Source organism: Engraulis encrasicolus, chromosome 24, assembly GCF_034702125.1.
Source record: "Engraulis encrasicolus isolate BLACKSEA-1 chromosome 24, IST_EnEncr_1.0, whole genome shotgun sequence".
Classification (NCBI taxonomy): Eukaryota; Metazoa; Chordata; class Actinopteri; order Clupeiformes; family Engraulidae; genus Engraulis; species Engraulis encrasicolus.
In genome coordinates, this window is record NC_085880.1 from 9452009 (window position 1) to 9524097 (window position 72089).

Consider the following 72089-nt stretch of genomic DNA (forward strand, 5'->3'; position numbering starts at 1 on the left):
AGACTACACCACTGGTCTGGTAGGCCTATTACATTGCAGACAACTCAGAAAAGGCTGAATACCTGCTGAATACCAGACTTATCCTGTAAGAGCTCAGGCATGCAAATGGTGTCTCTAATATACTGTATCTTTATCCTTATTCTAAAGGTTGGAAGCATGCTAAAATGACAACAAGGCGAAGCCATCAGACAAAAGGCCAGACCACAGACAGAAACCAGTTAAATATCAATTGCTGCAACTTACGGCAGAAAAGAGGAACAGGAGCATCGCATTACCAGTCAGACTGTCAATGGAGGCTGTTGAGATGTCATCACTTCATGATGTGAAGATGAAGGAAGAGTGGGACAGCATGGGTAACACAGACTGCGAGGCAGCATTATCCATGCCAGGGCCTATCAAATTAGAGCCTGATGTAGGCCTATGCTTTTCTGATCCGCAGTCACACCCAATAGAGACTGGTTGCTGTGGCCTGGATAGCACTGGGAAAGCACTTTTGGACATGAAAAGTGAGATTGAGAGTTGTAGTGTGGGTGGCGCTGAAAATGAATGTAAGACTCCTGATATTAAAACTGAGATAAAGTCAGAGCTAACCATAGACGAGTGCAAACCTTCAGATCTTACTAGATGGGGTGTGGATTCACTAGAGGGCCATGTTACACCTAAAGAGGAGACATATGTAGTCACCATCAGTGATGCTCACTTTCAGGATACAGATGATAGTCTGGGGGAAAGACAGGGAGTTGAGTGCGATGCTGAAGTGTCAATACCCAAGAAGTCACACCAAGATGGGCGTGTTTACCGTGCCCTGAGCTACAGTGAGACTGATGAAGCAGCAGAGACACTCCCTGACAGCTCCAGGGGGCGCCGCAGCTCACATGGGAAAAGAAAAGCCACTGGTAAAAGCTGTGAGAAGGGAAGTTATCCCTGCTCCACCTGTGGAGCAACATTCACATGTTTGAGTAACGTGCACAAACATCAAATCCTGCACAGTGGACAAAAAACACACGTCTGTCAGCTGTGTGGAAAAAGCTTCGCCCGCAAAGATTACCTGAACGATCACATGCTGATTCACACCACAGGAAGGGGAAGAGTGCGTGTCTGCGACAGAGAACTTAACTGTTCGTGTGACTTGTGTGGGAAGATCTTCCGTACCATGCATCTGCTGCGGCAACACAAGAAAAGACACGCAGAGGACCGGCCCTTCAAGTGCGACCAGTGTGACAAAGGCTTCAAACTACGACAAGACCTCAGTGATCACCTGAAGACTCATTCGGGTGAAAGACCACATGTCTGCAATGTATGTGGGCAGGGGTTCACCAGGGCGTACATTCTACGAAAACATCTGGTTGTCCATACTGGACAGACACTGTTCAGCTGCACTCTTTGCCAAAGGAAATTTAAGTCAAAATGGGGTCTGACATGCCACATCAAGAAATGCACAGATACACAACCTCTGCCGTCCTCACCCCATGATGTGAAGATGAAGGAAGATTGGGACAGCATTGGCACAGACTCCGAGGCATCATTATCCATGCATGTGCCTATCAAATCAGAGCCTGACGTGAGCTTAGGCATATGCTTTTCGGGTCAGCAATCGAACCCAATAGGGACTGGTTGCTGTGATCTGGATAGCACTGGGAATGAGGTTAAGGTTTTGGTCATTAAAAGTGAGATTGAGAGTTGTAGTGAGGGTGGTGCTGAAGACGAATGTAAGCCTCTTGACATTAAAACTGAGATAAAGTCAGAGTCGACTGAAGAGTACCAACCTTCATAACTTACTAGATTGGCGGCGGATTCACCAGAGAACCATGTCATGCCAAAAGAGGAGAGCATTGTTGGCGATGAGCCTGGCAGTGATGTTCAGATGGAGGCAGAGGCCAGTATCAATATAGAGATCCTGGAGAAAATGCAGAGAGTTAATAATAATAATAATAATAATAATTGTATTTGTATAGCACTGTGTCATACAAGGCATGTAACTCAAAGTGCTTAACAAATGGGAAAAAACATTGTTAGAGATAGATTTAAAAGGAGAGGAGAGATAGATTTAAATGGAGAGGTATAGAGGAGAGGCAGAAAAAGCAGGAAGGCAGAGGAAGAAGAGATAGACAGAGAATGTAGAGTCATAAGGTCAACGTAGGTTAGGACCAGGATTCTTAGATGTGTAAGGTCCATAGTGGCTGAGCTATCATAAGTCATAGATAGTCACACAGAGATTGGGCGCTCAGGTGCGCCCCTGGTGGCATTCAGGGGTGAGGAAAAAACTCCCTTTCGCTTGATTCATAGTTTGTGAGGGGGAAAAAAAGCTCAGTGAGGTCTGAGAAAAAAAAGACCCCCTGTATCAGGAAGAAACCTCAGTGCAGAGACCAGCGGCCACCTAGGTGAGCCCCCTGCCAGGGCTGGATTGCGAGTAGTAAGGGCGCTGCGGCGGCTGGGACACTATGACGTCTTGGCAGCTAGGAGTTGGCACGGATGAAGAGGTGGGTCTTCAGCTGCTTCTTAAAGGAGTCGACGGAGGTGGCTGATCGGATGTCGATGGGGAGGGTGTTCCATCTCTTGGGCGCATAGCAGCAAAACGCGGCGTCGCCGATCTTCTTCTGCGGGGGGTGGGGGGGTCCTTAGCAGCTTGGCATCAGTGGACCTGAGAGCTCGAGCAGGGGCATAAAAAGAGAGCATGTCTGAGATATAGCTAGGGGCAAGTCCATTTAATGCTTTAAATACTGTGAGCAGAATCTTAAAGTCGATTCTGTATGAGACAGGTAACCAGTGCAGTCTGCCAAGACAGGAGAGATGTGCTCTCATCATTCTGGTTCTTGTTAGGATTCTTGCCGCAGAATTTTGAATGAGTTGCAATTTGTCAATTAATTTTTTTGGGAGACCAGAGAAAAGAGCATTGCAGTAGTCTATCCTACTGGTGACAAAGGCATGAATAAGTTTCTCAGCGGCTTGGCGGGGGGGCCAAGCCGCGCACTTTGTTGACATTTCTAAGGATGGAAAAAAGCAGATTTTGTTATCTTGTTGATGTGAGGCTCAAAGCTCAAATCCGAGTCTATGACCACACCTAGGCTAGTAACCTTATCTTTAATGTGTATGCTTAGGTCACCTAGGCTTGAGTGGAGTTTTGCACGTTTTTTCTTAGGCCCAATGAGCAACACTTCAGTTTTATCTTCATTTAATTTTAGGAAGTTACTGTTCATCCAATCTGTAATGGCAGACATGCATTTAGTCAAGGCATGAATGGCAGTGGTTTGGCTAGGCTCGACAGAGATATATAGTTGAGTGTCATCGGCATAGCTATGAAAATCAACATTGTGCTCTCTGATGATGGAGCCCAGGGGCAACATATAGAGAGAGAAGAGGAGAGGGCCCAAGCAACTACCCTGAGCAACTCCAAAAGGCAGATCATACTTGTTGGAGACGTATTCTCCGATGGTGACAAAACAGTTGTCTTCCTGTAATATATGTTTTTGAACCACTCTAAGACGTGACCGGACAAGCCTACCCAAGATTCAAGGCGGTCAATTAGTATGTTGTGGTCTATCGTGTCAAAGGCGGCACTGAGGTCGAGGAGGATAAGTGCTGAAACTTTGTTTGCGGCAGTGTTGAGCCTAAGATCACTTATTATTTTGGTTAGTGCTGTTTCGGTGCTATGGTTGGCTCTAAAGCCTGATTGGAATTTTTCCAAGATATCATTCCCAGCCAGATGTTGATTAAGCTGTTTAAATACAACTTTTTCTAGTACCTTGCTTATAAAGGGGAGGTTTGATATAGGTCGGTAGTTGTTTAAAGAATTCTGATCTAAATTTGTCTTTTTTAGGAGTGGCTTTACCATGGCTGTTTAGTTGAGTGTGATGCTGAGGTGTTGATGTCCAAAAAGACCTGTGGGAAAAGAAAAAGATCTGATAGAGGCAGGGACAAAGGACATTTTCCCTGCTCCACCTGTGGAATATCATTCACACTTCGGTGTAACTTGAAGAAACATAAAACCGTGCACAGCAAGAACAAATAACACGTGTGTCGTCTGTGTGGAAAAAGCTTCTCACGCTCAGACTTTCTCAAGAACCACATGCTGATTCATACCACTGGAAGGGGGAAAGTACGAAACAGAGGACAGCGGTTCCGAGAGAAAAGTGGCCGAGTGTCATGTGATGTTTGCGGGAAGAGCTTTGTTGACGTTCTTGCATTGCAGCATCACCAGAAAAGGCACACAGAGGACCGGCCCTTCAAGTGCCACCAGTGCAGCAAAGAGTTCAAAGTTCAGCCAGACTTCATGTCACACTTGAACATGCACACGGGTTTGAAGCCATATGTGTGCAAAGAATGTGGACAGGGCTTCACCAGGTTAGACAGCCTTCAGAAACACCTACGTGCACATACTGGAGAGATGCCTTTCTGCTGCCCTCACTGCCAAAAGAAATTTCAGACAAAATGGGGACTGACATGTCACCTGAAAAAATGCACAGATTAACAACTTCTTCATGTAGACACGGGACAGAAACCTGAAAAACACCAAAGTTACCTGAAAAAAGACAGATGTGCACAGATGGACAACAGCAGGTGCGCACCCATAATGCCAAGGCCAACAGTGCCAAAGCGTCACTGCTGTCCACACTGCAAAAAGAAATTTAAGTTGAAACGGACACTAACACGTCACATGGGAAAATGTGAAGTTGCATTAACATTGAGTTGACTACAAAAAAAATGTTTGTTTGTTTGTTTGTTTACTGATAGGCTCCAGCTGAAGGATGTGCCTTAATAGCTCTTGGTTTAATAAAAAAATAATCATGTGTTTACTCTGACTTGTTTCTAATCCACTTTTCTCCGTCATACCTGTGTCAGCACAGGACTAGGGGTGTAATTCCATGAATCTGGCTCAGTAGTAAACCAGGTCAAGTTAACTTTGTTGTAGTGGTAAATCACCAGGAGCAAGGAGTCCTCATTTTAATGAAATGACATCAATGGGCCATCTTTCAGCAGGTTTACCACTCCCTGTAGGTCGATTTAACCATGTTCTTGAATGCCCTCTGATTTCTTTGACTCATTCTTGCGTACACACTTCACCATTTCAATGCAAAATTCTAACCAGAAGGCATCATAATTTTGCATTGCGCATGTCCGCTGTGCAGACTGCTCAGAAATGCACCATCACAAATGCGGCCAATGTCTCAAATATGTTGTGTGACATGGAAAGTATTGTCACCTCTGGCGTGGCTAGCAGAAGTCAGAGCCAGCACAGTGCTGGCAACAGGTGTGCTGTAAATGTGTTTTGTTCTTTTAAATCTATGATTGACTTTTTTAAGGAAAAAGTGGATTTGGAAAGGGTGGATTTGATGAGTTGCTTGGCCAAAGGAGTAGAACGTCACTAAAAATGGTGTTTAAAAAGTATGTGAAGAGATTGAGATCTGTAGCCTATTGATTCTGTATGACTACAGACAGAGCCATTTGAGAATGAGACATGGGGCATTAATAATGTCAGTGTCAGTCACTCTCCGGTTCAGAAGGTGGCGCCATTGCACCATAATTTGTTTGATAACATTAATCACATACAAGAAGAAGTTAAAAAGAAAAACATACACACACGAATGCACGATAGAAAGTACCAAACAAGACACATGATGGTCGTTAAACAATCAATCAATGATGTATGAGACGGAGAGAAAGATAAGTGGTGAGTTCAGTAGAACTATTTTAATAACAGAATTCCTACACGTAGAGTAAGTTATCCTAATCACTGTGTAGCCTGCGTCAAAATCCCAACGAGAGCGTTCAGGTGTTTGTACAATTTTAAGAAGTGGTGAAGGATCACTCACTGTCACCGCTCATCTGTTTAGAAGGTGCACTTTCAGGGTTGAATGGGACTTTGATACAAAAAAGAGAATCTCCTCGCACTTCAAGTCTTTTTGTGTAAAACTTCATCAGGCCTGATGAAGGTCTAAGATGTAAGTATTTTTATTTAGAAAATTTTCAAGAAGACGAAAAACATGCTACAGCAAGTGTTTGCGGCATAAATAGCAAAAGCAAGCAAATGTTATGAAGGGAGCTCACGACATGCGCGTTGGTCACATGTTATACAATGGCATAGGCCTACCCTGTCACTTCATCATAACATATTTGAGTGCCCTCTACTAAACTCATCACGCGGCCCAGTGGTTGAAAGTATTATTAAATTGCCACAGATACAGTACAATTGTAGCATAGGGAAACGGCCTCGGCTTGAATGTTATAATTATCTGTGTAAATCCAAAAGTCAGGTGTTTTTTGTGCAAAGCTGACCTTCCAAGCTTTCTGTATCAGACCTTCATCAGGCCTGATCATGTAATTCTTTAAATGGCATACTATCAAAAAAACCTGTCACTTCATAGAAAGTGTTTGGGTGCCATCATCAAGAGGCCCAGTGACGTCCTGGGTTAGAAAACACTATTAAATTGGCATGTACAATTATAGCATAGGGAAACTGCCTCAGCTTTGTTGTATGTGACAATCTGTGTAAATATATTAGTCTGGTATTGCATTGCATACAACTCAGAAAAGTGGTTAAAGTGCTAAATACCAGACTTTCAGGCATGTAAATATCTCTGATGCCTTTCCCTTTTGACTCTTTAAAGGTTGGAAGAATGCTAAAATGAAAACAAGAGAAGCCATCAGACAGAAGGTCAGACTACGGACATAAACCAGTTAAACAGCAACTGCTGCAACATATGGCAGAAAGGACGAACAGGAGCATCGCATTACCAGTCAGACAGTCAATGGAGGCTGTTGAGATGTCATCACCCCGTGATGTGAAGATGAAGGAAGAGTGGGACAACATGGGTGGCACAGACTGCGAGGCAGCATTATCCATGCCATGGCCTATCAAATCAGAGCCTGACGTAGGCCTATGCTTTTCTGATCCACAGTCACACCCAATAGAGACTGGTTGCTGTGGCCTGGATAGCAGTGGGAATGAAGTTAAGGTTTTGGACATTAAAAGTGAGATTGAGAGTTGTAGTGTGGGTGGCTCTGAAAACGAATGTAAGCCTCTTGACATTAAAACTGAGATAAAGTCAGAGCTGACTGAAGAGTACCAACCTTCAGAACTTACTAGATGTGTGGCGGATTCACCAGAGAACCATGTCATGCCAAAAGAGGAGAGCATTGTTGGCGATGAGCCTGGCAGTGATGCTCAGAAGGATGCAGAGGGCAGTATGAATATAAAGAGTCTGGAAGAAATGCAGGAAGTTGAGTGTGATGCTGAGGTGTTGATGCCCAAAAAGAAAAGAAAAAGATCTGATAGAGGCAGGGACAAAGGACCTTTTCCCTGCCCCACCTGTGGAATATCATTCACACTTCGGTGTAACTTGAGCAAACATAAAGTCGTGCACAGCAAGGAGAAACCACACGCGTGTCATCTGTGCGGAAAAAGCTTCTCACGCTCAGACTATCTGAAGAACCACATGCTGATTCACACCACTGGAAAGGGAAAAAAACGAAATAGAGGACCTAAAGCTTCATGTGATGTGTGCGGGAAGACTTTCGCTGACGTGTTTGTATTGCGGCATCACCAGAGAAGACACTTTGAGGACCGGCCCTTCAAATGCGACCTGTGCAGCAAGGAGTTCAAAGTACGACCAGACTTCCTGCTACACCGGCAGGCGCACACGGGTGTTAATTCATTCAGGTCATATATGTGCAAAACGTGTGGACAGCACTTCACCAGGTTGCAAAGTCTTCAGAAACATCAGATTGTCCATACTGGTGAGACACCTTTCAGCTGTCCTCACTGCCAGAAGGAATTTAAATCTAAATGGGGACTGACATGTCACCTGAAGAAATGCACAGACACACAACCTCTGTGGCGCCCACCCATAAAGCCAAGGCCAATCCGGCCAAGGCGACACGGCTGCCCACACTGTCAAAAGAAATTTCAGATGAAGTGGATACTAGAACGTCATTTGGTAACATGCAAAGTGGCATTAATGTTTGGCAGTGATGTTCAGAAGGATGCAAAGGCCAGTGTGAATAAGGAGAGTCTGGAGGAAAGACCGGAAACTGAGTGTGATGCTGATGTGGTGATGCCCAAGAAATCACACCAAGATGGACGTAGCTCCTCCAGTAAAGCTGATGAAGCAGCAGAGACTCTCCCTGAAAGCTCGAGGAAGCGACGTGGGAGAAAAAAGGGCACTGACAGACGCAAGGAGGAAGGACCGTTCCCTTGCCTCACATGTGGAAAATCATTCAAAATTCAGAGTTCCTTGTCCAGACATAAAAACCGACACGCCAGAGATGAAAGTGACAGAGTGTCATGTGATGTATGTGGGAAGAGCTTCATTGGCGTGCTCGCATTGCGGCATCACCAGAAAAGGCACACAGCGGAGGCCAAGGCCAGTGTGAATAAGGAGAGTCAGGAGGAAAGACAGGAAACTGTGTGTGATACTGACGCGGTGATGCCCAAGAAATCACACCAAGATGGACATGGCTCTGACAGCGAAGCTGATGAAGCAGCAGAGGTGGTCCCTGAAAGCTCGAGGAAACGACGTGGGAGAAGAAAGACCAATGACAGACACGAGGACAAAGGACCGTTCTCCTGTCCCACATGTGGGAAATCATTCAAATTTCAGACTTCCTTGTACAAGCATGAAATCCGGCACGGCAGAGACAAAAGTGGCCGAGCTTCATGTGATGTATGCCGGAAGAGCTTTGTTAACGTTCTTGCATTGCGGCATCACCAGAAAAGGCACACAGAGGACCGGCCCTTCAAGTGCCACCAGTGCAGCAAAGAGTTCAAAGTTCGGCAAGACTTCACATCTCACATGAAGACACACACAGGTTTGAAGCCATACGTGTGCAAAGAATGTGGACAGGGCTTCACCAGGGCGCACAGCCTTCAGAAACACCTACGTGCACATACTGGAGAGATGCCTTTCAGTTGCTCTCACTGCCAAAAGAAATTTCAGACAAAATGGGGACTGTCGAGTCATTTGAAAAAATACAGATGTACACAGATGGACAACAGCTGGTGTGCACCCATAATGCCAAGGCCAACAGTGCCAAAGCAGCACTGCTGTCCACAATGCAAAAAGAAATTTAAGTTGAAACGGATACTAACACGTCACATGGAAAAATGTGAAGTTGCATTAACATTGAGTTGACTCAAAATATGTATATTTTTTGTTATATGTTTTGTTTGTTTGTTTGTTTACACATATGCTCCAGCTGAAGACTCATGGCTCAATAAAAATTGTGTGTGTACACTGACTTATTTATTTGAATCCACTTTTCTTAGTCATACCTGTATCAGCACAGGACCAGGGGTGTATTCCAAGAACCTGGCTCAGTAGTAAACCAGGTTAGTTTAACCTTGTAGTACTGGTAAATCACCTTAAAGAAGAGCCAAGAGTCCTCATTTTCTTAATCAAATGACATAAATGGGCCATCTATTAGCAGGTTTACCACTTCCTGTACATTCATTTAACCATGTTCTTGAATACCCTCTGATCTCATTCTCATTATGGGCGTGTACGTGACGGCGCATCTTTGTGCATGCGCCATTCATCCTTTCAAGGCAAAATTCTAACCAGAATGCATTAGAATTTTGCATTGCACATGCCCACTGTGCAGACTGTGCCGAAATGTGCCATCACAAATGCGTTCGATCAAATGTCTTGTGTATGTTGTTCTGACATGGCAAGTATTCTCAACTCTGCCGTGGCTTGCAGAAGTCACTTCAGAACCAGCACAGTGCCGACAACAGGTGTGCTGTAAATGTGTTTTGTTCTTTTAAATCTATGATTGTTTCTTTTGCAGAAAATATGGACTTGGAAGAGGTGAATTTGATAAGCTGCTTTGCCAAAAGGGTAGAAAGTCAATAAAAGGCTGTTTAAAAAGTATGTAATGAGATTGAGATCTGTATTGATTCTTTAGTGACTGCAGATCTGAGAATGAGAGTGATTTATACAGTAAAATGTTTAATTGAAAGGCATTCTGTGTATGTGAGTGAAGTGTTTTTCTGAATCTAAATCTGCTGGATCATATTGGACTATCGGTTGGCCCAGACTGACTCTCCAATTCAGAGCGTGACGGTAATGCATCATGAGAATTGTGATCTAAAATGATCCATCCTCCATTTCTACTTTTTAAATCTTTGCTTTTTTTTGACTGTCTTTCAAAGTTTTCTGTAACCTACGTTTGCCTCAATTGGCTGTGAGCACCAGGTCCAAAGCAGAATTGAGGATAGAGACTTAACATGGACTAGACTAGAGCATGCACAGGCTTGACAAAGAAAACTCCCCCAATACATTTACAAATCATTTACACAGACAGGCAGGCAGCATGGATGTGGATGCCTTAGTGCAGGGGTCCCCAAACTTTTTTCTCTGGGGGCCACATTGTCGTTCCTGACTGTGATCAGGGGCCGAGATCAATCATGTGGGCTTTACTAGGCCACTGCCTGTTATAGCCATACTTTCTAGCACAAAGTGAGTACTTCACATGTTTTTCAATTTGAAATACCACAGGTATTCCTTTTAATTTCTAATAACCATGTAAAAATAACAAAGAAAGGTTAGAAAAATATGGTGATTGACAGTTTATGAGTGATACAGTAGAAATGGTAGGCCTGTTATACAGTGAGTTGAGAAACTATCAAGACAAGACACTTCTGGTTATTCACACTAGATTAGTGAAAATTAAACTGTAGGAAGGCCTGCTGATAAACAAAATAAAATATTTCAAAAATATATTTTATCATTATTTTTTTCTATAAGGATTGCTTCTTTGGGCCAGTTCAAATGGTGAGGTGCAGAGAGGTGGAGGGCCGGCCAAAGGGGCGTGGCGGGCCGCATCCGGGCCCCCGGGCCTTAGTTTGGGGACCCCTGCCTTAGTGTCTGCAACAGTCAAATCAGATCCTGCTTCAAGTTCTAATTAGTGTAGGCAATGGGTGAAAAAATCGCTCACAAGGTGATACAAGCATGAAAATTGGCACAGGTGTTCATTAGGACATGCTTATCAATATCAGGGGTGGAGGCACTCAAAATTCCATGTTGCATAGCAACGGTTGCTAGGCAAAGCATTTCCCTTAGCAACCAGCATCAATTATGCAGTTTCCAATTGATTTTGTGGTATTAACCCCTTAAGACACGGCATCATAAATTAGCTGTTACCAGAATGGCAATGACCAAGTCGTAATGTATTACTAAAGGCCCTGTGCACTGTCATAGTAGTGTACACAGCAAAAACCGGAGGGTTGAATCAACTCCCACAGAGTCAATTTTAACATTTTTTGCGGGTTTATTTGGCTCCACACTCTAAAGAGTTAAATTAACATTTTCAATATAGTTAATATTTAACACTGTGCCAAGAGTTACTTTTTAACTCCCTAAACTGGGTTAAAGTAACACTATATAGAGTTACATTGACACTTTATCAGAGTTCGTTTTTCACTCCCTAAACTGGGTTAACTTAACACTGCATTGAGTTACATTAACACTATATCAGAGTTCCTTTTCAACTCCCTACATAAGGTTAAATTAACACTATATCGATATACATTAACACTATGTCAGAGTTCCTTTTTAACTCCTTAAACTGGGTTAAATTAACACTATATCGATTTACATTAACACTAAATCAGAGCTCCTTTTAACTTCCTAAACTGGGTTAAATCGACACAACATACTTTAAAAATCGGACAATACAACCATTAAAATGACAATAATTAATTCCAAGAAAAATGCGTCTTCAAAAACACAATTTATTTTAACTTTTTAGAATTGTTGACCAATGCATTAATTAAGATCAATTTAAAAAACAAAATACAAGAATGCATAATATTTCAGATCTCTTTTTTTATTGCTGAACAATGAAGGTAATTAACAATACATTTCATAATATACTATAAAGATGCAAATCACAGCAGTGTAGCATTAACACATGATAGCATTGGAGCAATAAAACCTTAATTGAATTTACATGCGTCTTTGTATCCTCTTTCATTCATATTGCTTGTATGTTGAACAGATAATTGAACTAAGAATAAACTATTTAAACTGTGGCATCCCTGTCTCTGTCTCCGTACTAAGAACCTGTGTTGCCTTTCTTTTGAGTAAGGTAATTATTGGTGGTAGACTTTCATGTCTACCCCTGGCGTAGTCGCTACAAAACTCGTAAAGTCCACTCGGTTACAATTGCAATTTGGACTTTTCTGTATATGGTGCTATGAAAACGCTTACAACTCCTGGGAGCTACTGGTTTTTAATCAGTGATGTTTAAGCCGGGGCGTTTATGATCAATATTGGGTTTCTCTCTCTCCGTGCGTCAGCGGAGACTGCTGTCAGTCACACATGCGCGTGCACACACCCGCACAAAACAGCTTTTCTCTCTACCCCTCTCCTTTTGTTCAGCTCCTTGTCTCAACTGGAAATATGCATAAGGTAGTCAATATACTGTTACTGTTTAGGTGTGCTGTGGAACGGTAATCAGTGTTGGGGGTAACGCGTTACTAAGTCACAGCGTTACGTAATTTAATTACTTAGGAACGAAACTTAGGAACGTAACGCATAACTCTTCAAATTTCAGTAACGTAATTACAGTTACTACACTGCTGTAATGATCGTTACTAGTTAAATTAAAATTTAAAGTTTAAATCATCTTCAGGTTTGCTGATATTAGTTCTAGATGTGCGAAGCCCTCTGTCTCTGGGCTGTTTTTCCCCTAGCCCTTCTCGAGCTCTCGGGTGTGGGTGTGTGAGAGCACGCGCACGGACACTGATGTTCCTTCCTCGTGCATGCAAGGTCTTTCACTTAGTGTAGGCAATGGGTGAAAAAATCGCTCACAAGGTGATACAAGCATGAAAATTGGCACAGGTGTTCATTAGGACATGCTTATCAATATCAGGGGTGGAGGCACTCAAAATTCCATGTTGCATAGCAACGGTTGCTAGGCAAAGCATTTCCCTTAGCAACCAGCATCAATTATGCAGTTTCCAATTGATTTTGTGGTATTAACCCCTTAAGACACGGCATCATAAATTAGCTGTTACCAGAATGGCAATGACCAAGTCGTAATGTATTACTAAAGGCCCTGTGCACTGTCATAGTAGTAGGCATATGTACCCTGAGCCATTTTCTTAATATCACTGTAGCAATGCTGAGAAAGGCTCCATATTACAAATATGCACCCTTTTCCTTACGGTAGCAACCAGCATCAATGAAAACAGGTTCCGAGCAATTATGTGGTATTGTGATGTTTGAATATTGACCGTGTGTCCTAAAATCACTTCATGAATCCTTCAAGAGGTTATATTAGCAACGAATGACAAAGGCCCCTTTGATGTAATTTTGTTTCCATATAAGTCAATTATGTGAAAAATACAATTTACACTTCAATTTACTTTTTGAAGACATAATGTCTCAATATGGTTTATATGTCTCAGTACACATCAGGCCTGTCTTCATCTTTATACATAAATACAGTTAGGACAGTGCTGTGTTGTAAATTGTGACCTGGTAGCCTTTTATTATTCACTATATACGTATAGTGAGTTGGGTGCTACAATATTAAGATACAATAAACTGGTTTACAATAAGTTGGGGCACTTGGTATTTTGTAAATTAAAACAAAATATTCTTCAATTCATACAAACATTCGATCCATACATAAAATGGAGAACTGTGCAAAGAGAGGAAAGCTGAAAGGAAAGCAATCCAAGTTGGTTCCTCTACATCAGGACAGTTTTGACCATGGGGTGGCCAGGTTGGGGCCCATTGAAATTCTACTTCTTGGAAATATAACAAGCCCATATTCTGGTTCTGGGCATCCTGTGTGGTGTCGCATTGAGAGCAATGGTATTAGAATAGAATAGAATAGAATAGAATAGAATAGAATAGAATAGAACAGAACAGAAAGCCTTTATTGTCATTATACAAAGTATACTGAGATTTGAGCTTCCCTACGAGGTGCACAGTCCTTTATATTGTAGACGAATACATTCCAGTAAGTATAAGTTCATTTTAGTGACAGCTTTGGAGAAGAATATTCATTTCAAACTAGGCTTGTCTATGTGGTGCTGAGCGGTCATTGTGGTATACCATTGATATTACTGTTAATTATAGCATAAGCATATAGCATAAGCATATCTCATCGTGCATGCAAACTTACTCACAATACATTCAGACTATTAGCTGTGGAACTCAGACTGTGAACACCACAGCTATGGAACTATGGAAACCAATTTCAGTCTTTTGCCATAGCTGATGTTTGTGAATCTGGCAAAATGGTGAGGGTTTTGGGAAGAATGTGTGTGGTCTTTAAACACCTTCATCTATGACTGGGTTACTCTTGAACAATGCTCAAGGAACATTTCACTCTTCATCAGGATTGTACAGGTAGCTGTTAACACCTGCTGGGCATTGCTGCCTGTCGCACCTCCTCCGGTGCCCATGGGTCAGCGAGAGAAAATAAGACTTGTGACACAAACATCTTTATTGTATCAATTACTAGACAAACATAGGGAATACACATTCATAATGCATAAGCATCATCTTCAGGTCTTGAGGTAGGGTATAGTAGGATTCATATATTTCTCTACAGTTGTTAATGTCACACCTCCCTAAGAGATGGTCAAGATGTGAGTTCTGTGATTCTATCTAAAGAAGGCTTCTCTAAACAGTTGCGATCCAATGTCTCCCACTCACCAAGGCTATCCTGCCACAGCATATCAAGAGGGCAGTTGGCTATTGCTATGCAGGCATGTAGTGTTGTATCAGCAGTTGTCCTCTCTGGCTGAGTGGGGATGGACTGGCTCAGCATGGTGGAAGGTTCTTTGGTCAAATTTGCCTAAAACCAGTGCAAATTGTCCAGAGTTACTGAAGTGTTCTTGATAGAGCAGATATCAAGACTATGTGTTTATGCGCATCTCAAATGCACTGACTACACAAAGCTGACTGTAAGAAAACAATGCCTTTGGCAGTGAAATTCTGCCAATTGAAAATGTTTAAATTCTGTCTAGCTATAGTCAATAGTAATCGATAGTAGAAATATTATAGCCTAGTATTATATAGAAAAGAAAGGTTTGGTACTTTTAACTTTGTAAATACAATATACGTACACTCAGTAGAGGGGTGTAATATTATTAACCTGACCAGTATAGAGAGAAACACATGTCTTTGCATTCCAAATACTATCTGTTGTTTTGAATGTAACTTATCTTTAACTTGACATATAATTAGGCCCTTTAGGTTGAAAGAATTTTACAGTCATCCTAAATATATTAGTCCATTTAGTTTTGGATATAATAATGAATAATACTGGGGTAAGCATGAGGATCACTGTCAGATGACACTTCTCAACACAGCACATATGTATCATGTACTACGTGTATACTGTATGCATTCTTTCTTCCTGATTTTTTTTTTTTGCCTGGTCAGTTGGCAGTATTTGGTACATGTACAGTCCCAAGAAAAAGTTTGTACACCCTTTGAAATTTCTTACCTTTCTGTTAAAATTGGTCATAAAACATGGTCGGATCTTCCCGGAAATCACAAGAAGGAACAACCAGAGTCTGCTTTAACTAATTCAACCCCAACATTTACAAGTTTTCATATTTTCATTGGCCATAAGATGTAAACATTCACAGGACAGCAAGGCATAAGTAAGTACACCCTAGCATTCAATAGGTTTTAACCCTAAGTTAGTCACAATAACCTCAACCAGTTGTTTCCTGTAGTTGCAGATCAGATTAACAAAACAATCTGGATGTATCTGGTCTCCCTCTTCTTTAGAAAACTGCCTCTCGTCAGCAAGGTTTGTGGGATGTCTGGAGTGCATAGCTTTCTTGTCTTTATGCCATATAATCTCAATTGTATTTTGTCAGGGCTTTGACTGGGCTATTCCAGAATGTGTATTTCATAATTATGAAACCATTCTAAAGTCGATTTGCTTCTAAAGTATGGGTTGTTGTCACATTTCAGGACCCATACTCCTGTGTGCTTCAACTGTTTGACAGACTATCTCACTGTTTTCAGTAAAATATTTCGATAAACTTCTGAGTTCATTGTTCCACTGATAATAGCAAACTGAAAAGGGCCTGAGGCAGGAAGGTAGCCGCATATAATGATGCTCCCGCCACCATACTCAAAGGTGGAGATGATGTTTTGGTGAAGGTGTGGTTCTCCAGTTCTCCTCCAAACATGACATTGTGTGTTCCCCTGAACAATTCAACTTTGGTTTCAACGTTGGTCTACAGAATATTTTGCAGTAATTCTATGAAGCATATAAATGCTTTTTCGCAAACCTCAAAGGTGCAGCAATATTTTTTTGGTCAGAAACCCCATTAATTTTAGATTGTCAGAATGAATCCCATTTTTAGCTATTCTTGGTTACATCTCCTCTTCTGAGTATGGTGGCGGGAGCATCATTATATGCGGCTTCCTTGCTGCCTCAGGCCCTTGACAGTTTGCTATTATTAGTGGAACAATGAACTCAAATTTATTGTGATATTTTACAAAAAAAACGCGAGGAAGTCTGTCACACAGTTGAAACACACAAGAGTATGGGTCCTGAAATGTGACGACAACCCATACTTTAGAAGCAAATCGACTTTAGAATGGCTTCATAATAATGAAATACACATTCTGAAATAGCCCAGTCAAAGCCCTGACAAAAACAATTGAGATTATATGGCATGAAGTCACGAAAGCTATGCACTCCAGACATCCCACAAACCTTGCTGACGAGAGGCAGTTCTCTAAAGAAGAGGGAGACAAGATACAAACAGATTGTTTTGTTCATCTGATCTGCAACTACAGGACAAGTCTGGTTGATGATATTGCAACTAACTGAGGGTTAAAACCTACTTAATGCAAGGGTGTACTTACTTATGCCCTGCTCTCCTGTGAATGTTATGGCCTTATGACCAATAAAAATATGATAACATGTAAATGTTTGGGTGGAATTAATTAAAGCAGACTCTGGTTGTTCCTTCTTGAGATTTCCGGGAAGATCAGACCATGTTTTATGATCAATTTTGACAGAAATGTAAGAAATTTCAAAGGGTGTACAAACTTTTTCTTGGGACTGTATATAAAGATAGGCCTAGAGACATTTGTGAAGCCAGTTTCACCTGACATGATTTTAAAAAGACATTATCATTTAACATGGAATTATTCACATAATAACAATGATTTTGGGTGGATAAAATTACATCATAAGGGGTCAATATGGTACATATTTGCCATATAACTTCTTGAAGTATTGCTACAGTGATTGTAGGACAAGGTCTTAGGGCAGAGATGCCTTCATACCACAAAATCAATCAGAAATGGCATAATTGATAGTGGTTGCTAGGGAAAGTGCTTTACCTAGCAACCGTTGCTAGGCAACATGGAATTCTGAGTGCCTCCACCCCTGACATTGATAAGCATGTCCTAATGAACACTTGTGCCAAGTTTCATGCTTGTATCACCTTGTGAGCGATTCTTCCAGTATTTAACACCCATTGCTTACGCTAAATGGGTTTGTTCGTGATGAAGCAGTGATGTCTTTGCTATGCAGCGTGCATGCACACTTTGCTAGTATGATGCATTCTGGGTAGAAAATTCTAACCAGAATGCATCAAACTGGCAAAGTGTGCACGCGCACTGCATAGCAAAAGCATCACTTACTGCTCATTTTTCATGCGTTCTGGTCACATGTGCATTTTGTTAGTGTCCCAACCAATGACGTATATACTAAGTATATAAGTCAGTGGTCCCAAGTTCAACCCTAGAGGAAGGCCTATCACTTGAGGCTGTCATGTTTTAGCGCATGTTGAGCACTTGGTGGTGTTACTGAAGTGAAGTGAAAGACCATTGGGAAACTCCAACACCCATTGTCATTTTGACACAGCACTCCACAGCACACAAGTGAACACTGCACACAACAAAATTGCATTTATGCCTCACCTATGCAAGGGAGCAGCTCTCAATGGCGCAGTGTGGCGGGACCTTACTCATGGAGGAGGATGTGGGAGAGCACTGGTTGATTACTCCCCTCCACCAACTTGGTAGGTCGAGAGTCAAACCGGCAACCTTTGGGTTTACAAGTCTGACACCCTAAGGAAGCGAAGCACTCTTCAGATTTTTCTCTGTCTATTCGTCTACGAACGTTTCGGGCAGAGCCCTTCTTCAGAGTGTAATGGCGATTGCCATGCTGGAAATTATGGCTATAACAGGCAGTGGCCTAGTATACAGCCCACATGATTAATCCCAACCCCTGATCACAGTCAGGAACTATAATGTGGCCCCCAGAGAAAAAAGATTGGGGACCCCTGCCTTACATTTTAAATATAGGCCTAGTAATATTGTAGTGTAAAGGATTATTTTGAAAATACAGTAACATGTAATCAGTAATGCATTACTGTTTCTGAGTAATTTGTCCAACACTACTCTTCATTTAGACATGGGACGGAAACCCCACAGCCCAGTGCCCACACTGCCCAAAGAATAAGGGGAAGTAACACGTCAGGAAAAAAAAGTTGCATTTAGCTGAAGCAAATATTCATATAGGCTATAGGCTACATGATGTTGAAATTATATCCAATGAATAATAAAATGTGAAGAAGATTAAGGACCACTTTGTGTGGAGGCCTATGTGTGTGTGCGTGCGTGCGTGTGGCGAGTATTAGTCATTCACCCTCCGGTACAGAAGGTGGCGATATGCACCGTTTGCCAATATAGCCAAGCCCCAGATGTCAGCTCCAACTTTGACAAAATCGTGCAGCTGCTGGTCTACCCTCTCTGGTAAAAACAAGACGTGAAAAGGGACAATGTAAAACTAAGTAATAATCAAGTTCTTAAAAAGCTGTGTCTGATCATATGGACACGTAGCCTCCTATGGACCAATTGAAGTGAGCACGATTAGTGGAGCAACACGAACGTTTTGGTGAGTTTTAATGTCAGAACAACATTTATTGATAATGCAACAGCTCAAAGATCCATGCATGCTTCTAGGCGCTGGTAAACGCAGGAGTGTCCAATAGGCTACTTTAAAAGAAAGAAGTAGACTTCTTTAAAACATAATTGATTATTTCAATGTGGGGTGTGGCTCCTGCTCAAAAACCAGAGGTGGAACGTAAGTATTTTTTTTTTTTTACCTTGTTACTGTACTTCGTAGTTTTTTCTAGATTTTTTCCTGGAATTTTTATTTTTGTGTTTGTAAAAATAAGGCCTATGCAGACTTTACTTTTACTTAGTTACATTTTCTGACAATTACTTGTGCTTTCTACTCCTTACATTAGGCTACTAGAAAAATACTTTGTTAGGCTACTTTATCCTGTTGTGTTTCGTGGATATTTGAGTAGCCTCAGCTGCGGGCAGGGAGAAGGGACCCCTCTTACAAACTGACACCCAGACAAGAAAAGATAGGGCCTACTTAAAAAAAAAAAAAAAAAAAACATTAACAGGACTCCATTGTCATGTTCAAATAGAACCGAAAACCGTTGCAGAAACTTTTTCCTTTTGGATTAAGTCATTGCGCAAGTAGGTATAGGCCTACTTGTACTTTTGTACACAAAATTTAAAAGTTAGTAGGCCTACATGACTTTTACTTAAGGACATTTTTGGTGTACACCATTTTCAGGTGACCTTACAGGCTATGTTTAGACCGGAATCGGGCCATTCAAAAGTTTTTTTGATATTCAATTTTTTTTTTCAAAGTATCATAATTCATATTCTGAAGGTTGTTGTATTGCATGCTGTAATGTGTAGAGCCAGAAAAGAGCTTTCAAACAATACAGACATATTTTTGTGACTTACACTGACAGATATAATCAATGCTGAATGACATATATAAACCTTGGTAACGCTTTACTTAACGGTACAGTAATTAGGCCTACTGTGTACTTTCTGTGTAACAACAGGTAACAGAAAGACATTACATGGTATCTGATGGGTAAAAGGGGATAATTACAAAATACCATGTTATACACATATCCCAAGAATTACTATGAAACTACTGGGTATTTTCTAACCATCTAATAATCAAACTTCTCTCTTTTACCCTGCTGTTACCCAATGGTATTTACTTTGTAATTACCCCCTTTTTACCCTAGGCTATAGGTACCATGTAACTTCTATCTGTTACCCTGTTTTTACCCGGAAAGTACACAGTAATTACATAGGGTAACTGTACCGTAAAGTAAAGCGTTACCTAAACCTTTGCTAGTCTGTTTCTCTCTTAATATTGGTGTCAGATTCACACAGTTCTGGGGTGCTACCATGCTTCTAAACAGACACACCAAGTATGATTGAAATCTGTGTCGGTCGGGTCCCAAAGTGTCTGATTTCATGTGAAATGACCCAATATCATAAAATGGCCATAATGCAGTGAGTTTCCTGTGGTGTGACTGCGGTGTGACATGCCTACGCAATGTGTTGATGCAGGACACATTTTCCAAAAAATTTAATAAATAAGGCGAAATTCCACGGACCCCCCCCCCCCCCATTTTTTTCCATCATTTTTTTTCAGGAATTGAAAAAACTTGTGTGTGTGTGTGTGTGTGTGTGTGTGTGTGTGTGTGTGTGTGTGTGTGTGTGTGTGTGTGTGTGTGTGTGTGTGTGTGTGTGTGTTTTATGCCCTTAAACGTCAACCCCAGTACTTCTTCCACCTCTGCTCAAAACATAGACATTAGGGCTGTAACGATATTGTATCGAACCAAGAAATCATGATACACAGAGTCACGATACTGTATCGTGATACAAGGAGGCAGTATCGTGATACGCCCTTTCAAAGTTTTATTACCCATTAGTCCAGAAAACAACCTTATGATTTGATGTGATAGTGTTTCCAAACTTCAGTGGAGATACATTTCAGAAATCGTGCTGTGTATCGAACCGTTGGTCAAAAATCGTGATATGAACCGAATCGTGAGTTGAGTGTATCGTTACAGCCCTAATAGACATGTAGGCCTAGTGTATGGATACAAGCGTTTATATTTTGTTAAATATTATGACAAACGAACATTTGACACAGGACAACCCCAGCAATGTTTTTGGCCACAGGCTAATGATGTATGGTGCATGTATTGTTTCATCAGTGTTTGAATGAGCCTTAAAGTCTGTGAGGGGCCAAATAAAGTTGTCTTTGTTCTCTGGCCTCAGGTTTGAAATTGCCCTCCCCCAACTGATGATTTGAATTTGTCCTTGGATCATTCAATATGACCTAACTTCCTGTAAATTCTCAGTATGCAGGCCTTTGATAGGACTCTTTCTTTGTTCTGACCTGTACCAGTTAACACCTCAAGGAGAGGGGGTGAGGGGGCCTGGAGACAATGGCCCTTGTGCCTATGGCAGGGGTGGGGAACCTATGTCTTGAGGGCCGCTTAGGGCCCTTGAGTTCGTTTTATTCGGCCCCCGACATAACTTTAATGTTATGCAGTGACGAGGTTCCTCGTCGTTAATCGAGCCCCTCAGGCCCCCTAAGTGGGGTGTCTCGGAGCCCGATCCCGTCGCCGCGTTTTGGAAGAATTTCAGCCCACACAGTGTTTCAGCAGTCGTTGTTGTTGAGTTTATTGTCTTCAAAGAACAGCCACCAGCGTACCAAGAGTGAAGAGTTGGCCAACCCGAGAACAGCTTGCTTCAAATGCGTGAAGTATCGTTCGCAAAGTGATCTGAAGTCCAGTTGGCAAAGTGCCCACAATATATACCCTAAGGAACCCCCGAAACTATGACGTCTTGGGGTAATTACGAAAGTTCACAATGGGTCATTCCACGCCAAATCAACAAGAGCCCGCGGACTTAGGTCTCAAAAAATTCTGAAAATATTACCAAGTGTACCCATGGTACTTAAGAGAAACACTGTAAATTTATTTTAATGTAAGATGTATACTCTCCGTGTTACAGCCAATTTTACTGGGGGAGGGGGGTGCCCATTTTGTTCACACTCTTTTTTTTTTGTCAAAGTTCACAAGCCCGTAGCTCAAGAACTAAACCATGTAGGAAGCTCAAATTTGGCATGCTGGTACATAGATAGGAATAGTTTGTTGCAGATTTGTCGGTTTTGGTCAATATGATCCTGCATCGTCATGGCATTCCCTCAAAAATGATACAAATTGCACTGGAGTTTTTGGCTGTGCTCTGTTTAGGCCTTCAGAAGACATATTTGTGCCCAACATAGCCTCTTGATTTTTTCCCCTTGTAGAGACAAGTAGGGACACTCTCATAAAAAGCTATAAATAGAAAGGAAACCCCATCAGTGTTTGACCAGAAGACCTCACAAGTCTGACAAATCATTTTGGGTGTCATTTTCAGAGCTCCAGAACCCCTTGTGGGATTGTCCACAGATTTTTATTTTATTTTTTTCTTCATTCTCCATGAATTCTTCTTTTTAAAAATGCAAATGAGACTTGTCTTATGTGATGTTTTCTTTTGTAATTTCCAACCTGAACATGGGCAACATGCACATTGAGGGCAATATGTTTTCTATGCGTTTCTTCCGCTGCCATCTGCTGGTCAAAAAAAGTAACAACATGACTCCTTGTGCCTGACCTACTGTCTCTTTTGGTGTGCAAACCTGCTCCCACATTGAACGCTCCTGGAATCATTGAAATTGAAAGTGATACCTGCACCCCTGCACAGGGACTCTCGGGTGATCATGTCTGGGCAAAATTTGCATTTGATTATTTAGTCTTTACATTAAATGTTATCGAAATCATGTTGCTCTCTTTTTGCATTTTGCCCATGTTCAGGGTGGAAATTACAAAAGAAAACATCACATAAGACAAGTCTCATTGGTATTTTTAAAAAGAAGACTTCATGGAGAATGAGGAAAAATATAAAATAAAAATCTGTGTACAATCCCACAAGGTGTTCTGGTGCTCTGAAAATGGCACCCAAAATGATTTGTCAGACTTGTGAGGTCTTCTGGTCAAACACTGATGGGGTTTCCTGTCTATTTATAGATTTTTATGGGAGTGTTTCTACTTGTATCTACAAGGGGAAAAAATCATGAGGCTATGTTGGGCACAAATATGTCTTCTGAAGGCCTAAACAGAGCACAGCCAAAAACTCCAGTACAATTTGTATCATCTTTGAGGGAATGCTATGACGATGCAGGATCATACAGACCAAAACTGACAGTTTTGCAACAAACTATTCCTATCTATGTACTAGCATGCCAAATTTGAGCTTCCTACATGGTTTAGTTCTTGAGCTACGGGCTTGTGAACTTTGACAAAAAAAAGAGTGTGAACAAAATGGGCACCCCCCTCCCCCAGTGAAATTGGCTGTAACATGGAGAGTATACATCCTACATTCAAATAAAGTAACAATGTTTCTCTTAAGTACCATGGGTACACTCAGTAATATTTTCAGAATTTTTTGAGACATAAGTGTGCAGGCACTTGCTGATTTGGCGTGGAATGACCCCAATGGAAGATCTTTTAGCATTAAAAATATGTAACCATACGTGGCATTGTTCCGCTTCGAGTTAGGCCTCCTTCACCCCTGTACGTGGCATACATTGTCATGGTGTCATGTTAACATGTGACTTGAACATTTATTTACACATAGGGTCATTTCACGTGAAATCAGACATTTTGGGACCCGACCGACCCCGATTTCAATCATACTTGGTGTGCCTTTTTAGTAGCAAGGTAGCACCCCAGAACTGCATTGGTTTGAATCTGACACTAATATTAAGGGAGAAACAGACTAGGAAAGGTTCACATGTGAGGGTAGGACACTATACATTCAGCCTTGGATATATCAGTCAGTGTTAGTCACAAAAAGATGCCTGTGGTGTTGTTTGAAAGCTCTTTTCTGGCTCTACATATTACACAATCAGCTTGGAATACAACAACTCTCAGAATATGAATGATGATAAATTGAAAAATTAAAAATTGAATATCTAAAAAAGCTATATTTTAAAATGGCCAGTTCCTTGTCCAAACGTAGCCGGCAATGTCATGAGCAACACCTCAAATGCTGGTGTTTGGTTTGTTATTCATTTCAGAGAGAATTTGACTCACAAATATGGCATCATACAGACCACTTACTAATAATATGGTAATACCATAGTAGCATCACATGACAAAACAAAAACAAAACAAAAATGGTCAGTGTCCATGGTCCCAGGTTTCAGAAACTAAGGCAGATGTCCATTTATACACACCAAATGATGATATGTGATGATATGTGAACATCCATTGCCAGTTTGCCACAACAGAGATGTACCATCATGAAGCTGAGAACCTGTTGAATCTGCAAGAACTATTACAGTTACTCAAAAACTGCACAGCTTCTGCCCATTGTCAATGGACACAGTGGAAGTTAGGCCATTTTCAGCATTCAGAGAAGGCAGAGTTGAAAGACTGAGCTCAGTAAAGGAATGTGTTACATTTTCAAGCATCAAAGGGTATGTTGTAGCTGTATATGATGGCAACTGGTGGCTATCATGTGTTGAGGAATGTATGCCGAGCACTGGAGACGTGAAACTGAACTTCCTGCATCCTCATGGACCATCTCCATCCTTCACTTTTCCCTTCAGACCAGATAGACTTGTCATGGATCACCAGGATGTGCTTCTGGTAGTGGAACCTGTAACTGCAACGGGACGTACTTATACATTATCTACAAAAGACACAGCTGCTGCTTCAAATGCACTGGTAGAGTACAAAATGAGAGTGTAGCCATTATAAATAAATATCACATATTAAGTAGTGATAATCTGAAAGTAATTAGGTTACTGCTACTACATATTTAAGTCCAGATCCAATGGAGTTGTTGGAATTGTGAAATGCAAGGTTTATTGGCGAGAGAGAGAGAGAGAGAGAGAGAGAGAGAGAGAGAGAGAGAGAGATAGAATCAAATGTGTTGAGTGTTGACTAATCTATGCTTTTCCCCTGTCTCTGAAGGATTGAAGAATGCCACAGTGACCGGCAGAGAAGGCCAGACCCCATAAAGAAACCAGTTAAACATCAATTGTTCATCAATGGAGGCTCTTGATCAGTCTGAGCACTTGGCATCGCCCCATAATGTGAAGAAGGAAGACTGGGACAACATGGGTAGCACAGACTCCGAAGCAGAATTATCCATGCCGGGGCCTATCAAATTAGAGTCTGATATAAGTTTTTTCTTTTCGGATCAGAACTTACACAGAAAAGGTACTGGTTGTAGTATTGGTAGTGCTGAAAATGAATATAATCATTTTGACATTAAAACTGAGATAAAGTCAGAGCTGACCATAGACGAGTATGAGCCTTCAGAACTTGCCAGATGGTTTATGGACCCCCTAGAGGACAATGCTACACCTAAAGAGGAAAGTGATGTGGTCAACATCAGCATCAGTGATGTTCAGAAGGATGCAGAGGCCAGTATGAATAAACAGAGTCTGGAGGAAACACGGGGAGTGAAATGTGACAGTGAAGGGCTGATACTGACTGAACCAGAGAAGTCACACCAAGATGGGCGTGTTTGCCATGTCCTGAGATACAGCTCCACAGCACAAAGTCCTGCAGGAGATGTTGATCAAACAGACCCACTACCTGAACTCTGTTCCTCTCTCCAAGAGGAGAGTGATGAGGTCAGCCTCAGCAGCAGTGATGTTCAGGAGGATGGAGAGGACAGTGATAATATAGAGGGTCTGGAGAAAACACAGGGAGCTGAGTGTGACAGTGAAGGGCTGATACGGATCTCCAAAAGTAAAAGCACTGACAGGGACAAAGGGGATTATACCTGCTCAACCTGCGGAAAAGCGTTCAACTGCAGTTCTAGCTTATGTAGACACAGGAAGTTGCACACAGGAGAGAAGCCACACGTCTGCCATCTGTGTGGAGTAAGCTTCTCCCGCAAATACCACCTTGACAGGCACATGCAGATTCACACTGGCAAGGTGAAAATTCGCAGCAGAAGGGACAGAGAGCGAAGCTATTCGTGTGACTTGTGTGAGAAGAGCTTCTATCACATCGATACGTTGCAGGAGCATCGAAAAAGGCATTCGGAGTTCCGGCCCTTCAAGTGTGACCAGTGCAACAAGGACTTCAAAGTTAACTCAGACTTCCTGAAACACCAACAGACGCACACGGGTTTGAAGCCACACGTGTGCAAAGATTGTGGACAGGGCTTCACCAGGGCGCACAGCCTTCACAAACATCTGCGTGCACATACTGGAGAGATGCCTTTCAGTTGCTCTCACTGCCAAAAGAAATTTCGGACAAGATGGGGACTGACATGTCACCTGAAAAAATGCACAGATTAACAACTTCTTCATGTAGGCCTACCTGTAGACACAGGACGGAAACCCCACAGCTGTCCACACTGCCCAAAAAGATGTAGGTGGGAAAATGAACTAAAAAAGCAGATGGAAAAATGTTTCAAACAACATTTAAATGAGTGATGAGGTTTTGTTGTATTGGGGGTTTTTTTTACCAAAAAGTTTTCAATGATAAGAGCTGTAATGATGCTTACACGTTGAATCCGTTGTCCTGTCGTGAATATAGTGGTATAATTGGTCATAGAAGAACATGGTAAATGATAAACTTGTTTAAGTTATCCTGCAGAAACTTGTAAACTTGCAATAGATAACATACAGTAGGCTGATTATGAATATTAAGGACCGCAAGCTCTTTTTTAAATCTCCTGGTTAATGTCACCTGGAGTGCCTCCAAATTACGCTTTGGTAAACCTTTCACATCCCTCGGGTTCTCTCACCACGGCAGACATTGCACATTTCAACTGTTGTTTTAATTTCAGATTATGGATGTACGACTGCAGATGTATGGGCATAGTGTGAGGACATCAAATGGTGTGTAAGAGAAAATAAGAGACAGAAGGTTGTTAAACACTCAAAATGCAGGGACTGACATGGCATGGCAAAAGAAGAAATGTACAGATGAGCAACCTCTTCATCAGTGTTGGGAGTAACTAGTTACATAAGTAATTAAATACTGTAATGCTTTACTTTTTGCTGTAACTAAGTAATGTAAGGCATTACAGGGAGGAAAAGCTGTAATATTTACTAGTTACAAATGCAAGGTGGGGTTGCAGGTTATGACATCACGTTGGGGTAACTCCCCCAGGATTCTAAGGTTCTACATAGACTCCTATGAGCCTGCGGAACCCCCAACGTGATGTCATAATAGTACATTTTCTTAAAATGGTTAACCTGCAACCCCACCTTTAAGTTACAATTTATTTTACTGTAACTTGGATTTTGATGTTTTTCAGTGTGGTGGGTCTGAAGCCATTCCTGAACCTGCTACTTTTTAGTCTGCATGCTGCCGAAGCACCTCCTGGATAGGAGGTGAAATAGCCATGACTCATGAGCTACATTTACACTGTAAATTGCGAGACCATATTCAGATATTTTGGCGAGAGTAACTAAAGTAATTTTAATGCCTTACATCAGGGGCCCCCAAACTAAGGCCCGGGGGCCGGATGCGGCCCGCCAGACCCCTTCGACCGGCCCTCTACCTCTCTGCATCTCACCATTTGAACTGGCCAAAAGAAGCAATCCTCACAGAAAAAAAGATCAAATACATTTTATAAATATTTTATTTTCTTTATCAACAGGCCTTCCTACAGTTTAATTTTCACTAACTTTGTGTGAATCACCAGAAGTTTCTTGTCTTGATAGTTTCTCATCTCACTGTAATGTAAACAGGCCTGCCATTTCTATTGTATCACTCCTAAATGGTCAATCACCATATTTTTCTAACCTTTCCTTGCTATTGTTATATGGTTATTAGAAATTAAAAGTAATACCTGTTATATTTCAAATTGAAAAATGTGAAGTATTCACTCACTTCTTTTGCAAATCACTTGTAATGATGAACTATTTTGTGCTAGAAATTATGAATGAAGGAAGCGAAGCACTCTTCAGATTTTTCTCTGTCTATTCATCTACGAACGTTTCGGGCAGAGCCCTTCTTCAGAGTGTAATGGCGATTGCCGTGCTGGAAATTATGGCTATAACAGGCAGTGGCCTAGTATACAGCCCACATGATTAATCCCAGCCCCTGATCACAGTCAGGAACACGTCAGGGAAAAAAAAGTTGCATTAAGCAGACGCAAACATTCATATAGGCTATAGGCTACATGATGTTGAAATTATATCAAATTAATAATAAAATGTGAAGAAGATTAAGGACCACTTTGTGTGGACTGTGGAGGCCTATGTGCGTGTGCGTGCGTGTGGCGAGTTATATTAGTCATTCACCCTCCGTTACAGAAGGTGGCGATATGCACCATATGTTTGCCAATATAGCCAAGCCCCAGCTGTTAGCTCCACCTTTGACTAAACCGTGCAGCTGCTAGTCTACCCTCTCTGGTAACAACAAGACGTAAAAAGGGACAATGTAAAACATTAAGACAATGCAAAAGTAATAATCAAGTTATTTAAAAGCTGTGTCTGATGGACACGTGGGCTCCTATGGACCAATTGAAGTGAGCACGATTAGTGGAGCAACACGAAAGTTTTGGTGAGTTTTAACGTCAGAACAACTTAACGGTGTACTTTCTGTGTAACAACAGGGTAAAGAAAGACATTACATGGTATCTGATGGGTAAAAGGGGATTATTACAAAATACCATGTTATACACATATCCCAAGAATTACTATGAAACTACTGGGTATTTTCTAACCATCTAATAATCAAACTTCTCTCTGTTACCCTGCTGTTATCCCATTAATGGTATTTACTTTGTTAGGCTACCCCCTTTTTACCCTGTACCATGTAACTATTCTCTGTTACCCTGTTTTTACCCAGAAAGTACACAGTAATTAACTGTACCGTAAAGTAAAGCGTTACCTAAACCTTTGCTAGTCTGTTTCTCTCTTAATATCGGTGTCAGATTCACACAGTTCTGGGGTGCTACCATGCTTCTAAACAGACACACCAGTATGATTGAAATCTGTTTCGGTCGGGTCCCAACGTGTCTGATTTCATGTGAAATGACCCAATATCATAAAATGGCCATAATGCAGTGAGTTTCCTGTGGTGTGACTTCATTTTCCTGCGGTGTGACATGCCTCAATTTTGATGCAGGCCACATTTTCAAACAAAATGGAATAAATAAGGCCAAATTCCACGGACCACTAAGTGCTTTATTTTTTCCTTTATTCTCAGTATGCAGGCCTTTGATAGGACTCTTTCTTTGTTCTGACCTGTACCAGTTAACACCTCAAGGAGAGGGGGTGAGGGGGCCTGGAGACAAGGGCCCTTGTGCCTATGGCAGGGGTGGGGAACCTATGTCTTGAGGGCCGTTTAGGGCCCTTGAGTCCGTTTTATCCGGCCCCCGACACAACTTAATATTATGCAGTGACGAGGTTCCTCGTCGTTAATCGAGCCCCTCAGGCCCCCTAAGTGGGGTGGCTCGATGCCCGATCCTGTTGCCGCGTTTTGGAAGAATTTCAGCCCACACAGTGTTTCAGCAGTCGTTGTTATTGAGTTTATTGTCTTCAAAGAACTTGCTAACAGCCACCAGCGTACCAAGAGTGAAGAGTTGGCCAACCCGAGAACAGCTTGCTTCAGATGCGTGAATTATCGTTCGCAAAGTGATCTGAAGTCCAGTTGGCAAAGTGCCCACAATATAAACTTACCCTAAGGAATCCCCGAAACTATGACGTCTTGGGGTAATTACCAGAGAGAGTTTATTTCTGTAATTACGAAAGTTCACAATGGAAGATTTCCGTCCTATCTTTTAGCATTAAAAATATGTAACCATGTATGATACGTGGCACTGTTCCGCCTCGAGTTAGGCCTTCACCCCTGGTACGTGGCATACATTGTCATGGTGTCATGTTAACATGTGACTTGAACATTTGCACATACCAACAACATACAATCCACAGTGAACTACATGGACCGGCACCCTACATGGACCGGCACCCGTGCAAGTATGAGCATATGTCCTATACGCGTGTGCATGTGGTCTTGTGATCCTCTCTCCCTGTATCATTGATACTAATAGTGAACTAACTATTATTCTATTAGTCCTTGATGTTTGTGGACCCACAGTGGTCAAGAAACACTAATACTCATGATTCCTTAGGTGCTGGTGCTATCTAAGGCAGATATAGCTATCTGTACCCTCTCCCCGCAGCAGCTCTTAGGCCCTGCGGTCCCCCAGGGGACCCATAGTAGTTCATGGAGGGGAGACAGCCAGTCGACAGGCCAGACAGTTGTTTGATAAACAGGTCCTATTCTAAGCATAACCGTATACTCTGGAATGCTGGTATGAGCACCCAGTCTGGAAAGTATCCTTAAGTTCACAACTACATAGGCGACCCAGGGCCTGCTCAAAACCACAAATGAAAGTTTCCTTTAGGCCCCTCGGAGCCACATACTCATCCAACACATATGCCTGCTTACTACTTTATTATGTTTTTTGTCTTTGAGCATCACCTAAAATCTACCACATTAACCAACAACATTTTGAATAATGTATGAAGGATGGCATGATTGCACAAATATAAACGTTATATTAAGATATGTGAATGTGAAGAAAACTCAAGACAGTAATATTAACTACAAGTTCAATTTCGTAACACAAATTGCGTCCTGTGGGGTGACATGTAGGCCTATGTCAATGTTTGTGAACGGGCAGCTGCAAGGTCAACTACAAGGGTATTAAAGACCAGTCCTTGACCTAACCAGTCAGTGAGTGCGTTCCAATATGCGACCTTGCCTCCTCCACTTGTGCTTGTCTCCTGGCCCGGGGAGAAAATGATAATGTTTCCCAGCTGTCAGCCTAGCCACAACAACTTTTGAGGGACTGTTTTTCATTCACCATCCCAATTGCAAATGAGAAGAAGGCTTTACAATTGAGCTTTTGCAAGATATTGAAATATAATGCTATTGTCAGTGATGTCATCATGACATATTACTTCCTGGTACGAGGCCACAAGCACAAGTGGAGGAGGCAAGGTCGCATATTGGAATGCTCTCAGTACCTCAGTTATTGGAGAGTGCTGTGGAAGTTTAAGGTGACTATTAACCTCTTAATATGTCTTCATATTGCAATATTTCTGTCACACAATGCTTAGGTTCATTTTATGGTGTCCTGTGGTGTGACTGCTCTTATAGAAGGAAAAAAAAGTTTTTTATAAATGAAAACACATATTAAGATTAAACACAATATCTATTTTCTATTTTTTTTCCAATGTTTTCCATCATTTTTTTCAGGAATTGGAATAACTTTTTTTTTTTTAATTGTCTTACGCCCCTAAACGTCAACCACCCATATATGTTGAGCACTTTGCCACTCGAACTTCAGATCACTTTGCGAACGATACATCACGCATCCGAAGCAAGCTGTTCTCGCGTTGGCCAACTCTTCGCTCTTGGTACGCTGGTGCTGTTAGCGAGTTCCTTGCGGTAATAAACTCAACATCAACGACTGCTTCTACACTGTGTGGGCTGAAATTCGCAGCGGCGACGGGACTGGGCCTCAAGCCAGTTCACTCAGGGCGTCTGAGGGGCTTGATTAACGGTGAAAATCCGCTTCATTACATTTTCAATACAATTATGTTATATTCAGGGGACATAGAGAAGGTGGGGTCTGTTTTAAAGGTGGCTGCCTCCAATATAGGCCTAAAGTGCGGGGGGAAATCCTAGTTTGAGTTCATAGTACGGCCCTCGGAGGACTTTTACGTTCCTTGGAGGAATTTGAAGTGGCCCTTCAATTGAAAAAGGTTCCCCACCCCTGGCCTATGACCTCGTCTCTCTCTCTCAAGTCAATAAACCTTGCATTTCTGAATTCCAACTATACTCCACGGGATTTGGTCACATATTAAGTAGTGATAATCTGAAAGTAATTAGGTTACTGCTACTACATATTTAAGTCCAGATCCAATGGAGTAGTTGGAATTGTGAAATGCGAGGTTTATTGGCGAGAGAGAGAGAGAATCAAATGTGTTGAGTGTTGACTAATCCAGTGGTTCTTACACGTAACCTGGGGTGCGGGCACCCCCTGGGGGTGCGCCAGAGATTTCAGGGAGTGCACGGAATTTAGTTTGTATTGAGGTTGTGACCAAAATTCCTCTTCCAAATATTATAATTAGGCCAAATCAAGACAAAATTAAAACATGTTTTGGTCCCCATGTCAAGTCATTAAAGTATTGATTAATGTCTAAAGCAAGAATCATGGTAATTAATCAAGTAAATCATTTTTTAGTGCGTATACACAGAGGTTTGGGCTGGGGGTGCCCAGCTTCTCTTGGGCTCAGGTTAGGGGGTGCTTCAAGAAAAAAAGGTTAAGAACCACTGGACTAATCTATGCTTTTCCCCTGTCTCTGAAGGATTGAAGAATGCCACAGTGACAGGAAGAGAAGGCCAGACCCCAAAAAGAAACCAGTTAAACATCAATTGTGCATCAATGGAGGCTCTTGAGCAGTCTGAGCACTTGGCATCGCCCCATAATGTGAAGAAGGAAGACTGGGACAACATGGGTAGCACAGACTCCGAAGCAGAATTAGCCATGCCGGGGCCTATCAAATTAGAGTCTGATATAAGTTTTTTCTTTTCGGATCAGAACTTACACAGAAAAGGTACTGGTTGTAGTATTGGTAGTGCCGAAAATGAATATAATCATTTTGACATTAAAACTGAGATAAAGTCAGAGCTGACCATAGACGAGTATGAGCCTTCAGAACTTGCCAGATGGTTTATGGACCCCCTAGAGGACAATGCTACACCTAAAGAGGAAAGTGATGTGGTTAATATCAGCATCAGTGATGTTCAGAAGGATGCAGAGGCCAGTATGAATAAACAGAGTCTGGAGGAAACACAGGGAGTGAAGTGTGACAGTGAAGGGCTGATACTGACTGAACCAGAGACGTCACACCAAGATGGACGTGTTTGCCATGTCCTGAGATACAGCTCCACAGCACAAAGTCCTGCAGGAGAAGCTGATGCAACAGACTCACTACCTGAACTCTGTTCCTCTCTCCAAGAGGAGAGTGATGAGGTCAGCCTCAGCAGCAGTGATGTTCAGGAGGATGGAGAGGACAGTGATAATATAGAGGGTCTGGAGGAAACACAGGGAGCTAAGTGTGATGCCGAAGTGTCGATACCCAAGAAGTCACACCAAGATGGACGTGTTTGCCATGTCCTGAGATACAGAAAACCCGATGAACCAACAGGGACACTCGCCAAAGGCTCCAGACATCTCAGCACATCTGAGAAAAGAAAACTCTATGAGAAGGGATCTTTCCCTTGCCCCACCTGTGGAAAAGTGTTCACATGGAACAGCAACTTGGCCAAGCATAAACTCCTGCACACGGGAGAGAGGCCTTATGTGTGCCGTCTGTGTGGAAAGGCGTTCTTTCGCTCGGACCACCTCAGCATACATATGAGAATCCACGACCTCGCAACAGGAGAGAAGAAGAGCGCCGCAAAGGTGCACACGTGCAGCAAGTGTGGGAAGAGCTTTTCTAGATTTGATACGCTACGAAGTCACCTGAGAAGGCACGAGGAGGAGAGGCCCTTCACCTGCGACATCTGCCACAAGAGCTTTAAAGTGCAACACGACCTCATGTGTCATCAGAGGATCCATTCAGGTCTGAAGCCACATGTGTGTAAAGTGTGTCAACAGGGTTTTGGCCGACCGGACACTTTGCGGAAACACCTACTAACGCATACTGGACAGACACCCTTCAGCTGCCCGCACTGCCGAAAGAAATATCAATCAAAATGGGGACTGACCTGTCACATGAAGAAATGCACAGATGAGCAACCTCTTCATGTACCTGTAGACACAAAACTGAAACCCTACAGCTGTCCACACTGCCCAAAAAGATTTAGGTGGAAAAATGAACTAAAACGTCACATGGGGAAAAAAACACATTTAAGCTTAAATGAGTGATGCCATTTTGTTGTTATATGATATATATATATATATATATATATATATATATATATATATATATATATATATATATATATATATATTTTAGGGGCTTTTATGCCTTTATTTGATAGGACAGTCTGAGATGGTGACAGGAAGCGAGTGGGACAGAGAGACGGGGTGGGATCGGGAAATGACCCGGGCCGGACTCGAACTGTGGGCATGCAAGCCCAAATGTGTTTGTTGTTTTTTTACCTTGAAAATGTTCAACGATAACAACAGTAATGATGCTTACACGAATGGTTAATAATAATGTGAAGAGTTCAGATGCAAAACCCCCTAAGTGCCTTTTCAGAAAATAATCTTAATTCATTTTTATTTAATGCAAAGCTATCAAAATTGCATATTTTTTTATTTTATTTATGTAATATAACTATTTATATATATTATCAAGTACATGAATGTAAACCAAACCAAAAACGGGGTTCTCTAAAAATATAGAAGTGCAGGTCTTCAGAAATGGAGTTAGGGGGTTTTGCATCTGAACTCTTCATGTCCTGTCCTGTCATGAATTAAGAGGAAATTTGTATGTATCATGTAGTGTATTTACTGAGCCTCCAGCTTGAGGCAGTCCCTGAATGGTTCCGGGTGTTCCGAAGTCAATTTGTTTAGAAGCGCTCATTTGTCATACGATTTTCTAAGTCATAGTATGTTTATGCCAGCAAAGCACATCTAAGGTATCTCCAGAACATAGTAAATGTTATCCTGCAGAAAGTTGCTAATACTGTAGATAACCTGCAGGAATTACCCAGGTAAAAAAGTAGTACAGTTGAGTGTAATAGAAACACGACTTAAGTGTACTTAGCATGTTAAAAATGCACTCATACTTTTTGTGCTTAGAAAAAGTATGTTAACAATATGCTTATATGAAGTGTACTTGAAATTAGATGTAATTAAGTTGCCCTCATAGAAAGTAGTAGCCATCCCAACCATACTTAAAGTGGATTTTGAAGATGTTTGGCTAAGTGTGCTGCCTCGAAGTAATATCTCTTAAGTTTGCATTAAAATATTACTCATTGTTATATTCTGAGTTTATTGTGGTTTTGTGGTAGATTTTAGGTTATGCTCAAAGACAAAAAACATAATAACATAGTAAATAAGCATATGCGTTGTGAGATTCTGAGGCTTGGAATGGCTCGAGGAAAAACACATTTGTGGTCTCAGGCAGGCCCAAGGCTAATAGTTGGGAGAGGCCAGCTACGCAGCAGTGGTCACTGAGTCTGCCACACAGTGCACTGAGGTCTTTAGTGCATAGTTTCGTGGAAAAAATTGAGCACTATGCACTGTGCCCTTGCTGGAAGTGACGGCTGAGCATAGCATTAGCTCGCCAAAATATCAGTTGGCCACTGTTTACAATGCACAGCGTCTGGGGCTTGTATTTCCATTTCCTTCACCCCAAAGGACAACAATCACACATGAAATACTATGGTTGGCATGAAAAGGTTGGTGTCCCATCAACATTACTTACAGAATTAGGAGACTGTTGACCAAACTCTTCTATTGAACTGACTGCCTCATTTCCTCCGTGTCATTGTCAACATGGCCGCCGTTTAGTGCGTGCAGTGTCCATGAGTGCATCTTAATATGTGACCTTGCCTCCTCCACTTGCCTCCTCCACTCGCTTCTCGTCATGATGACATCACTGACAACAGCATTATATTTCAATATCTTGCAAAAGCTCAATTGTAGAATCTATTTTCTCATTTGCAATTGGGATGGTGAATGAAAATCAGTCCCTCAAAAGTTGTTGTGGCTAGGCTGACAGCTGGGAAACTTTATCGTTTTCTCCACGGAGGAGGGGCCAGGAGGCGGGACGAGGAGACAAGCGCAAGTAGAGGAGGCAAGGTCGCATATTAAGACGCACTCCATCATTCAAGCACTGCATTTTCCGCCATTGTTAGGAGATCATCCTGGCACTTTCAGTGCACTGCCTCAACTGAAATTTTCAGTGAGAGCGCCCTAGGCACTGAAAAACAGTGCCCGAAGTGCACAAGTGCGTGATTTGAGACGCAGTCTGTGTCTCAAATGCTGCACTTGTGCACTTCAGGCACTGTTTTTCAGTGCCTAGGGCGCTCTCACTGAAAATTTCAGTTGAGGCACAGTGCATAGTGCTCAAATTTTTCCACAACACTATGCTCTAAAGACCTCAGTGCACTGTGTACACTGTGCACTGACTGTCAGTGCACTGACTGTCAGTGCACTGACAAAAGTGCGCCATTTGAGACACAGCCACAGCCTGTGAGTGCATCCTAATATGCGACCTTGCCTCCTCCACTTGCCTCTCGTCATGATGACATCACTGACAACAGCATTATATTTCAATATCTTGCAAAAGCTCAATTGTAGAGTCTTTTTCTCATTTGCAATTGGGATGGTGAATGAAAAACAGTCCCTCAAAAGTTGTTGTGGCTAGGCTGACAGCTGGGAAACTTTATCGTTTTCTCCACGGAGGAGGGGCCAGGAGGCGGGGCGAGGAGACAAGCGCAAGTGGAGGAGGCAAGGTCGCATATTAAGACGCACTCTGTGAGTCAGTGAGACAGCATGGATGGCTGTGAGACTGAGAGGCAGTGTGACTGTTGAAACCAATATGGACCCTTCTCGTTGAAACAGACTACCACCTTGTGGCCAAGAATGGAAGCAGGAATGGAGGTCCATTGGACTCGGTGCAGGCCAGATCCGTGACAGGCTAGAGCCTTGCTATGCTATTGCCTTGTTGTTCTGGTGTTTGGCATATCTCCAACTTGTCTGGTGAGCTAATAAACTGTCAACAGCAACTATTTCTCTGAGTGGGCTGAATTACTTCCAAACGCGGCAACACGACTTGGGCTCGGCCGGGTTCCATCCCTCAGGCCACCTGAGGGACTCAAGTAGCGAAGAAAATCTTCCCAAGATCTTGACGATAGGCAGTGAATGCAGTATTTTGTAGTCAAAATACTGCATTCACTCTGCCTGAATTCTGCAGCAAGGGTGATGTGTGAAAAATGCACACATTTTCCAGATAAAGGTGCTTTTTGAAACATTTTGAAACAAAACGCTTCAATTTGAGGAAATAGTTGGGGGTGATAGCTGATAGACATTAGCCTTTTTTGCTTATCCTTCTTTGAAAGGATTCCATTTCACTGATCTTCAAGGACCTTGTTTAACTTTTTTCACATCAGATTAATTTTGTCCTTTAGAAATGTATGTTAGTAGGCCTAAGCATTGTCATCACATATTTTCATCATAGACATCTATGGTGAAAACATAGGCCTACTGCAGAGCTAGACCTACCAAAAACGATTAGGCCTATGTATGCAATTTTTTAACCGTTTAACCTGCAGCCAGGGTTTTGACATGGTCCAGAAGAAATAAACGTATTGCTCTTTCATTGCACCGACTCTAATCTAATGTTTTCTAAGCTCTGAATGGCTCTGTACCAAAATACATTTGTGACATTCTTCAGCCTTACCATCCTTCTGGATCCCTCAGATACCAGGACAGGAATCTTTTAGTTAAACTGGTAATTGAAGCAAAAGGTAGTGAGGCAGCCTTTGTGCAGGGCAAATTGAAATCGGAAGTCCCTGAGAAAAAAAAAAAAAGCGCTCTGAATAACTTGAATGTTTTAGGCTTTTATTGCTCATACCGGTATGTCGTAAAATATGAGAATACAGAGGATTTTTCGTCTAGTGTGTGCATTGCCTAGTTTAAAAGTATAGCCAAATTATAGCAATGCATGTCTATGGGAGCAAACAAAACATCATCAAATGTACTTACAAACTACTTTAAAATGAATGTAAAATTCACCAAAGCGCAAAACAAGCTGCAGGTCTGTTTAGTAGAACTGCATACACTGTCCTGAGGACATAATGTAGGCTATTGTGTTAAATGTTTCGCATGACTGTAAAGCTGAATTTTTGATGGGAATTATCACCAATGTGTTTTTTTTGCCAGTTTAGATTTATTGAGTGAGGTTTTACTAGCCTATCATTCTACCACACAACTCTGCTAGTTGTCATCTGTTACAATACTCATTGTTTAGTCTTTTTTGTTGGAAGTTGTTTTTGTTGTTTATCTTCTAATGTATGCTGGCCATTCTCAAATTTGATGGATGTATGACTGCAGATGTAGGCCTATGGGCATAGTGTGAGGACATCAAAGGGTGTGTAAAAGAAATCATGAGGCAGAGGTCTCTGAAACACTCAAAATGGGGACTGACATGTCAAATGAAAAAAAAAATACACAGATTAACAACCTCTTCATGTAGACACAGGACGGAAACCCCACAACTGTCCAAAGAAATAAAAGGAACTAACAAAAAAAAGTTCCATGACGAAAGCACTCATAGGCCTACATAGTGTAACAGTGCTGTGCCTGTTACTTCCTGATGTGGGCATTCTGGGATTGGGATGTTGTTTTACTGTTTATGTCTTTAAAATGTGTCAGGGGATATTAAATATACAGAGGATGTTATTGTGTACATGTTTGCATCTTTAATGTTGAGATGTACGAGTTATTTCGTGTTTGTGCTTAAGTTGCCACCTTGTTGTGAGAACTGGGTCAGGAATACCTGAGGCCACATTGTCTGAATACTTACCACCAGCATCAAATTCTAAGTATTCATTATGACTGGAAAAATTGCACTTCTTTCTTTTGAGACATTTTTTATTATTTCAATGTGATGTGTGGCTCAATAGGCCTACATAGACATGTGTAGAGTATGGATCAAAGTAAGAAAAAATGCAGTTTGCATTTTGTTATAGCAAGCACACATTTACACGACAACCCCAATGTTTTTGGCTGAAGACTAATGATTTATGGTGCATAGGACTATCATCCACTTCATCATGGGGTGGTTGCTGAATGTAGCATCCTACCATCAAGTGGCTGCTTGAACATCCCTCCCTGTTCAGAATGTCCTGCACCATACTTTTCCCAGAATAAAATCAGATGTGTTAAGAGCACAGCAGACAAATTATATGATTGGGACTTTTATCCCCTTAACATTTTGAGGGAGGAAACCAACGCACACCAGAGGTTTCGAGGTGCAGGTAGCGGGTGCAGGATCAATTTGGTAACATTACCACAAGACACACACACACACACACACACACACACACACACACACACACACACACACACACACACACACACACACACACACACACACACACACACACACACACACACACACAAACACACTGATAATGAGAAGAATGATCAACTGTGTTGACTAATCTATGCTTTTCCCCTGTCTCTGAAGGATTGAAGAATGCCACAGTGACCGGAAGAGAAGGCCAGACCCCAAAAGAAACCAGTTAAACGTCAATTGTTCATCAATGGAGGCTCTTGATCAGTCTGAACACTTGGCATCGCCCCATAATGTGAAGAAGGAGGAAGACTGGGACAACATGGGTAGCACAGACTCTGAGGCAGAATTAGCCATGCATGTGCCCATCAAATTAGAGTCTGATATAAGTTTTTTCTATCCGGAGCAGAAATCACACCGAAGAGGAACTGGTTGCAGTATTGGTAGTGCCGAAAATGAATATAATCATTTTGACATTAAAACTGAGATTAAGTCAGAGCTGACCATAGACGAGTATGAGCCTTCAGAACTTGCCAGATGGTTTATGGACCCCCTAGAGGACAATGCTACACCTAAAGAGGAAAGTGATGTGGTCAACATCAGCATCAGTGATGTTCAGGAGGATGCAGAGGCCAGTGTGAATAAACAGAGTCTGGAGGAAACACAGGGAGTTAAGTGTGACAGTGAAGTGCTGATACTGACTGAACCAGAGACGTCACACCAAGATGGACGTGTTTGCCATGTCCTGAGATACAGCTCCACAGCAACAATTCCTGCAGGAGATGTTCTCCAAGAAGAGAGTGATGTCAGCCTCAACAGCAGTGATGTTCAGGAGGATGCTGAGAACAGTGATAATATAGAGGGTCTGGAGGAAATGCAGCGAGTGGATCATGTCGCTGAAGGGCCACAGAAGTCACACCAAGATGGACGTGTCCTGAGATACAGAAAACCTGATGAACATGCAGGGACACTCGCCAAAGGCTCCAGACATTACAGCTCATCTGAGAAAAGAAAACTCTGTGAGAAGGGATCTTTCCCTTGCCCCACCTGTGGAAAAGTGTTCACATGGAACAGCAACTTGGCCAAGCATAAACTCCTGCACACGGGAGAGAGGCCTTATGTGTGCCGTCTGTGTGGAAAGGCGTGCTCTCGCTCAGACCACCTCAGCATACATATGAGAATCCACAACAGCGCCACGGCAGAGAAGAAGAGCGCCGCAAAGGTGCACACGTGCAGCAAGTGCGGGAAGAGCTTTCCTAGATCTGACGCGCTGCGATTCCACCTGAGAAGGCACGAGGAGGAGAGGCCCTTCACCTGCGACATCTGCCACAAGAGCTTTAAAGTGCAACACGACCTCATTGGTCACCAGAGGATCCATTCAGGCCTGAAGCCACATGTGTGTGCGGTGTGTCAACAGGGTTTTCTCAAAGCGAACACTTTGCGGAAACACCTACTAACGCATACTGGACAGACACCCTTCAGCTGCCCACACTGCCGAAGGAAATATCAATCAAAATGGGGACTGACCTGTCACATGAAGAAATGCACAGATGAGCAACCTCTTTATGTACCTGTAGACATGAAACAGAAACCCCACAGCTGTCCACACTGCCCAAAAAGATTTAGGTGGAAAAATGAACTAAAACGTCACATGGGGAAAAAAACGCATTTAAATGAGTGATGCCATTTTGTTGGGGTTTTTTTTACCTTGAAAATGTTCAACGATAACAGTAATTATGCTTACACGAATGGTTAATAATGCATTGTCCTGTCATGAATTTAGGGGAAATTTATCATATGTGTTACTGAGAGGCTCCAGCTTGAGGCAGTCCCTGAATGGTTCTGGGTGTTCCGAAGTCAATTTGTTTGGAAGCGCTCACCATACAGTTTTCTCAGTCATAGCATGTTTGTGCCAGGGAAGCATGATAAACTTGGTTAAATTATCCTGCAGAAAGTTGGTAATAGATAACCTACAGGAACTAATTAGGTAAAAGGTAGTACTGTTGAGTATAATAGAAACACGACTGAAGTGTACTTAGCAAGTTAAAAGTGCACTCTTACTTTTTATGCTAAGAAAAAGTATGGGTGCAATATGCTTATTTGAGGTGTACTTGAAATTAGATGTATTAATTAATTAAGTAATTAAGTTGCACTCACAGAAAGTACACCTCACCAACCATACTTTAAGTGGACTTTGAAGATGTATAACTAACTGAAGATGTCTAACTAACACTGTCTTACTGTCCCATCTGGTGTGGCGTGCAGAAGTCACTTCAGCAGTAGCAATACAGTGCTGATCAAGATGAGTGAACGGCCTCTATAAATGTAAGATGCATTCTGGATGCCTTTGGCTTTGGTTGGATTTAACGTGATTGTTTGCTGCAACACTGATATCTACTGAAGGCTATTCTTTGCCCCTGAATCGCCTGTTGAAGGATTTTTTTTTGTGTTTTTTTTTTTAATCAAATCGCAATGTGGAAGGTGAAATGATTTTTTTGTGAAATGCAGCCATCATTTTAACAGAAATAAACTTGTACTGCTGGTATAGCCTATAGCCTGACAGGCCAGACCATTCATTTTGAATTGGGCTACTTCATAATTCACGAATGATCGAATTACGCTGATGGGATCATGAACGTCAACTGTCAGCGCGACTGTCAGCAACTGTCTCCTCCCACCCAAGCGCTCCAGGGCATCGAGGATTCAGACCAAAAATGAATTGAAGTGTGGTCTTGAAAAACAGGCTAGGTATGGGCTACTGCCTTATGAAAAGTCAGCCTGATCTCCAAAAATTCCGTGCTCCTGGACACGGAATTGTTTTCCGTGATGGGCACACGGAAGTGCTTTCTATATTCCCACAGCACTGTGTTAACTCTATCATTACAAAATACATACCAAATGCTAATCCTATGCAAAATAATGCTATAGCAATTTAAATTGTGCCCTGACCAAAACATTCCCTAACCTTAACCTGTCATTAAAGACATATTTTTGAGAAATACCTTTTCCAGTTCGTTGATAGGCTGTCATTAAAGACTTATTTTTGAGAAATACCTTTTCCAGTTCGTTGATAGGCTCTAACCCCTAATCCCTAACCCTAACCTGTCAGTAAGAAATGGTTTTTTTAGAGAAAAAATATTTGAAATTAGAAAAATCCTGAGAAAACACAAGACTGTGGAAACATAGAGCTGTGGGAGTATAGAGAGAGCACTTCTGTGTGTCCATCACGGATAACAATCCCGTGTCCAGGAGCACGGAAAACAATTCCGTGTCCTGGAGCACGGAATTTTGGCAAAATCCGTGCTCCTGGACACAGATTTCGTGTCCTTAGCATCCGTGTCCAGGAGCACAGAATTTTTGGAGATCATGTTGCAGCCGTGCAGTTTCATTGTAGTATTACTGTACAACCTTGACAATTTAGGCAGTGAATGCAGTATTTTGTGCTCAGAATACTGCATTTACTGCCCAAGAATCTGCAATAAAACTGCATTTTTTCCATAAGTAGTAGAGTAGAGTAGAGTAACTTTATTAATCCCCAGGGGGAAATTCAGGTATCCAGTAGCTTACATAAATACACAAATAAACGAATGCCCACATGGACATTTCAAGACACAAATAACACAGGAATAGTCAGGGAGGTAAAAATAAAAATAGTAAAGATAAAAATAGTAAGGGTGATGTGTGAAAAATGTACACGTTTTTTTTCTAGATAAAGCTGCTTACATCATTTTGAAAAAAATGGAGAGCATAGTTGGGGGTGATAGTTGATGTAATTAAAAAAAAAGACATTTGCCTTTTTTGCTTAAGCCTATCCTTCTTTTCAAGGATTCGATTTCACGGATCTTCAAGGACCCTGTTAAACTTTTTTCACAACAGATTCAATTTGTCCTTTAGACAAACATGTCAGTAAGCATTGTCATCACATATTTTCATTTGAAAGTCCTTGAGGAAATAATAATTCATAAAATGCTCCCACAATTAGCCTAAGTTTTAAAACCAAACGTTTTTATTTTTGTATATGGGCATTTCTTTTATTATTTGTTTGCAAGGATGTTTTATATATATATATATATATATATATATATATATATATATATATATATATATATATATATATATATATATATATATATATGGCCTACCTTGATTTAAAAATAATAATAATAATAATAAATACATTTATGCTATTTAAATAAATATTTTTTTTACAAACTTAACCTTACTTCACAGGAGGATTTTTTTCGACAATGAAAAAAATATAATAATAGGTCCAAAAATCATAGCAGCGTTGTTTACATAGAATGCAGTCTGACACACTGCTAGCGACATGTCTTCAAAACCAAGAAAAGTGATGAAGCACTAGATTAGACAGGCTTTTATTTTGAAAAGACATTACTAGCGAGTTCAGTCATTTGCTGGTGTAGCTGGCTTCACCGACCTCACCCTGAGCTCGATGTGTCAAAAAAAGAACTGTGTGGCTATCACAACAATTACACATAGCTGAGACTAACCTTACCAAACATGGCAACAGAAAATGAGGAAAACGGCGCAGACATGCACTCCGAGGCAAGATTAATGTTCACCTTTTTTAAATGCAGTTAAGCTTCATAGAACGAATTGACGTTAGCTAGCACAACACGAGACTATCTACATTTAGCCAGTTTCATTGTTATTGACATTTGTACTTTAGAACTGAATTGTCCATGCGCATCTGTTTTTAATTAAATCACTAGTGATGTATACAAGCACTGTAAACGGGGTTTAAAGCGCATAGCTCAAACAGCGAGGTTGCTTGTGCCCACAGGGTACAGTAGCAGCTGTTGTTGCATGCATCAGGCCTACAGCGGCTAGTGACCTCGTGAATTCCACATAATTTGCAAATGCCTGTTGGTGTTTTACGTTTTGTGTGTTTTTATCAGTGTCCCTCCCATTTACCCTCTCGTCCAAACACACTCTCCGCTTCTCTATTCCTTTACGGTAGTCAGAGGAATCCCCATACTCTTTGGCGAGGCAGAAGTTGGAGAGTCTTTTGAATAAGAACATGCGGATCCGAATGACAGACGGCAGAACACTCGTGGGACTGTTCTTGTGCACTGACCGGGATTGTAATGTCATCCTGGGCTCTGCACAGGAGTTTCTCAAATCTACAGGTAAGTAAGGCTAATCAATGCTGCCAGACAGTGGTGTTTGATGTTGTATACAGAACTGTACAGTTGAGGACGATTTTATCAGCCCCCTCCTGAAATTAGACATCTCTCTTGATTTCTCAGTGAGAATGACCATTATTAACAGTTCCTGCTATTCTGGAAACAATCAAATACACCATGGAGATAGTGTCCATTAAGTTGAATTTGGATTATTCCATTCTTACGATGAGTCAAAACAAAAAAGGGCAAAAATGGTAAGGACAAAATGATTAGCCCCCTGGTCATTAATACGGTGCCATTTATGAACCAAAAAAGACACAACGCGTTTTGATTAGTTGTTCACTATGTTGGCACATGTCCTTCAAGGGAATTTGTCTCATTTTCCCATTCCCATTCTCATTGTAACAATGGAAAAATCCAAATTCAACTCATTGGACACAATCTCCATGGTGTATTTGTGTCCAGAATAACAGGAACCGTTAATAATGGTCATTCTCACTGAAAATCAAGAGAGATGTCTAATTTCAGGAGGGGTTCTAATAAAATCATCTGACCTCAACTGTATGTGATATGTGTATCTGTGTATGTTAGGGCTGCAACTAACGATTATTTTAATAGTCGACTAATTGAAAGATCTAGTCACGATTAGTCAAGAAAAAAAAAACTTGCTCCAACCCCCGACAAACCTTCCCGGCCTCTAGCGCAGGGAAGTGAAAAAAATCTTACAGTTCACAATGAGCTTTAAATCATGATGGCAGCTTATTTACTCCCAAGAATACAATGTCCTATTCATACTGCTGTGCTATTTTAGGTTTCAATAAAGCATTAGTAAAGTAAGTAAAAAAGCATTACATTAAATTAAACAATTAGTCGATTCGACAATGAATAGTCTTGTAGACAACTTTTATAGTCGATTAGTCACAATTAGTCGACTAATCATTGCAGCCCTAGTGTATGTGCATGCTACTATTCCATGTACAGATTATAGGCCTCATACTACATGTCATGACACCTTCAACTAAATTTCCTTTGGGATTGACAGTTGTCCACTCCACATCCATGTGTATCTTCTCTTGACAGACTCGTTCTCCCAAGGGGAGCCAAGGGTTCTGGGGCTGGCCATGATTCCTGGGCATCACGTTGTCTCCATTGAAGTGGAATCGGAGAGTTTACTGAACAGCTCTCAAGGGATGTGACAGTATACTGCACTGCGTGTGCTTTGAAAGACTTTATTTCTAATGCAGACATCTGTGAACGTTCACTTTGCGTGTGTCTACATTGGTGGGCTGTCCAGACAAGACCGAACATGAGGTAATGAGTGAACAATGTTGACTTTGGTACCTGAAAGAAACACAACCGTCTTGAATAGAAGATGGAATGGACGTTTTCCAACACCTTCATGGCAAGGAGGGACAAACTAGCTGTAGGTCTATTCTGTGAAGATGTAGACCTGCATACACTGTCCTTGAGGACGTCTTGTATTGTGTTCAATGTTTTGCATAACTGTAAAGCTAATTTTTTTGATGGGAATCGTCATTTTTACATGATAATTACAGATATTCATAAACTGAAAGTTCCAATGTGGGTTTTTTTGCCAGTTCAGATGCAGTGAGTGAGGTTTTACTATAATTCTACCGCACAACTCTGCTAGTTGTCAACATTACATTCTCATTGTTAAGTCTTTTTTAGTAGTTTTCTTTTAGTAGTTTATTTCCTAATGTATGCTGGCCATTCACAAAGTTGGATCTTTTTCATGAATAATTGTCATTTTTAAAGGTACACTGTGCAGGAAATGGTCAAAAAAGGTACTGCAACAATGCTGCTCATTGAAACTGGGCTGCTTTTGCCAAATTTGATCTTTTTCATGAAAGTTTGCTAAGTAATAAACTAATATTTTCTAGTATGGCCTAAGTACAGTCATTTTGCAGCTAAAAATGGCTATTTCTGGAAATTCAAAATGGCCGACCATGGAGAAGATCCCCATTTTCATGTCTGAAAAGTGCAATTTTTCCATTCATAATGAATACTTAGAATTTGATGATGGTGGTAAGTGCTCATGAAAAAGGTAACATTAGTGAATGGGTGGCATGAATTCTGTAAATAAACAACTAAAAATCTTACACAGTGTACCTTTTAAGTGGAACTACCCACTGACCTAGATGGTTCCACCTATGCAGGCCCTTGGTCTCCAAACAAAGGCCCGCAGCCAAATCGAGCACGGGCATGGCAGACATTTGGACCACCATGAGGTCAGAACAAATGAAAACATAAATGAGTATGATTTTTTTTACATTAAAACTCAGTGGGTCATATGTCTCCAAAGATTTCACAGAGAGTTAGATCTTATGCTAACTGCCTCATACCAGACATTAACTTCTGTAGAAGGGAAAATGGAAAAGCGAAAATCTGTTCTCTGTTCAGACATCTAACTTGTTTCTCATTGGGTTGGGGCGTTGGTTTGGCCCGCAGCCTCACTTGCTTTACATAACTTGGCCCTTGGAGGAAAATAATTGGAGATCACTGATGTAGGCTATGAAAAGTGTACAAACCCAGTCATAATGAAGGGGCACTTTTTTGTAGAAGTATCCAATATTTCCATGAGAAAAGATTACATTTATGATGGGTATCATGAATTCTGCAAATTAAAAACTAGAGAATTTACACACAGGACCCTTAACATGCAATCATAAATGTCTGCATCCACCTAGTTTCCATGCTTTCAGGCTGTGCGGCATGAAGGGGGTAGGAAGAGTCTTTTTGGCAATTAACATTTCGATTAAGTTTACTTGCAACAACATGCCTTTTTAGGACACACACCCTGGGAAATATTGCTTAAATGGACATCATTCTCACATTTTTTTGAATACGTAACAGGAGGCATTCAGCGGAAGAGGCTCTTTGTGTGTCCTGTGTGACTCAGAGAAATGACTTCCAAAACGAATTAATGGTGAAGACGACCCTGTGTACATACTGGAAAGTCGAATGTGGACATGCCTCAAATCGGCCTCAAAGAACATAGTTTAAATTGAATATTTGAGGAATGTTATTAAACAAGGTCTTAAAAAAGAAAAAAGCCTGTCTGTGGGGAAAAAATGCATTTTTAAGATCAGAGATAAAAACCAAAAGATGTGAGGAATGTTATTAATCAAGTTCTACATTACAACAGCTGCAAGGGTGAAATATCCATTGAGACAGAAAAAATATATATTTTAGCACACGTACATAGCAAGCAGAATGTATTGTACAGTATGTCTAATAATCATCTAGCAGCACATGATTGTTAAATGCAAGACCTTACAGTTACCAGGGCTGCAGATCCCACAGATTTCTGGAAAAAAACATGAACCAACCACACCACATGTAACTTGTGCTTTGTTAAAAAAGAAAAAAAAATTCCCAGTAGATGCCATAGAGCTTAAGCCATTGACGTTTCAATGTCAATCTTGTCACCGAAGGTCTTCATACTCTGTGTGTACTGCAGATAACACAAAGGTGGAAGCTGAAAGATTTTCAGGGCTCTGGGTGCATTCAATAAATGGTCATACCGTTTCACTTTTTAATTTTACAATAACATAATGCAACATTTTTCGCACATTTATTCCTCTTCCATTTCCTTTGGAGAATTGGAGACACGTTTAAACAGCAGCAGAGCATGTGGCCCCAACCATAACAGAGTAGTAAAAGGGTTTTTTTCTGCATACGGCTCAATGTGCTGTATCTTAATTAGCCATCATGAAGCCTTAGCAATCAATATGAGATAAAACAATCTTTTGCACAACACATATTGTCTGAAATATGGTCCATAGGGGGCGCTTACGCCTTACAACTAGAGATGCATGGATGTTTTTTTTCATGCAACTGTCATCCTCGCATTCATACCTGTAGCCTGTAGGACAGTGGAAAGAGCGAAGGCATGTTGGTCCTTTGATGGGGCAACACAGACACAACTTAAATTGGAAAGTGTAACCTGCATATGGATATGTAGAATCATTTTGTGATTAACGTAATTCAGTTTAACAATGTTTCATCCTAATTTAGTCATCTATGGGAGAAATGGTTTATGATGCATAGTAGACGACCCATATAAATCCACTGAATAACCTATTGAATCTATTAATCAACCACCATCTCAATAAAATGGCATGTCTTCCTGGAACTGAACGGTGGAAAAAATGCTGCCTTTGATCATCAATGTGACATTCTTGTGTGAACATGATATCTATCTTTCAGAAGGACTAACTGCTTGAATGTGTCCTGCTTTTAAAAAATGCTTAATATGTACAGTATTTGTTTATATATTGACCCCTGCAATGCTTCTCCAATGTCTTATAATGTGCAGTACATCTGAGCAGGTTGTGTCTGCCTATCTCTCACTCCTCAAAATGAATGGTTGGTGTAAAAACATAACACACAATCAAAGATGTAGGCTACTTAATGTCAGGTCTGATCTCTACAGCTGTGAAAAGGGCTATACAAAGTGCCCACAATGGGCCTTGCCTTGCGCTACTGTATCAACATCCAGCAACGTGGGTGTGTGTTTGTGTGCGTGCTATGTGTTTGTGTTTGCACACTGAAAGTCTGTATGTAGGCTATATACGTTTAAGCCATTTCTTTAACCAATCAGGCGCCCACGTAATCAGTGTGATAGACATCAACTACCATTTAATTTCAAATTTTGAGGGTTAAGACGAGAGAAATCCTCAAAGTATAATTACTCATCAATGTGTATTATCTGTTTGTAGCTACAATGTCCTGGTTTTGTGTGGATGCTCTGTAGCGGTTTTCTATTGAAAAGACTGACCTTGGGATGTTTCTGGCTGACAGTTTAATCACTGACAGACCTTAACAAAATGGGGAAAAAAAACTGTCGCACACCAACGTCTTGGACTGAGGTGCTGCTGGCTAACTGGCATTCAAACATCCATAAAAAAGAAGATACTGCACTGTCTTGCAGTAGGTACAAGACTAGCACATCATATTACAAATATGTTACACCATTTATTCCACTGTATCTAATGAGGCAGATAGATTGGGTTGTTAGTGAAAAGCCTAAAAACCTGAAGCGATAATCTGCCACAAATTTTATCCAACCAGCTCAGAATCTGCTGATCATAATAGTAACACTAGATCAATTATTTAGTGAAGTTAGCTGTGGTAAGGGTTTGATTTTTTTTTTTTTTACGGCTACTTTTACTTTTGACATCTCTGCTTCCAGGTGGTGCGAAATTATACTGAGGGGCTTCTGTTGCTCTAGGCGGGGTCGCCATGGATACTACCCACTGCAAGCACCATCTCCCATGGTTCATTTACATCGAGAGCTGCTTGCCAGCACATGACGAGTTCCAACTCCTTGCGTTGTCATCCAACACCACCATCACGAGGAAATTGATTCCCCCCTCTTCAGTGGCGGAACAATTGCACACAGGCCACCAAGGCAAGACACTGATAGGAGACACCCCACCCCTCATCCCCCCTACCCCGCCCATACAACCCGTCTTGGTCACAATAGGGCCCACACCTCCAATACCGGACGGTCCTGGGCCCTGTGGCGAATGCCCTACTCAGCCCCCCCTGTAGCTCCACCCCTGCCCCTCTTGTCACTGATGAGCGACCGGTGGGGTCAGTGAGGAGCGGGGCCGCTGCGGGAGCTTTGTAATCACTGCAAACACAGACACCGTCTTTGTCACTGATTGTCAGAGAAGTGTTGCACATTAGCCGTGCGCCTTGTCATCGGCCTCCCGGGACCGACGCCTTGTCAAGGGGCTCGCTCAAGTGTCATCAGCCGGCTCCTCTGCGGACACAGATTAGAGTCCTCCAAGAAGAGAACAAGAATCAGTCATCAGAGCAGCAGGGTGTGTGTGTGTGTGTGTGTGTGCAGGAAAGATGTCAAGGGGGGCAAAGGGGTCAGTCGTCACAGGCCCAGGGATAAGGGGGGCCAGAACTGGGTCCTCATAACATTGTATTGAGGGGGGGCCTTTTGAAATTACTTTGTTCCGGACCGCACCGAAGCTGTCAGTGGCCGTGTGTGTGTGTGTGTGTGTGTGTGTGTGTGTGTGTGTGTGTGTGTGCGCGTGCGTGCGTGCGTGCGTACGTGCATCTGCGTGTGTGTATGTGTGTGAGGGGGTGGGGGTGGAGGTCCTCAATACTGGCTGCAATGCCTGTGGAGTCTTCAAAAGAAAAAACCCTCTGACCCTACTCTTCTGCACTGCATGTGCACTGTATCTTGCTGATTAAGTCCTCGTTTATAATTGGCTTTGGATCAACACGTCTGCTGAATTTATTCAAATCCATTGCACCACATGGTATGTAATGATTTAAAGCAGACACACTGATTTCCCCTCTACTGATTGAGGGCCATAGGTTAGGGCCATAATTGGTGTGGTGTTATTACAATTAATAACTAGAAATGCACTCAGAGAGTGAAGACCTCCGCCAAGGAAGCTGTTTGATAGAACTTTTGACTATGTTGCTGCACCCTATTTTTATTGAAAGTCTTTCTGCCTTCTTTTTGTGGAGTTAGAAACTGGAATATCAAAATTCGCCCTGTCCCACAATTCAATTTGCAGTCACTACGGGCGTCTAGATTTCTGGGCTAGCAATGGTGAAGCATCTGGTTCCGGATCGTGATCCGGGTCACAACCAAAATGTAATCACTTGTTCCTTTGGTCAACTCCACAAAGTTTCATCGAAGTCCGTGCATAACTATTTGAGTTATCCTGCTGACAAACAGACAGACAGACAAACAGACAGGCAGAAAAAACAATGCGTCCGAAAACAAGCAAACATGCACAAAACTATTCTTTTGCTTTGCGGGACTAAAGATTTCTGACAGTGCCCCTGCCAACATGCAGTGCTCAGAAACATTTTCATCATATACATGCAAGCGTATCAATGCACTCCAAGGATTTAAAAAATAGGTGTAGGCCAGGTACGAAGCATTCTGTTTCCTTTCCTTAACTTTCCTTTCCTTTATAGAGACAATTTAATACAATCAACAAAAGAGAGCGGTGGATATTAAAGTCTGCATAAGTTAAAGAGTGGGTCAGGCAGCCAAATTGTACTAAACTAATAAGCTTTACTTTTGCATCACTGATATTTTTGACAAATACGCACATCTGAGATGAGTTGAGTATTACACTTTTCTTTCCTAATGCCAACCAGGCTCTGTTTGACCAATAGACGTTCAATTGACACTGATATGTTGGTAAGTAGTTTGTGACACACACTTTACATTGATTACATGAAAAAGGTCTCGAGCTCTCTACATCAAGTTTCCTCCGATAATGAAACCTGTGTGAAAGACAAAGGCAAGATTTCTTTTCCGCAACATGTGGCCATTGCCTAGGCAACTGCAGCAGTTACATCCATGTGTCATAGTTCAATGTGCCACAGACGGTATGGTGAAAATGGGGAAAAGGTGCGAAGTTTGTGCATATTGTGTGTGGGCGTATTTTGTGAAGGCTGGCAGAGAGTCGATCCATTATACTGAGTATGTCTATAGTTACTTTGCAGCAGGCAAGCTAAGACACAAACTGTATCTATAAATATATACGCACAAATACACATCCTCGCTCTCGCTCTCGCTCTCTCTCTCTCTCTCTCTCTCTCTCTCTCTCTCTCTCTCTCTCTCTCTCTCTCTTCACACACACACACACACACACACACACACACACACACACACACACACAGACACACACACAGACACACACACAGAGACACATCCACACCCACACCCACAATATACAGTATATAAGTAAAGATGTCCCCTGTGTGACAGAGTGGCTGCTCTCCATATCTCCTCATGACTCACATTCATAGGATTTGAATGTTATTTAAATATATTTATAAACTCATTGTAATAAAGAAATACATATAGAGACGGGGTAAGTCAATGCATTATTCACAGATGATCTCTGCTTAAGTAAATTGTCTGATTATTTATTGATCAATCACCTGTTTCACTTGTAATTGCTCCATGGTGATCTGTGGTCTGTGGCTGTGTCCCAAATGCTCGCTCCGGTCAACAACTCCTTTGACAACTATTGCATTCATCTCATTACGGAACTCCCATAGCCAAAGTTGTTTGGTTCCGTAGTGCATAAGGGAATTGTGGTTATACCTCTTTGGGGGGCCTAGGCAAAATATAGACATGTGGCCCTCTTGAATTTTGCTGGCATTCACTATAGCAGGGCTGACTGTTGGGGGCCCAGTTTTGGTGGGGCCCTAGGCAATTGCCTTGTCTGCCTGTTGTTAAAGCCGGCTCTGAGTGAGTGAGTGAACATTCTGAATTCCTGTTGAGAATGATTACCACCCGTTTCAGTGATCGTTGAATGATCGTTTGTTAGAGCTTCAGCTTACTCGCAGAGTCCAGTCATTACGTAAATCATGAATCGAGCAATGAACAGGTGAGGCTGAAATTTCATTCTTGAAGATGCTCAGTGATTGGGTGAGAGGTTGGGCTTCGCCTTTTACACTCATGACTGACTCACTAAAAAAGAGCATTGTGCATCCCAGGCCTATGACGACCACAATGGCTATCAGTGTTGTTCACTTGCCTGGCCGTTTGAGGATGAAAATGAAGAGTTCAGATGCAAAAACCCCTAAGTACCTTTTCAGAAAATACTCTTAATTCATTTTTATTTAATAGAAAGCTATCAAAATTGCATATTTTTAATTTTATTTATGTAATATAACTATTTATATGTATTATCAAGTACATGAATGTAAATCAAACCAACAACGGGGTTCTCTAAAAATATAGAAGTGCAGGTCTTCAGAAATGGAGTTAGGGGGTTTTGCATCTGAACTCTTCAAATGTAAATAAGTACGGCGTCCATTGAGAGTTTTAATTTTGGCTTAATGCTTAGGATACAAGTATCTGCTATCTAAACATAAAAAAATCCATTATGGATAGTATGGTTCCACGACTTCTCCCAATTAGGCTTATTAGTTTTGGAATATTGAGTAATTATCCAATATTGAGTAGAATTATCTTTTTAATTTGTAATTTTATTTATTTATTTTTTTACTTTTTACCTGATTTGAGTTGATTCGACTTTACTTATCTAGACCAACATCTCCTTAAACTTAAAAAAAAATCAAGAAAAATGAAAACAAAATTATGCAGCAAGATTACTGAATAGGCCAAATGTACTTACGTATTCTACCAAAACCAACATTCCATTGTAACATGTTCACATTTAATTTTCGTAGTAAGACCTACGCCATGCTCCTGGACACATGTCAAGCATGTCCTTTATACTCACACATGTGACTTACACATAATGCCAAGGTTGAATCATATTGTGATGTGCATATGCTGTGGAGTGCTGTGTGGCCACATAGATCAATACGGTAGGTCTAACTTTTCTCACTTTTAGAGCAACCTACAGTGCACTCAGAGAAAGCCTCCCGACCCAGAAGGAATTGCATACATCCCTCAAGGGCAGTTTAGCAATGGCTGAGACTGTATGGTACATGGTGCCCTGAACAGCAGTGCTGTTACTGTTAAGCTCCATTAGACATGCTGCTATATGGTTGGTACAAAAGTGCTCAAGTGAATTATGTTTCTCCTTGCAATTTAAAAATAAAGAAACAAACAAAGAAATAAATGGATAAATAGGGGGGGGGTTGCCTTTATTGTGGATGGTACAGTGATGATCCAGTGGATGAGGAGACAGAGAGAGAGAGATGGGGTAAGGTCGGGAAAAGACGCAGGCACGCAGGACTCAAACCTGGCTCCCCATGGGGCCCATACAGGCAGTAGGCCCATTCATGGTAGGTGCATTGGAGCAATGCATCACTTCAGCTCCTCCTGTCTCCTTGCAATTCTTCTACAGAACAAATCTCCGTTCTTAGAGCCATCAGAGTCAATCTTATTTGTGGCGCATTTCATACAGATGTCATTCAATGTGTTTGAAAGACAATCTTACAGTCTGTTAGGATCCAACAACAAAATCGTTGCATGGGGAGGTAAGCAAAGGGGGGAGAAGTTGTTCCACCAGGGACGTGAACCTCCACAACCCTACTCTACCTTTAGATAGGTTAGACAGCCCTGAAGTGACTTGGGTTGCCTTTCAAAGCTTCTGGTAGCAATACCATGATGAGCACTTTTTCGGTAGCGTTGGTTTGTCTGTCTGTTTGTTTGTCTGTTTGCTTGTCAGCAAGATAACTCAAAAACTGATCAATGGATTTGGACGAAACTTTGTGGAGTTGTTGCTAATGACCCAAGGAACAAGTGATTAAATTCCGGTGGCGATCCGGATCACAAACTGGAACCAGGACCTTTTTAAAGATTCTGTCAGCAGGGTAACTCAAAAACTAACTAGAACGGGCACTCGGTAGAGTGCAAACCTTCGCCTACGCCACTTATTTTTTTCTGGCCATCTTCAGAGTGTGGGGCATAACATTCTCCAAATGTTGGTGTTAGTTTCATTGAAATCGGACCGGAATATCGTAATATTACATTTTTGGCCCATTCTTGACCTCTTATTCAATTCAGCATGCACACGTTGTTCTGGCATATAGTGCTTGGCAAAGAAAAGTCACTGGAGCCACATAGACAATAAAAATCGGTCCAGAATTGACCGAGTTAAGATGAGAAACGTGCATTTCGCAAGGTCTTGACCCCACTGACCGTTGACCCGCAACTGCTAAAAAACGTATGAACACCACCATGACGTGTGGCACATCACAAGATCGGGAATTGAATTCTGCACATCTTGGCACTGGTTTCAGGAAAATCGGATGCCAATTAACAGAGATATCGCAAATTTACGTTTTTGACCTTTTTGTGACATTGACCTTGAGCTTTGACCCAATCACTCCCAAAAAGTAATCGATTGTCCCTTGGGTCATGACCAATCATCCCACTAAATTTCATAAAAATCGGCTCAGTTCTGTCTGAGTTATACGAAGTACAAACAAACAAACAAACATATTCACAAATAAATAAATAAATACACAGCGGTCAAAACATAACCTTCGCGACAAAGTCGGCGAAAGTAATCAACGGATTTGGAAGAAACTTTTGTGGAGTTGTTCAACCGTTGCTGGCCCATAAATATAGACGCCCCTGGTGACGGCAAATTGAATTGCGGGCCAGGGCAAAACATTCCAGTTTCTAACTCCACAAAAGGAGGCAGAAATAGAGGGTATAACACAGTCAAGTCAAATAACACAGGCCGTGTCTCAAATGCCGCACTTGTGCGCTTCGCGCACTGTTTTTCAGTGCCTAGGGTGCTCACGCTGAAAATTTCAGTTGAGCCAGTGCACTGAAAGTGCCAGGATGATCCCCTAACAATGGCGGAAAAATGCAGTGCTTGAATGATGGACACTGCACGCACTAAACGGCGGCCATGTTGACAATGACACGGAGGAAATGTGGCATTCAGTTCAGTAGAAGAGTTTGGTCAACAGTCTCCTAATTTTGTAAGTGATGTTGATGGGACACCAACCTTTTCATGCCAATCAAAGTATTGTATATGTGATTGTTGTCCTTTGGGGTGAAGGACATGGAAATACAAGCACCAGACGCTGTGCATTGTAAACAGTAGCCAACTCATATTTTGGCGAGCTAATGCCATGCTCAGCCGTCACTTCCAGCGAGGGCACAGTGCATAGTGCTCAAATTTTTCCACGACACTATGCACTAAAGACCTCAGTGCACTGTGTGCACTGTGCACTGACTGTCAGTGCACTGACAAAAGTGCGTCATTTGAGACATAGCCACAGTCTATCAAATAGCGTCCTTGGCAGATCTCTGCGCTCTCTGAGTGCTTCTAGTTTAAGATAAGTGATCCATGCCACACTCTGCTAGTTGGCCTCCATTGCATATGCTTGGGCTTTTCTTACCTTTACTGGACAGGGCCGTTTGAAAGCAGGGGAAAGAGAGGCAAGAGGCACGAAAGCAACGGGAGAGACAGGCTCAGGAAATGACCTCAGGTTAGAGTCAAACCTGGCTCCCTGGTGTAACAGTGCTGTGCCTTAACCACTTGAGGCTCAGCCAAGGCCACCACCATGAGCCCTTGAAGATTAATTAGGCTTAACAGACCTGTTCTAGAGCTGAATGGAAAATGAATGTAATTGTGTCACCAGCTCCTTCTCCCTAGTTTTGGCTACAGTGGTCGTGCATCTACTCCCACTGTTCCCACTCCCACTCCTCCCCTCCTGTGGTGCAGCGCTGTAGAATAATTAGCGTGTTGATTTAAGCGCATTGCATTGCCATGTCTTCAGATTGGCCCTCCCCTCCATCCTCCCACATAATCTCCACAGTCCCGAAGCTACTGGTTTTCGTTTCTTGTTCATCAGAGAGTGCATTTTTGCCACTTGAGTGGTGCAATGAAGGCTTTGTCTTGGCACTACTTTACCAGGCTACACACATACTCTAGATGGCGATCCAGCCAGCACGTATACAGCTCTTAAAGGTACAGTAAGATTGTGGCCAGAGTGGATATGCACAGTGAGTGATTCTGACAGTCCTTTATCACACTTTATCACTTTTTTTGCTGCTCTGTGCCACATAGCTGAGGCACATTTGATAAACCCCTGTTAGACTGATATAGGCTACCGACCACAGATGTGTGTGTTTGTTTGTGTGAGGTGAGCGCGTGTGTGTGTAGCCTATGTATGTGGCTGTGTGTGTGTGTCGGTGTGTGAGAGTGAGGGAGAGAGAGGAAGTGAGATCTGCCTGCATTTGTATGTAACAGTGAGCTAGGCCTATGGTTAATAGCCTATGTGGAATGGCGTGTGTTGTGTAATGTCTTCTGTATCTATGTAGCCTATGTATGCTACTTGACACCTTAATTTCCCCTCGGGATTATTACATGATACTCTACTCTATTACTCCACTATATTATATACTCTACTCTACTAATGCTGGTCATTGCAACTGTCCTGCATATTCCCAATTTGATCTTTTTATGAATATTTAATAAGTAATAAACTACTGGGTAATATCTATTTGTGTGACCAATGTAGCCTACAGCAAGTTGTTCTGCTAAAAATGTCCATTAGCCTACCAGAAATTCAAAATGGCAGAGAAGATCCGTACCTTTTAGGCTAAGTGTAATTTTCTCAGTCATAATGAATTTGATGGAGGTGGTACTCTTGAAAAAAACCCAATATTTGTGAATGAGCAGCATGAATTCTGGAAATAAACTACTAAAATGACTAGGAACCTTTGTAGTTACCATGGAAACAGAGCAAAACAAGGTGCTGGAGCATGGGGATGTGAGGCTTGGTTACACTTGCTGCAGGTTTTGCTGGAAGTCGTCCTGCTCTCTCAAATGTTGTGGTGGTTAGGCCTATACGTCCAGGCACTGAGGGAGGGAGGGCGTTGGTGCTGGTTCTCCTTCCTTTCAGATGGAAGCTTTATAGATATTCTGAACAATGTCGATTTCATTAACTAGCCATTAATTTGTAGCGTAGGCCTACTTGCCTATAATTTTGACCTCATTACACACTATTTTGTAGGCCTACCATCCCCATGCTCCAGCACCTTGTTTTGCTTGGTTTCCATGGTAACTACAAAGGTTCCTAATCCTCCTCTGCCTACAAAATAGTATGTAATGAGGTCAAAATTATAAGCAAGTAGGCCTACGCTACAACTTAATGGCTAGTTAATGAGATCGACATTGTACGTAAAGAGCAGGAAAAGTAAGTAAATGAATAGATGAGGTCTAAAGAGGAAAATCATTTCATCAAATCAACCCACGTCATCTAATATTGCATTTTTAGTGTCTCCTGACCAGGGCTCTAAATTAACACCAACCAACCGGCCAAATGCTGGTGAAATGACAGTTTGGCAGTAGAAAAAGACAGACTTACTAGCCACTTTGAGCTGGTGGTGAAAAAAAAATATGGCCCTGCTCCCAAGACAAAATGTCTACAGACAAAAGCTGGTTTAATTTCAGGACGCACTTTTTATAGGTACAATGAGAGGGAAGGCTATTTTATGCACCCGACTCTGGGTTTCCAGGGAGATAAAACTGTGCAATCAAGTGTTCAAAAACAATCTTATTATTACCTATGAAAAAGGGAGTCCAAGGCACAAGGCACTCTTCTTGTGCAAAAATGTAAAAAAAATAAAAGCCTTTATTTAAATATGGCTATTCATTTAAAAACATGAGGACAGAGGCTTTTTACTCATTTGTGCAGAGGAAGAGTGCCGTAGACTCCCTTTTTGATAAGACATTGTTTCCTTCGAGATTTTTTCAACAGTTCCTGAGCACCCAATATATATGAGCCCATACAAAATTAGGGGAGGGTGAGGGGCTGGTCTATGAAAAAAAAATGCCCGGGCTGTTTTTCGGCCCCAGACCAGCCCTAGCATTCTGTGCTGTATCAAAAGCTCAAGTTCATTTCCACTTTCATGTGAAATTCAGCCTATATGTGCCACAGTTTATCATTTAATCCAATAAACAGATTTGTATTGACTGACTTGCTGCAAAACATCCCCCCCCTACACACACACACACACACACACACACAGAGCAAGAAACATAATAACGACAAGAGTAAGGCAGTGGGAAGGAGAGAACGAGAGAGTCCAAGGCAAGAGTTTCCAAGGCAAGGCAGGGTGAATGAGACACATACAGAGCAACACAGCAACAAATAGCCAGACAGTGAACTGCACTCCGCTCCTCAGCTCCCCTCAGTTTACCTCTATAATGGCCTGAATGTCTGAATCGAGATTGCAGTGAGGGGGAGAGGAGTCATTATTAAGACTCCCGTGGACAGCACAGTAGCCGCACGCAATATGGCTGACCACAGATTGCGAGGGTCGGGTCCAGTGGACCGAGAAGTGGGAGGATTGGTGACAGCAGTAGCCTGGGGTTTACGATGATGAAGACATTTGGCTGCTGCTGCTCGCCACAAAGAGAGTGGTCTCATCAGCCACTTGAGGAAAATGGGCTTAGTAAGTGCGTGTGCACCAAAATGGTCGCTCACGACAAGTGTGTTGCATACTGAAATGTCAGATCAGGTCCTTCTATGTCTCAGCTCTATTGATTGGGTAAATATGCTATGAAATATAGGATGTGTAAAAATGTACATGAAAATTGACGCTGTAATGAATTTGGTGAACTATTTTAAAGGGGTAATGTGTGTGTGTGTGTGTGTGTGTGTGTGTGTGTGTGTGTGTGTGTGTGTGTGTGTGTGCTTGCGTGCGTGTGCGTGCGTGCGTGCTTGTGTGTGCGTGTGTGTGTGTGTGCGTGTACTGTATTGTTGTAAACACCGCACACACAAATCTATTTCCTTTATTAAGCATATGCACGCACGCATCCATAATGTCTTATCTACCTGCCACTCAAAGTGGAGCTACATCATATCCAATCAGGGTTTGTTTATGGCATTAGTTAGATCGATGGATATCTATTCTGGTAAGGTGTGTTAATGAGAAGAGGATGTTGATGTACACATGTGATGCCATGCACTGTCATTCAAAATAAATGATTAATTTGCATCCTACACTATACACAGTGTGTTAGTCACAATTGTACGCTGTACTGTAACAGCAAAACAACACATTTATAGTTCATTAAAGTCCTTTTGCACAAGCCTCTTCAGGTGCATATGTGAGGCAGGAAAACTTGACCAAGGATGGAAGTTCAGAAAACTGATTACTGTTTTTTATTATTATTATTATTTCTTGGAGCGAGCAGCGTGTTTCATCCAGTTTGTCTGGAGGTTTGCTCTTTACCAGATGAATGTTGAAAAAAAGGCTATTGGCTGTTGGATGATGTGAACTTTGTGCTATTCTTCACAGCAGAATTGCTAACCAACGTCAGAGCCCTGCTTCATGGAAAGGGGCCTTTGAAAAAAATGCTCCAATTTAATCGCACATAACATGTCTGGTGAAAGATGGTACCGTATAACAACAGAAGACTAATTATGAACAAAAATATCTTTCATGCCTCTGGGGAGAGAGAGAGAGAGAGAGAGAGAGAGAGAGAGAGAGAGAGAGAGAGAGAGAGAGAGAGAGAGAGAGAGAGAGAGAAAGAGAGAGCGAGAGAGAGAGCGAGAGAAAGAAGAGAAACCGACTGACTGACTTACTGAGTCAGTGTCGTCATCATTTTATACTTAGAGTAAAATGGTTGATAAATCTTACATTTCTACGGACAAGTCACCTTTATCTTGTGGAAATATTGGTTCCAGAAAAACACCTGTTTTTCTAATCCAACTCTTCCACTATGCATAGACCAGTACTTGGGTTGTCAGTGATAACTAGCCTGGATATGATTAAATCCTCCTCTTCGCCTGATTACGTGCCCAGAATCTACTGGCCTTGAAGGGTTTTGGAAAACATGGTAGCTGTCAAAATGCAGGACCAAAAAGGTTTGGTTATTAAACAATGCTGGAAGCCATTCTTTAATCCATTTGACGTATGGTTTGAGTGATTTTACTTTTAATCTAAAAATGTCATTGCAAATAAAAAATTGCAGATAGGTATAGGTCTTTTCAAAGATGAGCTCCTACAGTATGCAGCAGACCTATTTAAATAAAAGTATATGCTATTACAAGGATTAATTAGCCTTTGATTACGACCTGAAGAAAAATCACAAAACTAAACCACCACTGGTATTATAATCAAATATGGACCTTGTCATATTGTATTTTGTGCTGTGTAAATTATGGGCCTACTACATTTGACATTTTACATATGCCCTACATTTGTTGGGGGACCTGCTTGTTTGCTGGTATATTTCATTGAAAGACTGATAACATAAAATGTAAACTTGTACGACATTTAAACTAATAATAATTGTTAACCAGAGACACACTATTCAAATTAATTTATTTAAATGAGTAGGCTACATTTAAATATCTAATGCTGCGGAATTATTTGTCTGTGAGTTAAATTCTGATGGTCTCTTGGTCACGTAGCCTAATGCTTGTGGTTTGAGGTAACCAGTGGGTGAAATTGTATTGATTTTTCTTCAAGGCTGTGACAACAGATGTGTCAGCGTGTTCCATGTTCACAGACACCCAACCCCATTCAAACCATGCTTCTTTGTACATGGCCATCCCTGGGACTTCATTTCTTTTGTGTTATCTAACGTCATCTTAAAAATGGTCAGTGTTGCTCAGAGAAAACACATGCACACACACACGCACCCACCCGCATGCACGCACACACACACACACATGCGCACGGCCGCCACCCACATGCATGCCGGAATAGCGAAGATTCTCCATTTAAAATTCAGAAATGATGTAAACATTTTGGGATGCTGCTGCCCTTCCCATTCAGCCCTAATTGCAATCCCAAAATCAAAATAAATAAGAAATTAAAAATAATCTATGAAAAATTAAACAAACATAATACTGTAATAAAATGTGTTGGATATATGTTTGCAGAGATGTCTTCCTCAAATAGGGGTCTCATTAGATACATTTTGACAAGCATGTTTTGATAATACATGAAGAAAGAACAGACATAATGCAATCAAAAATGAGCTACTGTAGTTGTTATGATGCAATTGTTAATGAATTATACAGTACTGTCTCACGTTTTACTCCAGTTGAGAAGATTTTTGGCTATATAGGCTATTGACAATCTATGTAACTGTAGACCTTCTCAAGCGAGGCAACTGAGGATGGGCAAAATCTGCCTCTGAAGAAGCACAACCCGATAGCACAGTGGTTCTCAACTTTTTTGAACAAACGCCCCCTTGACCTCATCATACCCCCCCCCCCCCCCTCAGTATTCAAAAATAAAATAGACTAATACCTTCCAATGGCAACTAAACACCACCCCCTCTCAGCTGTATGCTTCTCAACACCCCCTTAGGGCTCCCCAAGGCCCCCTGGGGGGCTGTAGCACCCACGTTGAGAAACACAATCCGATAGCATCTGTCTCTCTCACCTCTGACTGTAGATAAGAGCCCATTTGGGAACAAGGCTTGATTACAACCACTCTTGCTGCTTTTATAACTCTGCACTTCAGTGGGGTTTTGGTTGTGAGAGGCTCTTGGAGAGGGTAGTTTGCAAGGAAAGTGGATGCGAAAATCTTAGCAGTTATTACCTGTAGAGTTGACTATTAGGCTTGTTCGTGACGAAGCAGTAAGATTTTTGCTAGGCAGTGGGCATGCGCACTTTGCCAGTTTGATGCATTCTAGCATCACTGCGTCGTCACGACCAAGCCCATTGCAATGCCCTACTTAGGTTTTCCCAAAAGGTCACTCAGGCAGGTGTAGCTAATCCAATACAGCTATACTAACGAAGAAAAGAGGACACATCACTCCACTACTGGTCACTGGCTACCAGTGAGATTTAGATTTGAGTTTTAAGCTCGTCTGATAGTTTATAAGTCACTAAATGGCTTTGGCAAGTGTGTTTAGACATATCTGAGCAATACCATTCTGATAGATGTCTTAGTTCAGAGTCCACTGGTTGTGCCTATCAAATCCAGACAGGGTGAAATGGCATTTAGTCATTATGCTGCCAAATGCTGGAACCAGCTTCCTGTTCAAATTAGAACCCCTTCAACAGTAAACAGTAAACAGTCGTTTTAAAAAGAAATTAGAAACAGTTTTATTTTTATCTGCCTTTGGTGATAGCCCTAAATGTAAAATACAATATAGTTTTTTCTTCTCCTTTCTCTTTCTCTACCCTCTAGCACATTGAAATACAGTTTTCTTTGATAATGTGCTATATAAATAATATTGATTGATTGATCGATTGAGGTATTTAATCCGATAGGCCAGAACCGGTTAAATATGAACAATCAAATATCTCCTTATAAAAGCCTTAAACATTTAAACAGATTATATTTGGTGGTTTATAATGTTTTATAAACCAATTAAACAGGGAAATTGACCATGTATCAGCTCGTTTAAGCCGATTATAGGCCTATTTAACCGGTTTAATAACACAAAACAGAGGGGGCATGTAAAATGGTAAAGGCATCATTCAAGTCTAACTCAAAATGTGTAACAGTAAGTGAAAGTGCTAATTACCATTTGCCATCTCATAGCACACCATGTCACACAGTCCACAAATAGGCCTACATTATTTTATTATTTTACTGTATAGTAGGTCTATACTGCAGATTTGAATGTGTTCTCGCACTTCAGCTTCTGAAATGATCTACTGCATCAAACTTTTAATTTCAAACTGATCATCCATTTCCATTTCATTATTCATTTCTGTAATGAGTGTGGATGACTGACAATAGTATTTTCGCACAGCTCAGTGGTCCTTGTCTTTCCTTTGAAATCAGCCAGCTGTGCCCTGCCTCTGTACTGTCAGTGCTCCTTTGTCCAAACGCCAACCCAAGCCTCCACACACCTGTATGCCTGTCATGGCTGCCCTCTGAGCTCTCAACAGGGTCACAGGGTCTCTCTGCTGCCACTCTACCCCTTCCTCTACAGTGTCTGGGACACACTCAGCCTTTTGTACTTTGTATGGAGATAAAAAAGGATGATTTTGCCTGCATTTTAGTTGTTGTGGCTTACTTCAAAGGGGTTAGATGAATAAAAGCATCTCACACACAAATATCAGAAGAGTGTTTGCTGTTACGTATTGTGGAGGTGTTTGAGATATGGCTTTTATTATTGTAACTTCCCTTCTCGAAGAAACATCTTTCGCTTGCGACAGACAAGAAACTGCAATATGTATTCATTTCGGACTGAAAACATAGACGGAATGATTTTGCAGACTTCTGGTGCACACTACGTATATGGTGTTGTTGATTCCATCATTATGCACAATTTGCTGTATGACCAGAATCGTATATTACAATGCCATGACAAAATGGTAAAACCAAACTATATTTCTGACTGCATGTAGCCTAATTACAACTTTGATTTAAGAAAATAAATAAATAAATAAAAATCACTGACATTCATTTGTTTGGGGGACTACAAAAGCTTGTGGGCAAAAGTCACCACAGTCTTACTTTGGGTTCTTCTTTGAGTTTTACCATAAGTGGTAGGCCTATAATAAGGTGAGATATTCCAGGAGTGAAGAACAGACTTAGTTTTATGAACAGCCTACATGTTGAAAACGTAACACTGTTTAGCAAGATAGAACATGCCTTGTAGCCTATGCAATTTGGTAGTAAATTCACATATGAAAACACAGATTTCCAAATAAATAGTCACACATATTTACATTGTAAACACACGCGCGCACACACGCACACGCGCGCACGCGCTCACACACACACACACACACACACACACACACACACACACACACACACACACACACACACACACACACACACACACACACACACACACACAGTCTACTCGCTGATTTGACCTGGCAACCCATCACATTCGAGTGCCGTTGAGGTGAATGGCGTGATGGTGTCCAAGGAGATCTCTCCTTCACACTCGAAGTGTCCAATTGCGGGCAACAGCATATGTTTGTGGTTTCCGGACACGTTAGATGCCACCGACTCCTTGTCAAATGGCAGGCCAGTGTCATCCCTGGAACTGAGCACTTCGTGGGGAAGTGGTATCACCAGTGGCGGTGCGTCTTTCTGAAGCGTTGTGTCGTGGTGATAAGACACAAGTTCATTACTCAAGTTCACCGCCTCCACCGTGTTGCTTGGGCAAAGTTTGTTGCAGCCCAGAATAGAGGAGAATGCTTTCCTGAAATCTGCGTTAAATGCGTATATGACAGGATTTAGGGACGAATTCGCCCAGCCGAACCACACGAATATGGTGAAAGTTGTGTCGCTGACGCATTGGCAGAATGGCACCATGCAGTTCAGAACAAAGAATGGCAGCCAGCAAAAGACAAACACACCCATAATGATGGAGAGAGTTTTCAAAACTTTGGTCTCTTTCTTAAAAGTTGTTTTCAGTGAGCTTTCAGTGGAGCAGTCGTTGGTATGCAAGTTGTTCTGCGCTTGCTCGGCTGCCCTCTCCAAGGACGATATTCGTCTAATCTGTGTTTGCGCAATACGAAAAATCCTGGTGTAGGTGGCAATCATGATGATCACTGGGATATAAAAGCTTATCAGTGAAGATGAGATCGCATATGTTCTGTTTAGGTTGGCCTTGCAGTTATCTGTCTGAGTGATGTTGAGTGCGTCTTCTGCGTCCTCCTCAGCCATGTGCCAATTGAGCTGAACAGGTATGAAAGAGATAAGGATGGATAGGGTCCATGCCAACCCAATCATCATGAATGCCATTCTATGTGTCATTTTGCGTTCATATCTGAACGGACTGGCTATAGCCCAGTATCTATCCAGACTTATGATGCACAGATTAAGGATAGAGGCAGTGGAGCACATTATGTCAAACGCTATCCAAATGCCGCAGAAACGTCCAAACAGCCAAGAACCAGCGACCGCCGAGATTGCCTCCCAGGGCATGACCAGAACTGCTACAAATAAGTCCGACACGGCCAGAGAAATGACAAAAAAGTTGGTCACTTTGGAGCGAAGGTGTCTGAATTTTATGACTGCTGCGCACACAAGCATGTTCCCAAGCAGCGTTGAAACTATGAGGAGAAAAAGAACAAAACCAACCAGCACCCTTATACTGTTGCCGCGTTCGCTCCCCTCCTCTGTACCATTTGCTCGAACTTCGTTTGTAAAGTTCTCCATGTAGTCCTTTGTGAACAGCATAATTCTGCCAAACATCTTATGTAAAGGTGGGGAAGATAACTTTTGACATCCGGGCTGCTTGGAAGTCCATACGTCCATCACCAAAACAACAATTAATCCATCTTGGAGACCAGTCTAATCAGAGAAATTCACCTACCCATCACGTCGTCGAAAGGTCGACACATTTCAGGTGGAGTCATTTTGAAGAGTAGCCTATGTCTTGACAGTCTTTCTCGTGATTTTTGGCAACTTCGTCGTTTCATCGATGCCAGTGGATAGTTGGATGGGAAAAGAGCAAAGCGCACCAACCATTTCATGGCTTTTCCCAGCAACAGGCGCATGCGATTGGTTTCCATCTACCGAACATTTGAATGCACCCAACCGTTCTGGTGCTAAGCCTACATCCAAGACTGAGTGTCTGTCTCCAATAGGGGAGCCTACAACCTATGATTAACCGTTAGAAAAAAATGTCTACATAATGTTATCTGCATTAAAAAAAAAAGTCTACGTAGGCCAAATTATGATGAAAGAGTAGTATGCTATTGGTTATAAGATAATGCGCAATAGGGAAATAGTTCCACTGAAAAAGTAAATGAAACAAAGGATACCTCTTTATAATAATTAAACGTTTTTAGAATATGGTAAACTTCACTTGCCCACTTTATTAACCAAACACGTGGATACTGCTGTTTCAATGTTCACTGTCTCTTGTGTTGGACACGTGCATTTTACTATAATTATCAATCTTGATTATTATCCTGCCACAGCTTTGATTGCGATGTGGAGTGATGGTGAATTTACGCAGCCAGCTGACGCCATCTAGCGACTGGGAATCGACTAGGCTGACAACGAGAATATGGACAGCAGAATAGAATGGAGTAGACCACACTTGTTCAGAACAGAAGCATACTATTTTCACAGATAAAATTGGATTGAAAGTAGCTCGGACCCCCGAGAGTCAGAGTCAGTCAGAGTCAGAGTCAGGCTTAGCCCAAGGGTTGCTGGTTCATTTCCTGACTCGCCAAGTTGGTGGAGGAAGTAGGCCTAATAAACCCTACCCATCCTTTTGAGCTGAGGCACCCTGCATATAGTAGGCCGTCTACCACCCTGACACATTTGCTCCCTTTGGGTGTTGTTTGGGACTGCCCTATTGCACAGGCATGAATGCAATTTTGTAGTTTATATTTAAATGTGTATGGCATTACTGCTGCAGCTTTACATCATGTTACACTTCTCAAACACTCCAAAGGCACACACTTATACTTATCCTCTTCGTCCCGGCTGGAACATAAGGCCGCCATCATTGCCACTGAACCCTGTCTCGTGCTTTGGCCTGTGCTTCATCTCAGGACAGCTTCATAAGAGTAAGAGTATGCACATCCCACCTCTCTGAGGCTAGCTGTAGGACAAAGGCATATCTGATAGTGGAAAGAGTAGTATAGTCCGCCGCACACTGTAGCTCCGCTTTGAACATGTATTCAGCTCATACAATGTTTCGACCCTACAGGGCCTTCATCAGGCATGATTTTGAAACGTTGTATGACCTGTCACCTGAATACATTTTTAAAAAAGGAGCGACAGTGTGCGGACTATTACTCTTTCTACTCATCCCAGGACAGCCCCATCCCCTTTAGCTGTCATCATGGTCCTTCGCCAGGTCTTCTTTGGTATTCCCCTCTGTCTTTTCCCCAGTGTCCATCTCAAGGAGACGTTTGGTGTTCATTGGGCATTCTGAATAGGCTACATGGCTGAGTCATCTTAGCCTTCATTTTTGAATTTCAAGAGACATATGTGAGCTGCCTGTCCTCTTGTTAAGTTCCTCATTTCAGATCTTGTTTGGTCAAAAGCTGTTGGAGATTTTTCGGAGGCAGTTGTTATGGAAGACATGAACATTTCGCATGTCTTGTTTTGTTACTCTCTAGCAGGACCGTAACCAGACATTTTCAAATGCCGAGGTCAAATACTGCGTGCTGTAGGCTACTGCATACTGTACATTTAGATTGCTTCAAACATTTCAGTCAAACTCTTAAGTTTGTTTTCATTAATCACAGCCTTAAGGATACATGGGTGTGGTGTATATAGACTGAATTTATCGGTGTTGATCATATATCGGTTTTCATCAATAAATACATTTTACATTACTGAAAAAAATACAGAGGACGGTGACGGTGACCTCTATGTCCTCAATGGTAGTTACGGCCATACTCTCCAGCACTTAGAGCCATACAGCAGGACCGCCTGACCTTTGTTCTGAGGTTGTACTGCTATACTGCTTCCAGATACAGAGTTGGCTGAAGGCACCTCTTGCTTTATTCAGGGCAGCGTGTGATGTGATGTGTGATGTCCTTTTGTGTCCTGCTTTCACTGCTTGTGATGCTTCCAAGGCATGGAAATTCCTCAACACTGTTAGTTCCTCTCCGTCGATGGATGAAAAGGGACAGCACCCAGCGTTTTAAAACAAGGTAACATACCTTCACCACAAACCCAGAGGTTCTCACAGGTACAAGGATAAAGACAACATCACCTGCAGGTCATGTTTTTAAAAATCAAGTTGTCATTATTATACATAGGCCGTTCCTATCACATAACAGGACCAGGCAGCCTTTGTCATCCTGTCAAATGTGAAAACAAACCACCCCAAATAATACCAGGTTGACAGTAAAAAAAATGGCATAATATAGGCCTACTGCATGACAATGAATGACAGCAGTCATTCGACATTACTTAATGTTTATGACAGTGTTATGGCATAGTTATGACACTGTCATGTCAGTCTTATGAAAGTGAGTGTCAAGTAAATTTTTACCAACAAGTGTGTGCGTGTGTGCGTGCTTGCATGCGTGAGAGAGAGAGAGAGAGAGAGAGAGAGAGAGAGAGAGAGAGAGAGAGAGAGAGAGAGAGAGAGAGAGAGAGAGAGAGAGAGAGAGAGAGAGAGGGAGAGCATTTTGCACATGTAGCCTACTATAGCATAGCCTATGTGTGCTCATTCAGCCAGTCGTTTTGGTGGTTGACTGAACTGCATTTCTATATCGAACACTACAGGCTTTCAGAGTTGGCGTATGAAAGAATGGAGAGGTTGCAGTTGACACTGGGAGAAATGGAAGTGTAGGTCTATAATAATAATAATAATAATAATAATAATAATAATGATAATAATAATGATAATAACAAGGAGAAGTAGGAAGAACATGCTTGCCCTCAGCCTCTGCTTGCCCACAAGTATACTACAAATGTTGATAGCCTATACAGCATATTTAGCTGACTTAATTGCGAATTCTGTAACTATTCAATAGGTTGTAGGCCTACTTGGGAAAAGTATGGAATTGTGTAGGCTACATGTGTTATTGAATACTACTAACCTAACACAGTAGGCTATGCAGAAACGCAACCTTGAAATACCTGCATGCAATTAAAAAAAACCTTTCTGTGAATATTTTTCCATTTTCTAAGGAGATTTGCTGAAGTCAGGGCCTTTAATTATGAACTAATGTAATTACTTCTTCCCAGCTCTAGGTGTCGCTTTAATTCCAAGAAATCCCAGTTTTGCGGTGAGCGACGACTTGGGAAAGACGTGACGTCACGGTCAGATTCAAAATGGCTTCTATTTATGGAAGAAGCGAAGGTCCTGATGAAGCAGGATAAATTCGCCCGATTAGTTTTTTATAACAAACAAGGACACTAGCATTCGAACTTGGGTTGATCCCGCAGCAATATGGATTGCTTTAATCGTCAAGTACTATCTGGCGGCTGTGTTGAGTCTCCGTAAGATGAGATCTTGTTCATCTTACAGCGAGAGAAAATTGCTCAGCCGCCGAGAGAGGCTCCGCAGGAGGATTTTATGTACCAGCCTCGACGCGGACCGTGAATGAAATGGAGCCGGCGGAAAATGGAGAGTTTGTGCTGGCATTGTCTGTTGATCACAACGAAAATGTGGACGGGAACAAGAAGAATCACGTGCCTGTGGCTACCGATTGTAAAATTACAGAAGTGAAATCTCGCCTGTTGAATGACGGCAGCAAAAAACCGTACCCAGCGGATAAGGTAAGCTAGCACCTCCAGGAAAGGGCTATGTTTATGTTTCACGTGACGGTAAGAATGTAAAACTCATGTGGTGGTCTATTGTCGTTGCAGGTCAGCTCACCGGCGGAGAGCACCATTATGCTCGACTTGATTCCGGACGGTGTCCCCGTGCAAATGAACGACAGTTGTCTCATTTTAAAACAACACAGAGATGGCACACTAAACGGATTTCCTGAGTCATCTGTTGAAACAACGGCGGATTCCGAGGCTGAAAGGGGGAACTGTGGGGGCACCCCATCCGTCCAGACTGCAGCTGAGAGCACAGACAGACCGCAGGAAGGGAACGGAATGTTTCTTCCCACTCGGGTTTCCGACTGTGTCGGGCCCAAGGAGTGTGCAGGGCAGACCGAGGATTCAGAGGCGGATAAGCTGGACAAGGGTCATTTAAATTCAGAAGCCAGGCCAAAGTCTACCGCTGCCTCTGAGGTATTGTCATGCGCCGGTGAGCATCAGCAGAACTGCACTTGCACATTGCCAGTTGCAGACATGAAATTGTCTAATGGCGAATTTGACTGTGGAAGTTCGAATAGCTTGGCTGAGGACGTGGGGTGCATTGGCCATGGTGGCCAGGAAACGCAGGCTTCAGAAGATGGACTTTTGTGCAATGAACTTGATGACCCTGACAGTGAATCAAAGGTGTCAAATGGTGGGTTGTTGATTGTAACCAATAGCTCAATGCACTGTAAAATATCGAGTCTCACGCTCGAACCCCCAGGTGGCCTTTCCGATGGCGGCGAATTGACCCATCAACTTGAAAACATCCGTAGTTCACCCTTGTCTTATAAATGCTCCAGCCGAGAATCGGGCCATGCCAGCGGGGAGGCTTCTCCCGCTGCCCCGGTGACAGGGCCAGCTGGGGGTGCTTTGGAATCAGAAGAGGCCCTGGCAGAACTTTGCGCAAAGTTGCCCGCAACACCGTCTCAAGAAGATCACACCAGCAGTGAAAATACAGAAACGGACTCGAGCTTGAGAGAGGATTCGAGCGATGCATGCATGCCTTGTAGGCCGCAGTCGCTCAGGACTACCCCAAGCTATGCGGTGTCCCTCAGCTGTGACGCTACGCCACTCAGTCCCATCGACGGGCTGGGGTACCTCGGTGCCGACGACTGCATGGATCCCGACGAGATCTTCAGGGATACGTTTGACGTCCCCCGCAGGCAGAGCGCCCCTGAAAGCTGGCCAGACGGACATGCGGTGGAGCTGGAGATAGGCAGTGAGCAGAGGGGCTCAGGCAAGAAGCAGGGCATCACTGAATTCTTTACCAGGTAACTATCTATCACAACAGTGACACAACTTTTCTAGTGCAGTAGGGCAACCTCTGCTATATAAGTGCAGAATTGCCATTAGTCTATAGCCCATTTTTGGTATGTTTTTGTGTTGCATACTTGATATTTACCTGTGATTGGAGTCTGACCTTTTAGAGGTAATGTTTTATTTACCATGTGACTTCCACCTGACACGTGTATGCTACCTGAGGGGGCGGAATAGCTTTGGCAGCCACTTTCTGTTCTGCTGCCATAAAGCATGTCAGTCATGCATAGTCAGTGGTATGGGATCAGACAATGAGATAGGGTGTGTGTGTGTGACACACACACACACACACACACACACACACACACACACACACACACACACACACACACACACACACACACACACACACACACACACACACACACACACAAACCACACATTACTGAGATGACAGCTATTTTCTCCTCTTTCCTCTTATGGTCAATGGTGGGGATCAGATTGTCTGGTTACCAGGGTAAAATCATTCTCTTGTGTTGGGTGTGTGCTGGGTGAACTCTGTACTGCAGTTTGTTAGAGGGTCCTCTGTGATTCCATATGGCAGTGCTTCCCAACCTTTTTTGTCCTGCGTACCAACTTAGCAACTTTTTCATATGATGAGTATCCCCTCGCCCTCATTCAGGCTCTGTTCCTCTATCCCAATGTGACTACACTCAATATATTTGTTATTATTACATTTTTCCGCGTACCCCTTGAGGTGTGCTCGCGTACCCCTAGTGGTACACGTACCCCTGGTTGGGAAACACTGCCATATGGCTCTGATTCCTGGCAGTCTGTTTTGGATCCTCAGTTTTCAACACACACACACACACACACACACACACACACACACACACACACACACACACACACACACACACACACTCCTGGAAACTACACCAAGAACCAATTCTAACATGTTTGGATTCTCTGAGTGGATGCCACACCTACCTAACGTTTCTCTTAACACCACCCAGGGGGTGCATATGTCAAGTTTATGCCTTGTCACTTAGTGCATTATGTTCTAATCTTCATTTGGAGGGATGTTGCCACTAAGGCATTTGGTTTGTCAGACCAGCTTGGGCTTT

At 42.0% G+C, this 72089-nt stretch overlaps 6 protein-coding genes across 9 annotated transcripts in view; 5 read left to right on the top strand and 1 right to left on the bottom strand.

Annotated features, from left to right (window-relative positions):
* Positions 1-5497: 5497 nt before the first annotated feature.
* LOC134441606 (zinc finger protein 808-like) lies at positions 5498-9228 on the top strand. 2 transcript variants are annotated; one of them, XM_063191985.1, is made up of 2 exons: positions 5498-5939; positions 6606-9228. In XM_063191985.1, exon 2 carries the CDS (start codon positions 6699-6701, stop codon positions 9126-9128), a length of 2430 nt encoding a protein of 809 aa, XP_063048055.1. In that variant the 5' UTR covers positions 5498-5939; positions 6606-6698; the 3' UTR covers positions 9129-9228. The 2 variants fall into 2 exon arrangements, with proteins under 2 accessions (XP_063048055.1, XP_063048054.1); XM_063191984.1 differs by having other exon boundaries at positions 5498-5668.
* A 9499-nt stretch (positions 9229-18727) lies between these two features.
* On the top strand, positions 18728-42322 carry LOC134440811 (zinc finger protein 287-like). 2 transcript variants are annotated; one of them, XM_063190953.1, is made up of 3 exons: positions 18728-18894; positions 24863-28426; positions 39094-42322. In XM_063190953.1, the coding sequence occupies exon 3, from the start codon at positions 39170-39172 to the stop codon at positions 40598-40600; it is 1431 nt and encodes a 476-aa protein (XP_063047023.1). In that variant the 5' UTR covers positions 18728-18894; positions 24863-28426; positions 39094-39169; the 3' UTR covers positions 40601-42322. The 2 variants fall into 2 exon arrangements, with proteins under 2 accessions (XP_063047023.1, XP_063047024.1); XM_063190954.1 differs by lacking the exons at positions 18728-18894; positions 24863-28426 and adding an exon at positions 36094-36602.
* Positions 25231-36544, top strand: LOC134441661 (zinc finger protein 773-like). Its single transcript, XM_063192050.1, has 3 exons — positions 25231-26046; positions 32565-33507; positions 36465-36544. The coding sequence occupies exons 1-3, from the start codon at positions 25231-25233 to the stop codon at positions 36542-36544; spliced, it is 1839 nt and encodes a 612-aa protein (XP_063048120.1).
* A 961-nt stretch (positions 42323-43283) lies between the features above and the next one.
* naa38 (N-alpha-acetyltransferase 38, NatC auxiliary subunit) lies at positions 43284-46376 on the top strand. The gene is made up of 3 exons (XM_063190970.1): positions 43284-43485; positions 43901-44069; positions 45147-46376. The coding sequence occupies exons 1-3, from the start codon at positions 43441-43443 to the stop codon at positions 45260-45262; spliced, it is 330 nt and encodes a 109-aa protein (XP_063047040.1). The 5' UTR covers positions 43284-43440; the 3' UTR covers positions 45263-46376.
* Positions 46377-64317: 17941 nt separating this feature from the next.
* LOC134440949 (D(1C) dopamine receptor-like) lies at positions 64318-65577 on the bottom strand. The gene has a single exon (XM_063191107.1). It carries the CDS (start codon positions 65503-65505, stop codon positions 64318-64320), a length of 1188 nt encoding a protein of 395 aa, XP_063047177.1. The 5' UTR covers positions 65506-65577.
* Positions 65578-69240: 3663 nt separating this feature from the next.
* The window catches only part of LOC134441594 (TBC1 domain family member 12-like), a 37730-nt gene continuing 34881 nt past the window's right edge, over positions 69241-72089 (top strand). For both annotated transcript variants that reach the window (XM_063191970.1, XM_063191971.1), the window contains exons 1-2: positions 69241-69672; positions 69763-70976. In XM_063191970.1, the coding sequence (XP_063048040.1) occupies positions 69502-69672; positions 69763-70976 (1385 nt within the window). In that variant the 5' untranslated portion in view covers positions 69241-69501. The remainder of the gene's footprint in view (positions 69673-69762; positions 70977-72089) is intronic.

Coding starts and splice junctions, on each gene's coding strand:
- LOC134441606 (XM_063191985.1), top strand. CDS start 6,699: ATGGCAGAAAGGACGAACAGGAGCATCGCATTACCAGTCAGACAGTCA.
- LOC134441661 (XM_063192050.1), top strand. CDS start 25,231: ATGGACCCCCTAGAGGACAATGCTACACCTAAAGAGGAAAGTGATGTG. Junction 26,047..32,564: donor ACACGGGTTTGAAGCCACAC/GTGTGCAAAGAT, acceptor ACTGAGATAAAG/TCAGAGCTGACCATAGACGA. Junction 33,508..36,464: donor TCATCAGAGGATCCATTCAG/GTCTGAAGCCAC, acceptor TCGTTGAAACAG/ACTACCACCTTGTGGCCAAG.
- LOC134440811 (XM_063190953.1), top strand. CDS start 39,170: ATGGAGGCTCTTGATCAGTCTGAACACTTGGCATCGCCCCATAATGTG.
- naa38 (XM_063190970.1), top strand. CDS start 43,441: ATGGCAACAGAAAATGAGGAAAACGGCGCAGACATGCACTCCGAG. Junction 43,486..43,900: donor GCGCAGACATGCACTCCGAG/GCAAGATTAATG, acceptor CCTTTACGGTAG/TCAGAGGAATCCCCATACTC. Junction 44,070..45,146: donor GGAGTTTCTCAAATCTACAG/GTAAGTAAGGCT, acceptor TTCTCTTGACAG/ACTCGTTCTCCCAAGGGGAG.
- LOC134440949 (XM_063191107.1), bottom strand. CDS start 65,505: ATGCTTGTGTGCGCAGCAGTCATAAAATTCAGACACCTTCGCTCCAAA.